Source organism: Corvus moneduloides, chromosome 10, assembly GCF_009650955.1.
Source record: "Corvus moneduloides isolate bCorMon1 chromosome 10, bCorMon1.pri, whole genome shotgun sequence".
In the NCBI taxonomy this organism is placed as follows: Eukaryota; Metazoa; Chordata; class Aves; order Passeriformes; family Corvidae; genus Corvus; species Corvus moneduloides.
In genome coordinates, this window is record NC_045485.1 from 16630306 (window position 1) to 16701864 (window position 71559).

Consider the following 71559-nt stretch of genomic DNA (forward strand, 5'->3'; position numbering starts at 1 on the left):
AAAACAAGGCTGTGTAGCCAGAACCAGCATCTGACCTTCCACTTCTTTTTTTTCCCCAAGAAAAAAACTGAAGACTCTTGCCCATCCTTGACGTATTCCATATCTACTGCCAAATCTGCACTCCCCCACTCAGACATAATCCCAAAATAGGGTGTGATGCCTTTCCCGTTGACAAAGCCATAAGTCACAGTGAGCAAGACACACTCAACATTCTCCAATCAGTTAAATGAAAAGAGCTCTCCCCCTCTGTTTCCCACCACTTCAGCACTCATTATATCTCACATTAATTAATATAGGCACTAGCAAGTGAGATGATAAATTACAAAACCCCATTAACCTGATTCTGTCCAAACTGGTAAAATATGGCAGCTTGTACATTAGACAAATCTTCCTTGCTAATGTGGGAGTCCTCATGCCTGAACTCTGTTAAAGCAGCAGCCCTGAAAAAGTATTTTTAATGTATATATGTACGGAATGTATATCAACATGTGTGAACAGTGCACGCCTCTGGGAACATCAGAATTCATTAGATCAGTCTGATATGAGATATATTGAACAGGTTCCATCTGACATATGTTACTGGGTTGTTCTGTCCACTCCCAACGGAGTGAATCATATTGACAGGTTGAATTATATCTCAAGAGATATTTTTCTCCCCTCCTCCAAAGGCCATTTGCAATCACGGCACATCCACTGCCTCTTAAAAGTGAGCTCATCTGGCACTGGTTGCATTGAAGTCCTCCACCGTGCCTGAAGGAAGGATGCTTTTGGGCGCTGGGAACGTGGAGAAGATGTGGTCAGCCCAGCTGTGTCTGGGAGTGCTGACCATCCTGACCATGGCTCTGTGTGTCCCATCTACACATGGAGACCCTTTTTTACTCCAAGGTAAGCTGGAATACAAGCTACATGACACAGGTAGGTGGTTATCTTTCTGCTTTGCTGCTTGCCATGGCCAATGCAATGCTCACTTCTCTGGGAGGGGAAACAAAACGAACCTCCAGCTATACTGAACAGTCTGTTAACATGGGTGCTAGCGAGAGGCTTATTCATATTATCATGAGCTAAAGCTGTCCTTCTGCTCTGCAGCTGGCTGTATGACATGTTCTGCTAATCAGTGAAAATATCAGATCTGGTGAAATCTGGTAAGGGTAGCTTGTTCTCTCCCATAAAAAAATAAAAAAACCCCCCACCAAAATATCAGAGAGCAGCAATTCCAGTATGTACCATATGAGATTTGACAGCTCATAAATGTCAGTAGTACGGTGATGCTGAACTTTTTTTTCTTCACAGAACTTCTTTTCATATGTACTTAACCCATAATTTAAATTAATCTTAACTTGAATTTATACTGCAGGGAAATGTCAATCATTAGTGCTCTTTCTTAAAGAGACTTGGCAGTGGAAAAAAAACCAGAGTCGCTAAATATAGGCTTGAAAATAACATTGCTTTTCAAATTATTTTTCCACTTATATCACCTATTTATTTTTGTAATTACAACCAAAACATTCCCCAGGCCACTCTATGTAAATCCTGCTTCTGTTTAGCTTTTACTTGAGTGTTTATAGTGTTGGGGGTTTTTTTCCCTGTAGCAAATCCCCCAAAACACTAAAAGCAGTTATTTTAAAATTATAACTGTCCTTCATACTTAGGAATGAGGTTTATGGCACTCCATGCTAACTGCAGGTTGCTCTGCTTGCTCCCCCGGGTTTATTTCCAGAGATCACAACCGGGACCAGCGGCTTCAGCCGCAGTGTGAGGCAGGGTTGAGTCTGGCCAAATACTTGGAGCATCCCTTTGGCCAGCATCCCTCAGCTTCTGCAGATTTATGTGACGTTAGCTAATGGAGCTGATTCCCACACACTCTCGAGCATCCTTCAGGCTCGTCTGGTACAATGTTTTGTTTCATGTGTATCAAGAATAATTGCATTCATCCCCTCAGAGGGGCTGATGGCCATATGAGACTGCATTGAGCAGAAGTCCTAAAGATCCTGGAAGAAGAGGAAAAAAGCCTGTCTGTATAATTTCTTAGTATTTTCCATGGAATTCTGTAGGTACCTTCTAGGGATTTGTAGGGTCTGTCTGTGGGGCAGGGTTGTTCAGACCGAAGACTCTTCTGGATGGCCACTCTCCCTATAAAGTCTGGCTCCTGTTCTGTCATTCTCAAATATTAGTGCAACATTCTAGTCTCAGATGACTCTGGAAATTTGTAGAGCAGATCTGGGAGGATCTCAGAGCCTTCAGAGCGCTGATTAGTCCCATCCCCTGCATCTGCTGGTTTCTGCTGAACCCTTGACCTTCACAACCATTCATTTGAGGGCATAGCCACAACCACTGAAGTAAAACCACTGAGAAAGTGCCCTAAAGGGGCCTCTTAGAGAGGTCCAAATTGCTTTAGGACAGCAGCTTGGGGAGGTTTTTCCTGGAAAAATTCTGCATGGTCTTGCTTTAAGTTCCTCCACACTTGAGCTCTGCTCAGGAAGAATCCTTCAGTACTGCTGGCAGTCAGACAGAGCAGCCCCAAGGCTGAGTGGGGATAAGAAAGGGCTGTGGGGCTGCAGGGCTTTTCAACTGTGGTACCCACACCTCAGCCCTCGTGAGGAGGGACTTCCCACCTCTGTCATCCCTGAGAAGGTGCGAGGAGTGAGTGGGGGAACACCCGCAGGTTTGAGCAGAGAGGATGTTGTGGGCTCCTGTCTGGCTTTGCAGAGGCACCCACTCCACCCACCTTGCAGAAGAGCTCAGGACTGTGTAAATCAAGCTGATGTGCCCAGCTCTCTGCAGCCAGTCGTGCTGATGAGGCTGCAGTGGAACTGGCTGGCAGCCCAGGGTTGGCAGGGAGGGCTCCCCATCCCACACCCTTCCACTGTGTGGCCCTCACTCCTTGGACATTTTATTCTGTGCTCGCACATCTTCCTTTTCTCCAATCTCCTTCCACCCTGGTGAGTGCTGACAGGAGACATTTTCCTTTCACTTCCTAGCCTTCTTAATTTGATTAAGAGATTAATTGCATCAATTGATTAATTGATTCTTAATTTGATGAGACTGAGAAAGATGTGTTTTGATGTGTTTTATGTGCTGCAGAGAACCGAGTGCTTCCAGAGAGAGAAGACACAAATCACGAGGACACATTGCTGACTCTGCTTCTCAATAAGAAATTCGCATGGCGGAGGCCAGAAAATATTGGTAAGTGAAGGGGAGGGGAGATCTCTGCTTCTTGAATCCGTGTTTGCATGAATGCAAGGAACCTGCTGCTCAGGTTCTTCAGAAATACCAACTGCTCAGAAAGTGGAAGCAGCACCCGGTATGGTGCCTACATGTGATTAATGTCAGATGCTCTCCATCATGGGGCTTCTGGACCTGCTTTTGCAATGCAAAGTAAAGGTGCCAAAAACCACATACCCTAGATCCTCAGACACTCAACATTTTGCTGGGAACATGAGTGTGTACATAAGTAAAACCAAGAAAAGTTTCTGCTGAATCCCTGTGCCCCTGCTGCCCCTAAGATGTTGTGTGCATTGCCCGGGGCATGAACCAGCTTTGGGAGTCACCTCTCTACCCACACCCCACACAGCCCCGTGTGCTTTTGAGAGACAGCTCAGTGTCTTTGAGATGTGCTGAGCATCTTGTGAGCATTTGCAGGGAATTTCACCAAGATTTTCCAGAGAGAGTGGGAGTGAGATCCCTTGGGGTCAGGTGTAGTTTGGGACAAGGGCAGGGGCAGCTCCTGCCTGGGCCTAAGTCCAGCTGGAAGAGGTTGAGAAAACTGGCTTTTCGCACACAGCCACTAAAGATGGGCCAGGGGGAGGCTCTTCCTGTCTGTGCTCTGTGAATAGACACCAAATTTAAAAGCCACCCGCCTGTGGCCAAACTCAGACCCGCTGAAGAGAAATTTGGACTTTCCCTGACGTGAGGCACAGTGATCACAAGCACCAAATGGATTACAGGGGTCAGCTATTCCCACAGCCACTGCAGCCAGGGGAGGGTTTCAGCTGGGTGTGGTGGTCTCAGAGCAGGAAGATACCCTTCCCTGTGAAAACAGCTGAGATGGGGCCCAGCAAAAATATTGTTATGAAAATCCATTTCTCAAACTCAGTGCTCTTCCCCAGACCCTTGTTAATGCAGCAAGGCAGTGGTTAAACAAGCCTGGGACAAATAAATAAACATAAATAAATCAAGCCCTTATACTAACAAAGGCATTCTTCTTGCAAAGGGGATGCATTCAAGAAATAACATTTTTATGATAAGTTTATGGATTATTGCACTTATTACTCCTAGAGGAAAGGCTGCATTTTATGCCAGACAATTGAATATAATGAATCTCTGAGCAGAGCACAGACAGAGGATTTACAGCAGGCAGTTTCTCAAGGCTTCACCCATAAATTAACTTCCTTCTCCCTGTCTGAGTTAATCCGTTCCAAATTTCAACCACTCTTCATTTTCTATTCAGAGCAGTCATTGGCCAAACCTACAGTTTGCAAAAAATCAAGCCAAAACAGGCACTTGAAACTCTGAAAGAGGTAAAAATGTTAATAATAAAAATAGTAATAATAATAATTCTTAAGTGACACTTTTGACTTATAGATATGTCAGTGTCTGTCTCTACGTTATGGGTATGTAAAGACATACTTAGGAGGAATCTACCTGAGGTCATTGCTGATAGTGCCAGGAGCAGAGCCCACACCACCTGACTCCATCCCCATCCCCATCCCCATCCCCATCTCATCTCTCAAATTGAATCCTCGTGTAATGGATTTGATTAGGAATTGCTGCTTTTACTGTTGGATGAATGTCAGAAAATATTCGGGATTTTTCAACAGAACTGTCTCTTTCTTGAAGGAGAAGCCAAGAGGGCAGTCAGCTTTTTCTTGGCACCCTCCTGCTCAGTTTCAAATGTTCCAAAAAAAAAAAGCTCAAGTCTGGCAATGTGTCTGTGTGCTGAAGTCTTATCTGAAATCTGAAATCAAGGGGAATTATGTCTTAAATCCCCCTGATGATCCAGACCAATGCCTGCTGCCACGTTAGGAACAGAGAAGAGAAGCAGCTCCAGGGCTGTTTTTTGGCTTGCTTGTGGCGCCCAGCAAAAACATTCTTTAGCTCTTTCCTGGCTCTTCTGCTTATTTTAGTGCATTTTTTCCCAAACTAGCACTTAAAACCAGCTGATCACTCTCCACTCCTCTCCCAGGAGAACTACTGTAGCCAGTCACTCAGCTTTGACTGAGCTCATCTGTCTTATTAAAAAATTAACCGGGTTTGACATCAGTTTGAGGCTGGAATAAGGTACCTCAGTCCTCAAGAGCAGTGAGACTGAAATTCCCCACCCTTGCAGCTTTCCCTATTGCTATTCCAGGCTCTTTTCAGTTCAGCTAGATGTTTTAGATCCTGTTCCTAGGCACCTAACTCTCCCCCCCTTCTGCATGGGATGGATATCTCAGACCAGTTCATTCATCCACCTGCATAGTTTTTTGACAGTAATACAGAACTGATTAGCCTTGAGATCTCTAAGTCTGATCTATGAGGCTGGGCCCCATGCTCATGACAGGTCCTCGTGCTCCCCTAACATTGAGAAGTGTGGAATCCGTGCACTTACTACTATGTGACTTTTCCTGGTGCTCCACTCTGCCAGCCTGGATCTTTGCTGACTTAAAAATCAGTAAGTTATGCTAGGCTAAATTTGTGTCTTCTGACTTCTGCCTGCATGGGTGATGTGAGGATAAACGCGTCTTAAAGGAAGCAGTGGGATGTCATATAAAAGCCAGTGGCAGAAAAGTCAGCATTAGAGATTTACAGTTAGCAGGATAAAAATTAAAAATCAGCAAAATACCTGAATTGGTATCACACAGTAAGTGACCTCATTGGGCCAATTCCCCTACGGCCTGGTGAGCAGTAAAGAAGCCTGCCTCATAATGGAGAATTAGGATAAAGTCCCACAGGATTCAGCAGAGAGAACCTGCTTTTCTGTCCATTTCTGCTGTCATTCATTTGAAGATCACTAACAGGAGTTAAATGATAACTAGGTCTTTGCTTGTCGACCCCTGGAGAGGGCAAATGAAGAAAGGGGTTTTAATTTGAGCTTCAGGAAGCAATGCAGATGCTGATGTTACTCTCTCCCCTCTTGCAGACTGGGAGCTGGCAAAGAAATTTGAAGAGCTTGAAGAGGTGAGGAGCAAATGCACAGACACATAGATGCATGCTCTTGCATGAGTAGTTAAACAATTGTGTAAGCTGTCTTTATGCCCCATCCTTCCATCTTTGCATCCTGCTACCCTTCCCCCTGCTGCTATAATGTAAGCATGAATTGAGAGAAGAGCAACGCAGAACCCGGGCTACACAGCTGCAAAGCTGGAAAAGGTAAAAAGAGGACAGGGCTATAGACTGGTGCAATAAAAGCCTCTGTCACCAGTAAAAGGCTAGTGAAAGCCAAGCCAGGAAAGAATTAAACACCAAAGGAAAGCTCCACAGGAGAAAAGGGAGTGGGAAGAGGAGGTCATGCTGCCTTCCTGGGCACTGTATGAGCTGGCTGCATTAGGTAAAGGTTTGAAGCTGGAGGGAAAGCCACTGCCCACCTAAACCAGAAATTTTTCTGGACTCTTTGCTAGTAAGAGTGGCCCTACTCAAGGTCAGAGCCCTGCTGGGCTGATAGAGCACACACATACAGATAGCATCCCCATCCTACACCTGCTGCCCAGGAATAGGAAAAGGTCTGCAGCAACCTTGGCATGGCTCCCACTGTGCCCCAAACCCTGCGAGCAGTGGAAGTGCTTTTTTCTCCCTCTCAGGCCAGGTCCAGCTGTTCCAGCTGTTTGCATGAATGCTGGAGGTCCTGCTGGGTTCCACATGGCACTTTTCACTTCAGACTGAAAAATCCCAGTGCATCATGCCAGAAGGCTGCCAGGTCCTACGCTAGCCCCTCGCTCCAGTGCTGAGGGACATTAAGCTCTGACTTTATGGGAGCAGCTTTGCCAGAGCAGAAGTCAGGATGATGGCTGTAGATGTTCCCAGTGTACAAGAAAAGAGTAGCTACAGATGAAGAAATGCAGTGGACTGTCCACATTATCACCAGGGGAAGGCAGCAAGAACTGTGAGGGAGAGAGAGGAGGGACAACCCAGGGCAATGGAGAAGGGATGCCCTCTGCTGCAGTGTCTGGATGCCTGAAGACCTCCTGTCCCAGCACTGTCTTGACTCTTAGTGCTGCAGTATCCTTCTACACAGCCTCCTCTCCACAGGGACTTACACCTGAGGTGGAGGGAAAGAGCAGGGAGTGCCCACACCACTGCCACCAAACCAGCAGCTTAATGAAGGAGGGTGTGAGGAGCTATGAGTACTCCAAAGGCAGATCCTCCAGGAATGGTCCTGCTCCAGGGAAGACCCTATCCTTCCCAGTGATGCTGTCAGCCAGTCTATGTAGCTCCTTTGTCCTGCACTTCCCAGCACTCTGTGGAGCTCCTCATGATGGGGCCTTTGTTTACTGCTGTGTTTCTGTTTAAACAGCTGGAGAAGTTGAAGGATCAGCTCTCAACTGAGGATGGGCCAGAGGTGGCCTATGCCTTGGAAAGCCTCTCAGCATCCCAGCCCAAAAAACGCGGTAGGTTTTGAATTTGAGCCTTGCAGCCATCCTGTCCACTCTCATTTCCAGGGCTTCCTTTGTGCAACAAAGACAGTCACAGTAAACATCCCCCAAACATGCTGAAAAACAGCTGGTTGGCAGCTTTTCGAGCAGTCCGGCCCTCTCTTATGGCTGGCTGGTTTAGCAGCTGGGGAGAAGGATTGTGTCCCCAACACTGTCTTCTGTCGAGGCAGATACACCAGATCTGCAGTCCCAGGACCTCGTGGAGGCAGGCAGTGTCACATACTGCTTTTCACAGAGGAACGTGGGGTTATGTGAGCCATGAGTGCCTGCCCTGGAGTGGGGGAGTTCTGTATGAGCATGTCCCCGCAGTGCACCCCTCACTTTGCTCTGGCCTCAAAGCAACTGCTGGAGGCATAATGAGGCATGTGGACTGCAGGCATTGCCCTCTGCCAAGGTCAGTGCCTCCTCACAGAGAAAAAAGGAGCACTTGTCTACTGCTGTAAAACAGCTACAAGAGATGTGGAAATCAACCAAGAATGCAGGGAACTCAGATCTGGTATGTCCCCCAGTTGGTCTCCAAGCTTTGTCCAGTCTGTATCCAGTGGCTCAGGAGCACATTGCAACAGTGCTCCTGTGAAGCTGCCCCTGACAAGCACATGGACAATGCTGCTCATGCTGGCTTTCAATGGATTCCTCCACAAAGCAGTAGCAGCTGTGAACCAGAAGTCACTGATGACAGATCTGGCCTAAAAACAAAAGAGCTGGTTCTGCCCTTAGCCCACATGCTCTGTGCATGTGGAAGCTGACAACTGCCAGACAGCCAAGAGAAAATCCCTTTGTGCAAGGCTTGCTTAAGTGCTTAGGTGATCCTTAGGCAATATGCAATTTATAAGCACCCCTGGAGGCTGTCATTAATTTGGCTAATGTAATTCATGCCCCCACCAGTCTGGAAGGTTTAATGTAGATAAAACTACTTCCCTTTGCCAGGTTTAAATCAGATTCTGACTGAATCAGAAATGAAAGCAAGGAATCTTAGTCTTCATCTAAAGTCCTTCCAGTCTGGGAGGAGCTCATGTCTCGGCATGAGCGCTGCTGATTCAGTAGGAGTTTTCTTCCAAGATCCTCCTTTAAAAACCAGGTAGAAACCTCTTCTCATACTTGATAACAGGAAACTTATGTGGGATTCATGCTGGTTGAGATACAGCTACTTTTTCCAACACCAAAATATACATCCTTCCCTAATTTAGTCTTCTTAGAAGATTCTACAGAGTTGAGTGTTGTTTCAAGGGTGGTTGGTAGCAGAGTGGTAGTGACTGGATTTAAAAACAAGTAAGAACTAGATCCAATCCCTCCAAGCCAGTATTCTGCTCTTCCAGTCAGTCACAGGTGAAAACCCCTGCACATCCCTCTGAAACAGCAAAACTGCTGACTAGTAGACAGGAAAGAAAAAGCTGGTTCCTGACACTGCTGAAGTAGAACAAAAGGAACCCTTTTAAATCAAGCAACATGAAGACAACTTTTAGACCCCTTGTTTACACTATGAGCAGCTAAAAGAAATACCTTCTAAGAGTGTTGTATGAACTGAAAGCTGGTTATTGAGATGTGTCCTGAAAGCACAATGCTGGCTCCATGCCCCAGCTCTCTCAAGACATGGGTCTTCTGAAACCTTCTGCAGGGCTAGAGTGGGAAGCTGTAAAAAGTCCGTTGTATGCTGACATGTTTCTTTCATATCCCTTCACAGCCTGCTTTTGGAAATACTGCATCTGAAGGCTTGTCAGGACTGGAGGATGAAGATGAGCCCTTCCCCAAACTGCCTTGCTGGGTATTAATGTGTTAAAAGTTTATTCTGTTCTCTCATCGTGCTGCTAATTTGGATGCCATCCTCCATGACTGCACCACAGCCAAGTCTAACGGGGACTGTGACAGGAGCTGGCAGCCCACTGCCACTATCTCCTGTTCCTTCCTTCCAGGTTTAACCTACCATGGTCTTCTACTCAGAAGATGCTTCCCAACTTTCTGTGCTGTTCTGTGCGTGCCATTCAGGCTGCTGCCACTGTACACTCTCCCCCTTCTCACCAGGTCCCCTGAGGCACCAAACACTAACTCAGCTTCCTTGGGCTTGGGGCTCTGCCCACACCTGCAGACGTTGCTCTCAGTGGTGTCTGGGTTTCCTGTCGCCTCCTGAGCAGGTCTGTGCTGCCCTGGTGGCCGCTGTTGGGACAGGAAGGCAGGCTGGGTGTGATGCGAAGGGCTCAGGGCTGCCTGCCTCGGCTTGCTGAGCCAGAGCTGCTCCTCGCTGTGTCCCAGAGTGTGCACAGGGGAGGGCAGCCAGAGAGCTCTGGATCCTTTGGATACCATTCCAATAAAGATTTTCTGTTGCACAGAAGCATGCGTTGTTTGCTTTCTCAGCCCCTGCAGGGGCCCGAAGCGCAGCACATTTCCCTTGATGTCGGCTCTTGTTACCTTAATGGTTCATGTGGAGTTCACAATGGAAAAAAGGCTCCCATTAAACACCTAGGGTTTTAATGTGCCTGAGAAACAGACCCTTCCTTTTGGCCAGGATCAGGAATGAGAGCTGGGTTTTTTTCATAGACATGTATGGGATACTGTCCTTATTAGACTGGACCAGACCCACTGGTTTCTACCTACTCATCCCAAAGAGATGTTTTGAGCAGAGATTTTTGGTTCATCTGGCTGGTCAATATAAGTGCTAGCTGGCCTTTTCTACTGCAGAATTATATCTGGCCCTGTTCAAAAGCAAAAGATCACAATCCAGCAGTGATTCCTACATATATTCCTCTCAAGTCACATTACCCACATTTATTTGCAAAAACAAAGGACCTCGTTCTTGAAAATGTAAATTCAAAATAAACCCTGATGTTAACTTTGAGGCTTCCAACAGCATAAATGAGAGCAGGATCTGGTAGCCACTGTGAATGCGTGGAATGATTTTGACTAGTATTGAACTTTCTCTCCAGCTCTGTTAAGCCATGTGTTTTAACTGTAGCTTGCATATTACATATTCTTCCAAACGTTACCTCTCCCAAAGCTGCAGTTGCCATCCTACTCATTGCCTTGGGCTCTGGCAAGAAGCACACGCTTACCACAGCAGTACCTTGCGTGTACTTCATTAACAGGAGACCTATTCATCCTGTTGCAGGCCAAAGCCAGCATCTAGGGAATAAAGCCAGCTTGCTTGATTGTATCTGTGAAGTCTAATGACATGCAAAATACAGTTTCCTGTTACTATTAGTTGTTTGTTATTTCCTTGGTGGTGATTCAGAACACATTTCCCATGTTCTGTTGCTTTTGTGTGAGTGAAAAGGTACACGGGAGCATGCTTTCACATACCCTCACATTGGCACCAAATCCAGGAAAAAATTATACCCTATGGACAAGAATAGTCTCTCTCTTTCTTTAAGAGTTTGGTGCTCCATCTGAAAGGGAGGTGTGTTCCAAGAGTTGCACTGAGTGCCTCAAGCTGGTGTTGAGCTCAGATGATTTCAGCTTGCAGGAAATCCCAGTGCAAGGAAAGGCCAGAGCAGCAGGCTCCATCTGTCACCTGTTTGCTGTAGCCATGCCTTCCTGACCTGGTGTGACAACTCGTCAGCAAGTCAGGAAAAGGAATACAGTGTCTGCAGATATTTGACAGCTTGCTCTGACCTTAGACAGGAATTCCCTGGAGAGCCATGCATCATGTTGCTTAGCAGTGATTTTGTGCTACATCCTATCAGTGCAGTTATTTAAGTGCTTGTGGTACCCAAACTACCCCCTATTTCCTGACAGGCACTCTGTGCTGTTGTATTAGCTGCTTCTGCTGCAGAGATCAGAATGTATTAAATGCAATTTATTAACTAATTAGAAGCAGAGGTGGTGTTGTTCCCCCCAGGGTTGCCCTCTACATGTCACTGTGGGGGTCCTGTCCTCTCTCCTAAACACACAGAACAGAAATTCTTCTCCTCCACAGAGCGGCTGCTGACACCTTACCCATGCTTGGACTGTCACTCTTGCCACAGTTAATGACCCACAGGCAATAATTAAAGGGATTTCCCTGAGACACTCTAGTAGACCATGTGGATTTATTAGAAGAAAATCCTCACAGGCATCTGAATTGATTTGCAAATCCAGGCAGCACAGGGCAAGTCTAGTGAGCAACAAATGCAGCAGTACATCCTCATTTCACGTTTGCTGATCTCCATGCTGTGCAATATTGTCTACAAAAACAAATTGTGGTGTTCAGCCTTTCAGACACCATCATACTTGAAACAGCACTTGCCAATGTATAGCTTTTAAAGAGTGTTTCTTGAGCCTCAGGAAATCTCAGTGATGGATGAGGCAGAGGAATGGAAAGACTGTTGCTTTCTCCCAGGTAATCCACACAGGGAGGTTGGAGCAGGACTGAAGCGTCCAGCTCCCAGTTCTACCAACACCACTACAGACCCCTCTGTCCTGCTTTGCTTTCACATTTCCCTTCAGATGAAGGGCATTTCTGCACACAACTTTCAGCCTTTAAAACCCCTCTTTTTTTCGAAGCCCAGGCTAATACCTGCCAAATGTTAAATATTTCTATGATCCAGCTGTGCCTTTGCAAACCTGCCATATTAGCACCAGATTCCTCTGGTCTCAATCTACCAAAATATGTAATGCACTGACTCTGTCCATGGTTCTTTTGCCTGGCAGCTGTTCGAGTGGTCAGGTCCTTGCATAATCTGCCCATGCCCCGTACATATGGCTGCCCTGCAAGCAGATTATCTGCAGCCTGTCTGGATGAGCTCAGTGCAAGAAGATAAATGTGCCCTAAACCACAGGGCAGGCTCAGGATGGATGGTGGCAGTGCACTGCAGAGGACTGCCTGGGACAGTGTTTGCAGGCTTGCTTCTAGCATGGACTGAAAATCTTGTCTTGAGTCAGTCAGTCTACCATGCACCCACTCAATCCAGTTCTCAGACCCTTCAACTGGAAGCTTAAAGGCAGAAAATCAGCCGTGGGACCAGGAGAAAAGCAGGAAGCAAAATCACAAGATCATCACATATGGACTTACAGGCCTTCCTTTTTTCTCTGACTTTCAAGAGCTTGGTCTGGAAAGCATCTGCAGTGCTTCACCTCACACACAAGCACTGACAGCTCACCCACCAAAGGGGGAATGATCTCCTAACTCAGCTGGAGTGCTACAGCAGATGGCAAAGATAAGGACACCTCTTGATGTGAGTCACTGGTTTGTGCAGCTGTTCTCAGCAGCATCAGCCTATATTAGAGATGTCAAGAAAAGTGAAGTTTCTTGCGAATTTTCAGTGCCTGGGTCAGTCTTGGCCTCTGGGCAGGGCTGTAGGCAAGGAGGAAAATGGGAAAGGCCCCTGTTATGTCTGAGCACATGAATTAAATGTTACCTGCCCTTCTGAGCAGGAGCCTCACCTCCCACCTTGGCTGAACCAGGGCAATTGTCCCAAAGCCCCAACACTCACAAATGCTCTTAAGTCTCATTGATTTCCCAACTACTTTTTTTTTTCGTTTTGTTTTGGAGCTGGCTCTATTTTCCCCCATTTTGCTAGCTGATGGCCAGGTGTTTTGTGGCTCATACAAGATCAGGAAATTAACACTTAATTCCCATCTCCAGCATTACTCCCTGCCTAACACAGGGTGTTTGGCAAGAATAAGTTTGTTTTTTTTTCCTTAATCCTGCATAATCCCTTTCTCAATAGATCTTCTTTTGCCATGCTAAGGATGATTTATACCCAAGAATAGCAATCAAAGGAATTTAGCTGACATGGACCAAAGTCCAAGAAAGAGAGAGTATGTGAGGTTTAGAAAACATCAGCTAAGAATCTGAGCATTGAGATGTCAGCAGACAGCTCTTCTCAGCTATATTTTATAATCTGGAAAGAAGTGAAAAGGATGAAAGAGGATTTAAGATAACCTGTTTTACTCTGAAATGAAGTGGAGAGGACATGTTCACCTTTTGCCAGAGTGAGAAATACTTGAACTTTTAGAGTTGGATTCTGACCATGCCCTGTGCACACATCAAGAGGCTAAAATAAGGCAAATGATGCAGATGGCCTTGGAAGCAGATGACTTCATATTTGGATGCTATCCTATGTTATGCATAGGGAGGAGTGAAATGTATTCATCAACTAAAAGTCTCACCACATTTCAGGATCTGCCATATGATGAAAACATGTCTAAATATGGTGCAGAGACAAGAGAGAGGCTACTCAAAACATCAGGACAAATACTAAGGGGTCTTGTCACTGTTCTTATTCAGACTAATTCCCAGGGAAGGCAGTAGACATTTCCTTCCAAACACATCAAATGCATTCTAGCTTTGTCCCATAACTGTTATATCCTCCCTTCATCTACCAAACAGCTCCCCTCCAGAAAGAAACGTGCAAAGCAAACGGTCTGCTATTCATGGACTGCTGTTGGCATCTCTGGAAGTTTTATTTTCTATCCAAAAAATTTCAGTCCTGGCTAGGTTAATAAACTTCTATAAGTTTAACAGATAAATGCCATGCAATAAAAATATATACATATTCTCTGTTCCCTCCTATCAGTAACACTGTGCACAGCTGTGAGAGCATTCTGACCTGATGAACTGAATATGTTATTATTTGTAAATGCGATGTTTGTAAAATGCAACTTGAAACAGATTTTGGAGGAGGTCAATTCCTTGAGTGCTGTATCATTAGGCAAAGACAAGACATGCTGTGAGGCATCTTCCATATCTCTGTCATGTTTCCAGTACAGCATCACTCATTCAGAATAGAAGCACCTGTAGGCAAAAAAAGCAGTAAATATTACATTTTCCAATGTCAGGAATGCAAGGCTTGGACAAACATACTGTAAAGTTGACTAGAGGAGATTAAATTATTAGGAATACTTGTTTGATTGTAGAGAGGTACTCAGTGGTAAATTAGGGCATTTCATGTTATAAGAAGCCACCATTCCCTAGTCACTCTTCCCAAGCCTGCTGGCATGACTGAGGACCTCCAGCAACAGAGAACGGGTGGGTTCTCCAAGCCTATCCACACCTGCAATACTCTGGCTTACCTGCAGGAACTGCTAAGCCCTGGTGTTGCCGAGGTGGCTCACTCCAATCCGGTCCAGAGGAACTCCAAACCTTCTCTTAGGCAGCTCAAGCACTTTCCTGCACCAGGAAAAAGAGTAAAGAGGGAGGAAAAACACTGGGAAAAGACATCTATGAATAATGAAAATGTTACTACATGTTTGATTCCTCCATTCATCCCACTAACACCTTATTGTTCAGATAGAATGGTGGTGCAGGAACAGCCAAAGATGTGAGTGTTTAAAAATAAGATGCTGCACTTGTCTTACAAAAGGCTGCAGTTGCAGCTGTTTTACTGACTGGCTGAGCTTGATCCACTACCCCTGTTTTTATTTGGCAGCAAACTAACTCCACAGGTTAACTGCTATTCATAAAAGAAAGGTGCTACACTGCTTTTATAAAGGGCAATTGTTTCCTGCACAGGATCACATACTGCAGGTGACCCATTGTCTGGGTCTTTGAAAGCTCCAGGGCCAGATGGGGCTAAGATAAGCAAGGAAATAGAAAGTATTGCACAGTAATAGAGGGGACAAGTCAGAGAAACCTTAGCTGGATTTTCCTATAGGTTCTCTGGCAATGTACTGTTCATCAAAATTGTATAGTAGCAGTCCTTTGATGAGATTGAAAAGGGGAAGGTTTTGGGGTTGGGTTTTTTCTTCCTCTATATGGTAAATCTCTTGACAATTTGGTGAATAAGGGCATGAGGAACATGTGAAAGCATTTCTATGCAGAAGTGTTTTTTGCAATCCTTTTTATATAAAATAATATGTTTTCCCACCTTAATTAAGCATTTTTTAAGCTTTTTTTCCATCAGCAGAAGCTTTTTTTTTTAATTAATTGTGGAAATGGCAAGGTTTCCTGCAGCTGAGAATAACCTCAACTTCTGCCCTCAGAAATACTTACCAGTGAAATGCAAGTCCAAGAGAAGCCCTGGAAGATTAATTCTTTATCAGTCCTTGTCGAGGAACATAAATAAAAATAAATTTTGTTCTGTAAGTTGTCAGCTGCGAAATAACAAGCGGGAGAGAACGCTGTGGTGCACTCAAGTCTAACTTTGTGCCAGCACTGTTAAGCTCCCTCACCCTGGGGCTGTGCATGCCCCACCCGGAGCTGCGCAGTCCTCGGTCTCATCTGAGCATCTCCTTCCCTCACACCTCTCGGGCATGGGCTGCAGTCCAGATGCATCAACCCAGCATCCACAGCCCCAGTGACCCCTTTTCTAGCTGCCTTTCAGATGAGGTCAGGGAATGGGAATTCCCTGTGTCCCGTGTGAGGGGAGCACCGCATCAGCCACTCTGGAGCGGTTACAGAACACCACAAAGGAAGGGGAGCCATTTGTTTGGCCTGTCCCTTCCCCAGGCACCAACTCAGCCAGCACTGCTGCACCAAGCCCTAGGGAAGGCAAAGGCGAAGAAAGCCAGGATGCCCAGCCTGTTGCCTCAAAAGCAGCACTGTTTCCCCCCAGGTGGAGGCACAAAAGGGGGCAGGCGGGACACTTGGGCTGTCAGAGCGATCCTGAGCCTGCCTGGAGAAAAGAGGAATCGGCTCCCCGGGCTGGAGCTGGATGGCGAGGCGGGGCGGAGTTTCTGCAGCCCGGCTCCCCTCTCGCGGCCGCCCCGCACCACGGCAGCCCCGCCGCCTCCGCCCCGCGCTGTCCCCGAGCCGTCCCTTACGAGGGACAAAGTGACTTTTTCTACTTAAAACAGCCTTGTCTAAGATTCCCGGAGTTTCCTTCTCTCTGTCTGCTTGTGGATCTTTCTACCTCTCCTGCCTTCCCGCACGCTTTTCCCGTGCTTTTCAAAGTGTTACAAACCGATGTTGATGCCAGACCAGGCTCTGGGCTCTCCTGTAATCGGTGGGTGTCAGAACAAGCTGTTAAGTGGGCTCACCTTTGATTTGCTCTTTTCCAAAAGCTTCTGCTTTGTGCCAGGCACTGCACTCACTGCATTGATTCGGGGGGCTCGATCTATGTATCAGCTTTCACAAATTAATTTCCTGGTCTCTAAAGGCGGCTGGCTCAGCTCGTACAGGAATGAGCTGTTATCTCCTGGCTGAACGACTGTGGCAGGGTGCTCAGTCCTCTGTTTTACTCGTCTAAGTGCAGCAGCCTCTGCCTGTTTCTATCTAAAGGTACTTCTCTATCAAAAGCCTTATTATTCTTTCATAACATCCGTCTGATCTGCACTCCATGCTGGTGGTGGTACCAGACTATCACCACAGTAATCAAGGCAGCTCAGGTGGTTCCAAGAAATGGCTCAACCCCAAGCTTAAAAGCTAAGCAGCTCCCCCAAAGTGATAATCCCAATGCAAAACTGCAAACTGTGCTGATGCTGCTGGGAAAGGGGGAATTTTGTGCAGTGTCACTCATTTTCATGAGATCATTATTCAGAGACAAGCTGTTTTTCACCACAATTTCCCTTTTTTTGTTAGTCTGCTTTTTGTTGTTTTGGGGGTTTTGTTTGTTTCTTTGTTTAGTTTTTCCCTTGTACTGCACATAGAATGAAAGATTTCCATCCAAAAAAAACCAAGAGAAAAGTTGGGAATACCATGTACCTTCGCAAAAAAGCATAGCTTCAAAAATGACCTCTCATTTCTTTGCCTGGAAAGCGAAAGCATGCTAAAAAGCAAATGAAGAGTGAGCTGATTTTGATATCTTGAAGAGGCGGACAGAACAGAATAATTCTTCTTAAAGTTTTAAGAATTTTGTATTTTATCACTTCTGGCTGCAGCCAAACAGTCCTAGAGGCAGACTGGGTGGATAAATGGAAAAACAACAAGAAAATATTGCAAAACTTGGTTTGAAAAAAGTACTTGTATTATTGAGTGGCTCTTGTGAATACTTTCCATTTCCAGATTAAGCTTTAAGCATGTTATTAAATACTTTGTGGCATTAGGGATTCCATCCAAGAGAAGACAGTTACCAGAAAAGCAGAACAAGACAGGGAAGCGCTCTCAGATACAGGGAACAGCCCCTACAGCTTTGCTCCAAACTCACCGTCTCTCCCCAGCCACATCGAGCATCATTCACTGCTTAGCCCTGTTACAAACAAGTTTATCTTCAGACATGTTCTGTGAAGGTATTGCTGTATTGATTAAACCCTGATGAATCCAAAGTTGATGGAGGTCTTGAAGCTCATTCTACTGTCTGCCTGCCCATTTTCATGATGTGTCCTTCATCTTTCTGTTCAAAATGTGCACACCACCACACCTTCTTTCCATCTCAGTCTCAGGAGCACCCAGCCCTGCCCCTTTGTTTTGAACCCCAGGCACATTTTTTGATTTAAATAAGCTCATGATCAGAAATGTAGTTTTAAACTGAATGTTAGTTCACACCAGCGGAAAGAAGTGTCCTGGAAAATCACGTAAAATGACACATATAATTCACTTGAATATTTCCTGGTAGCTGGGAAGCACTGCAGGGATAAATGAACTAGTGAATGTATTATACCTCACAGCTGAAGGGTGACACACTCTTTGAATGGTTCCTGATCAGAGGCACCTCGCAACTGACCATCAAACCTGTTGAGGGCTAAAGCTAACCAATCAGTGTCCAGAATACCTTCCAACAGCCTTTCTCCAACTTTCTCACTGGCAGGAGCATTTAAGAGTTTACCTCTGTTTGCCTTTAGCATCCACAGAGCTTGAAGAAATTCTGTCAATTGGGGAGCCAAATCCTGGGAAACTTCTTTTCTTCTTGGTCTCAGTCACCTCATTCTCCAGAGACACCAAGCCATCAAGAAGGAACAGTCTGGCTGCCAGGTTGGTGGCTGGCTTCTCCTCACTGGCAATGGGATGTGCTCCCATGCCCAGAGCAGCAGAAGGCTCCAGAGGCTGCAAAAGAAAGCAGTAAAATTTCAGTTTGCTGGCTGCTTGAGTCCCAGAAAAAAAACAACATTTCAAGCAGTGTCATAGCAGCAGTCCTGTAAATAGAAAACTACCAGGACACTGAAATTGGGACAATGTTTTAAAACCAAGTTCCATCTCTGAAATGTTCCTTCTCTGAAAAGTTCCTTCTCTCTCTTTTTACACCCACAGGATTTTGCTGTCAAAGTCTGGGATTTTTTTTTTTTTTTTAATAGAACTGAACTTGCTTTCATTATTATTGCAAGAAATATTGAAATTTGTTACTTCACAAAGCCTATTTCTGCAGGCCATCCCACTATCTCTATCTCAGCACTGTGATTAGTGTGACTTACAGCATGAGCTGAGTAATTTAATCCTTCTGAAAAATGCAATCACCAATGCCCAACTCCAGTATCCATCCTGATAGTTTTCAAGAAAACTGATTTTTGTTTTTTAAATGAATGCTAATAAATAGTAGTGAAAACTTCTACAGAAGTTTCCATCCATATCTGACAAATTAATTAATTTTTAAGTAAAACATGTTCCAAAATAAACTTGCTTAGTACTGACATTCAAAGAAATTATGCAGTAACACTACATGGGGAAGAGGAAAGGAAAGAACACTCTGTTGAATTGACACAACAGTTTGAACCTTAATTACAACACTAGGCTTAACACCATTTCAAAACCAAACTTTGCTGTGAAAATAGCTGAGAATATTGGGGTCTATTGAGAAAGAAATGAAACAAATCAAAGTGAAATAGTCATTTTGCATATAACAGAAAAATAGAGGGCAGCTAGTCTACAAAAGCAAGCCCAAATCATTGTCTCTTTGAATGAAATGTGCCTTCTTGCTCCACTTGATTTTCACAGAATTAGACAGAAACTTTACATCTTACACCATCAAATAGGTTTTATTCTACCTTTAGAAGCACACCACTGTCTTTGTTATTCATACATGGTGGGTTTAGTACATGTGTGAAGGAAGGCATCACGTGGATGATGCAATATCCTTGTCTACTCCAGTTGTGGTGGGGATGTTTCCCACTACTGATGGGTGGGATAAACAGTGATGGAGTGTATAAAACTGTGACCTTTATATGAGGAGGAGCAGAGGACCACAATGACCACACCAGTGGTGTAGCACTGTTGATACTTTTGTAAAGGATCTCACGTTATTCTCTGACTCTGTTTTTTGTGAGCCTCAAGTACACAGAACAGTCCTTTCTGTTCTCCTTCAGGGTTATAAAACTTTCATGGAGATTTGCAACCAAAGGATGCCTTTAAAAAAGACTGAACTCTTCCTTCTGGTTAGTGAGGATAAATATCTACAGGAACACTTGAAACTAGAAGGACAAAAATAGCCTCTGCTTTTGAATACCTTGCAACCCCACTACATTGTCTTCAAAAGATATAATGGAATTATAAGAAGTAAAGTGACAGCTAAAATGATAATCAGAAGTAGAAAACAGTTTTCCTCTGGTGAACCACTGAACAAAGCACAACTTCACAGATACGCAGAGATGAGAGTGGGTGTAGGTGGCATAGTGGAGGGTTTGCAAACTTAGAAACAGCAATGAAATGAATAAAAACTAGAAATTTTTTCCTCAAGAGAATGAGCTTCCCAGTCCACCCAGTGAAGTCACCAGATGGTGGATTTAAAATAAATATAAGGAGTTACTTTTTAAATACAGCACGCAGATGAAGGGGAATGCGTTGCCAAAGGATGTCATGGATACTGAGTTTTTAAACTGATTCAAAGAAAAATTATGGCACATCAGCAGCTAAAACACGCCCTGGTCCAGTGCAAGTCTCTAGATCTAGAAGTCTGCAAAGATGTTCTGTTCTTACATTCTTTTCACAAAAATCTATCCCTGATAGAGGCAGGAGACCCGGTCTCTGTGGCACCAGAACAGCAGCTACTGCAGCACTTTTGTATAATCAGGTCCTGCTTATGTGAGGACAGAGAGCAAGGTAGAAGAATCCATCAGTATTCTTCAGTAGCCATCTAAAGTTTAAGTTGATCTTGAAACCTATGTAAAAACCCTAGGGGTGCTACTTTGAGTAAACTTTTAGATACCTGTTTTTTTTTTTTTTTAATGGCATGAAACCATTACATAAATACCTTTCCTGCCAAATCTGCCTTATGTCAAGATGACATAAAAATAGGGAATGCAGTAGAAGTATTTTCAGGTGCAACCCCTACATATCATTCTGGGTGAAACATGAGACAACTCTCCCATTTCATCTGCTGCTTTCCTTTGCAAGCTTAGGCAAGTGACTTTGCTCCTTTCCCCTTCTGGTCTAGTCTGTCTCCTTTAATTTGTAACTTCCGTGCAGGTGATCTTCTCTCAGGGATCTCCTTATGGCTTCTGAAAGCTGCAGCTTTCTCATGCTATTATTTGTCTTTAAGAAGAATTAAACCTTCCCTTCAGTGTTAGAGGAGTTTGCTTTCCCCCCTGCTATCAACTCCTTCCCCTCTTCAGGAAGTTCTCTATGCACTGGACAATGTTTTAAAACACAGGAAATCCCCTGGTGTTTCAGGAGAGGCTGTGAGAATTTGGGTGAGACCTCATTCTCTGTCCCCCCCAGAGCCTTGCAATTTGCATCTCTCTCTTACTGAGGCTCCTCCTTGGCCCTTAGAGAGTCAATACTGATCCTTCACCTTCCAGCACTGTTTGGATACTCCAGTGTCTTCCTCACTCTGTGGCTAAAAACACCCAAGGAAGAGCAGTTATGTGACAACCACCAGAAACCTTCACCTACCTCCGGAGCTGCCTCTGCAAGGAGCACAGAGCTGGAGTTCCACCACAGCAGGGCAATCACAAGGGCCAAATGCACCACCACGAGCTGGAACTGCAGCATCTGCAAAGGAGAACAATCTATTAATGACTCCACAGCTGCATCCCTGAGGAATCTTGCTCTATAGGTCTTAAAGTAATAAAAACCGAGGGAGACTCACCTCATGGCTGGTTACTAAGTTTTATCTGTCAGAGTCACTGCATAAAACCCAGCAACCAGATAATACCAGCTGAATGCTTTTCACCTTTGCATGCAGCATCAGCTCCCTCCTCTGCTCCTTTACAGCCCTGCCAGTATTTTGATTCCTTTCTGCACAGTGGTGCAATCCTTGCAGCAGCAGCAGTGAGGAATGCAAACTTGCCTTAAAACCAGATGAACTGGATGCTTACTTGTAAGCAGGGAGACTTTGGCTTGTAGCCACCCAGGCTGACCCTGGCCTCCTCACATGCTGGAGGTGCTTAAGGCTGTGACAGAAGTCATATGCCTCTTCAGTAGCATTTTGAAGGCAAGGCTGCATTTTGCTAGTTCTCAACATGATCCACATGTGATGCCATGAAGATTTTTTGCCTTTTCTTTTATACCCCTGTTATACCTTTTTACAACCTCTGTATTCCTAGTGCTTTTTGCCTACATTCTTGGACTTGTTTGTTAAGCTAAGAGACTAAACATTTTAGAAGCTTCGTAGCTAGGGATCAGTGTGCCCCAGACCCCAAGGTCGTCTCCAGAACACATTCTGTAAACCAAGATAGAACCATCCAGGGGAAGGTTCCTTGGGGAGGGGGGCTCACTTGAGCCTCTCATTGGGGAATCTTTGAAAGATATGCTAATTAGTAAAATCTATAATGTTATACCCGATGTTGGGGGGGGACACACACATACTCGGCGGGGTGCATCTCAATGCATATGACCTGGACGTGCACACCTAAGGATCCTTAAAATAAATACCAAGGTAAATCCCTTTTCTCCTTCTAACCGTGTACGACTCTTGATTTTAAGACCAGGAAAAGGCATCACATGAGCCACAACTTCCAATGGGATCCTGCATTGAAATTATTCCCACACGTGGGAAAAGCTTGCATGGGGATGTGTTGCTCAGACTGGTGGTGGTCTGACCATGTGTCACAGCTGCAGAACTGCAGAAGCCTACCAAGCCTTTAAATAATGCAGGGAGTTTTGGGAGGCTCGGGATGGGGGAGGTGCTTGCTGCAGGGGTTCTCTCTGGCCATGGGTTTAGCCTACATTGTTTAAGCCCTTGTTTGGATCTAGATCTTAAAACCTGATGTGCCTCCATACCCCCAGGTGGGAATTTTTCAGATGATGTTAATAGTAGTTAGGCTGGGGCTTTCTGCCAAAGGCATCTGCTAATTTGCTGATTTCTCTGTCTCCAGGTCCTGCCCCAGAGTATAATTCAAGTCTGATTCTGCCATTCTTTGCTGACTCTCCACTTGGCAAAAGCAAAACCACAAAGAGTGTATGAATAGATATATATATATATATATACACACATACATTATTACTATTACTATTGTCTGTAAGGGATGGGCAGTTAGGAAGAAAGTTGCTGGTTACTCTGTAGGGATGAGGCAGACTCAGTTCACTGGAATCAGAGGACAAAGTCAATGCACTAAGCCAGGTGGTACCACTGTCTCTCGGTCTGACAGCAACAGCCATTGCTTGACATAAACACAGGGGTCTGTCTGGGTGTTTTCAAAGCTGTAACCCTCTGCAATGTATATTTTTGTATGTGGGTGTGCATTGAAATTTGAAGTAGCAGTCTACTACCTTCACAGGTAACCACATCCTGATTATTTGGATACAGAGATGTAAAAATAAATGGCAAGGTTAAAAACATATGTTTATTATGGTTAAAGATCTGTGCTGGTATTCATTCAACCCAAAGACTAAAGAGCTAAAAATAGCAAATGGTACACTAGTGAAAATAAACAGTAGGGCACCTGCAACACTAAAGACATTTGATTAACTGGTCAGAACTCAATGCCAGTGAAATTAGAAGCGGAGGAAATTGTAAGGCTTGGCTCTACTTCCCAAAGAAATAAGCAGCTAGAGATTGTGTCACTGACTGAAAAGGGAGCAAAACTTAAGTCCAGCAAGACCCTGTTGTACTGATTTTCATGCAGCAGTGGGACCAAGGCTGGAGAAAGAGGCAGGGTTATTGCAGTGGAACAGTTCAGCTTTAGAAAAGCATTTGCTAAACTAATGATGCAGTGAGCACTATGTAAGTACAATTAAAATCACACTTTCTTATGCTGGTCTGGGACTTAGTTTTACTACCTTCAGCCATGTTGTAGGACCTTAGCTGTTAAAAGCAGTTATTGGTATTTCTCCTTGAGCTCATTTGCTGCAACAGGCCAAGCAGAGTCCTCTGGCCGAAAAGGGGCTTTCCCAGCCATGCACTGGCTATTGCTTCACCCCATCCATATCTTACCTTGACACATTCCAAGAGAGACTATAAGAGAGGCTGGACAGTATTTGTTACTGAAGGAGAATAAGCAAAGCTCTGACAAGCTTTTCAAGATACACTCTTATTAGATGTATTGCAATTCCATCCTGCCAGAAAATTCTTCACCACCAACTTCACGGAGCTAGGCCAAGGGATTGGTGTATAATTCCATGTCTTTAGTATCTCAGGGTCTAGTGTTATCTGACATAAAATACAGTTTACCCTTCTCTAAATTTAATTGCAAGTCTAAAATTCAGACATATTTAGGTGTCTTAGTGATACTTCAGCTTGAAATGTGTCAAAACTAAAATTCCTCCTATAATTAGGTATCTTTGTTACAGGTCCAATTAAAATAAAATTAAAGATAAAAGAAAGAACAGTATTCTACCTTATCAAAGCTGGATAAACATACAAAACTTTTACTTAGGAATCTGTGCAGAGCCATTTTCCAAGAAAAGATCACAAGAAGGCAAAACGCTTTACCAAACAGAAACTGTTAAGTCTCCAACATCAAACCAAAGGACTTAAAAGATGTTTTTCTTTTAAAGAAAAAAACAAAACCCAAAATGACATCCTGAAGATAAGTGGGCTGAACAAACACCAGACAGAATGCAATTCATCACCGAGCTCCAAACCCATTGCCTGTCAAAAATGGTAACAGCCATCATTGTTCTTACCCATTTGAACTACGATATTTCACATTACTGTGGAGATTACTCTGCAAGCATAAATCACAGGGGCCTTATTTTTCTTACTGGCCTGTTAGCAAGAGAACCGAGGCAAGACATCACGCCTTGCACTGCAATTCTTCACTCCAGCTGCCAGTCTGTATTGATGGCTGTGCTCTGCTTGTTGCTGTGACACGAGCACGGGACATGCCCAAGTCACCTGCAAATGAGGACCTTGTCCTTGCAGTGAGCACCTTGTGGCTGAGCCCAGAAGCCCTTGAGGTTCTGTCCTGGATGCTCCCAAAATGACCTGATGCAGAGCCAAGGCTTGGCTGTCCCATAGGCACTGGGAAGCTCCTGGCAGTGCCCCTTTGGCCTCCAGTGCTCCTCTTTTAACGCTGGGATAGCACTGGGAAGCCTTCATCACCTGTTGGCCAGGAAGGCCTCTGGGACTGTGCAGATTCCTTACTGAGCTGTTTTATTGCTGCTCCAGCACCACAAAATAAAATATTAACTGCTGCTACCTATCTTAATTGAATTGATTAATCAAATTGAGCACTTGCATTGGCCTCGCTGTGCTTGCACTGCACACCTGACAGGAATATACCTTGGCCAAAAAAAATGATGATGGATGATTATCTTACCAAAAAAAAACCCCAACTCATAAATGGCTTGTGTGAAGTTCTAAGAAAAAGTCTGCTCCTGTTGAAACACATTTGCCTTACTTTCAAAAGTTGTAAAGGGTATCTTCTGATCATATGTATCACCACAAAGCCAAAAATACTGCCCCTATCACCAGTCCTAGAGATTTTAGAACTGCTGAAGGACCCTGTGTATCTCAGGTGCAATTTTGTAGTTACGTAAATGCAGAGGAAAATGGAGGAAAATCAAAACAAATCCCACCCTCAGAAAAAAAACCAGAGCTCAAAAATAGGTTAGAGTTGTGTTTTTGTTCTCATCCCTCAGATGAGATATGGAACATTTCTCACATATTGCTTTCTAAAAGATGCTGAAGCCAGACATTGAAGCATGGGACTTTTTTGACAAAATGAAATGTAAGCTGCCAGTGTCAGGCCCTTTATGTTATTAATAATGTGTTTTCTGGAGTAGGTGCAGATTTTTAAACAATGCCATATATTTTTTTATATGCGATACAGACACTGACAGCTTCTACAATATAAATTTCCCTCTATTTTCAGATTCCTGTGTAGATAGAGGCAGGTAGGTTTCATCTGGTGGAACCAGAGACAACTTAAAATTCATAAACTTATGCAAGAGGTGTATGATTCATTATTTTGAGATAACTAGGTGTTTTTGTGTCCCAAATGAAACTTTTTTCAGACAGTATTTCAAGGCCAAGCATGTTCCTGTTCCTGAAAATTAAATTCCTTCAAGGATTCTCAAGGCAGTCAAGATTCATCATTGATTTCCAAAGTCTTCCTTTCAATAATTGCATTCCCTGTAACATGATTTCCAATGTTTGGTCCTGACATGTTCTCATATCACCACGTCAGTCACATTTGCCTGTTTGACAGCTGTGCTTTGGCTCAGAAGATGCTTGAGCGCACAGCAGTTCCTACCACTTGTACTCAGAGAAAACAGATTCAGTCATGGTTTAGTCCCTGCAGGGCTTGGCTGGACCCTGCCCACACAGGACACAACGTCTGTGGGAGCAGCACTCGCTTCATGTGAAGAAAGGGTGGAAAGGTGACCCTCTGGTTCCCATGAGGAGTTCAAGAAGTGCATAAATGAACACAGCCCTGACAGAACACCTTTGCTGAACAGACACAAGCATGATTCAGCAACAAATTAACTGACAAAGGTGGGCAAACACTTGTGAAAAACCAGTCAGTCGTGGTTCTTATCTACACCTTTGGAAACAGGGCATGAAACCAAATGGTCATACAGGACAAATGAGGACACTTCTCTTTAGAATGGGCAGGAAGGACACAGGCTGGACATCTTGCAAAGCTGGCTACACTTTTACACTATTACGCTGTGTAATAAATCCATTTTTAGCAACAGATTTCAGAAATTAAGACCCCCAAACTCACATATATACCATAAAAGTAGGAGACCATGAAGCAGGAGACAAACAGAAGTGATGAAGCCCATCTAGAAGCTGAGGGAATATTAAAAAGAAGGATGCTATGAAGTGTAAGAAAATATCTCTTAGTGGGAAAAACCTATTTGCACCTTTCCTCAGAAGATAATTGAGTGAGCTGCAGTATTCCTGGTATATACAATGGAAAACAAAACATTATTAGACTATTCTTCTTTGTCAACAAACCCTTAATCCTACACTATTTATACATGTACTGACTAAACATGCCCACTTTTCTTAACATTTTTAACAACTTGACATTCAGCCTTCCTTCATCTTTAGCACAAGAGCCAAAAACTTTTCATTGTTAGAGTGCCATCTTCAGCATTTGAAGCAAAAATAAGAAACCTTTCCATCAAGAAAAATCAAGAAATTGATTGTAGTTTTCTATATTAGAAAAATATTTTTCTTTCCTAACAGCATTGGAGTGATAAGTAGAAGATCTTCACACTAGGTATAAAGAGTATATTAGCAAAACAGGTTATCAATATAAAACCAGACCATTTAAAGTATAATAAAAATATCCCTCAGGATAAGCTTTTAAGAGACAGGAATGTCATTGGAATTTCTTAACAAGATTCAAACACTGAAACTGATTTACTGGATAAACACTTAAACATTCTGACCAAGGACATTACTTGAAGAAGAAAAGTCTTGGGGAAGATGCATTGCAAATGTAAATTAGAGAGTAACCTGTCTCTCTGAGTTAAGTGAGAAGAAAAGGAAAGCTGCGAGCACTTGCAGTCTTGGTCAGGGTCTAACAAGGGAGCTCTTACAATTGTTATATGTTTTAATTTGCTTTTTAAGAAGCCCAGAAAGGCACTTGTCATTCATTCAAAGAGCGAAAGCAAAGTCCTAATCTGCTGAAATCAGATTGGCAGGTATTTATAAAAACATGAAGAATGCCTGGTCCAGTCAGATATATTTTGCAGTTTTCCCGTCATTTACACCATAGATTTACTTGGTTTGAGCTGGGGATTTTTGCTTGTTATTCCTCATAATGTTCAAAGTATTTCACAGGAAAAGTAGGTTGAGCTGCATTTTGAATACAGGTGAGCAGAGACAGATAAATGCAATACTAAGTTTCCTAAGTTAAGCTGTGGGCAGAGGCACAAAATGTCCTCTCAGCTCCTCAGCTTTCAGCTCTGCACTCTCCATGAGAGAACAATCATTTCAAATTTAAAAACCAAGTAAGGAAAGCTCAGGGCACTGCATGCTAGTGCTTCAAAAATTAGTGGATTCTGAACCTTACTGTAGCCTCTGGACATCTAAACCAAACGTTATTTGCATGTATTTACTCGTACAACTCCAGTGTGGGAGGGGAAAAAAAACCCCAGTGAAATAGTTTTGAACTTGGAATGGAGAAATCACAATGACTATCACAGAATCAGAGTCTGCCTTCACTTACAGCAGTGCAAAGCTGAAGCAGTCAGATCACTGGATAATGATAATTACTCAGTGTAGGAATGTTTTTCCAGTTATACTATTATTGCAGGAATGCAGCAGAATCTGGATCAACATTTGTCTGACAAGGGATATAATAAAACTCTTTTGCAGATACATAAATTAAAGACTTTTCCTAAATCATTTATCTCCTGTTTTTCAATATGTTAGATGCAGCAAACTTGTCTACCACATAAGATATTTAGTTATGCAAAAGAATTATTCTGTCATAGCTTTTCAGCTTATTTTAAGAAGTAATATGCATTTGACAATAACTCACACAAAAGAAAAATCCATAACAATATAAACAGACAGCAGTTTACTGCAAAGCACTGCAAGAGCATAGAAGTAATTTGTCAGTGTTGTAAATTGCACTGACACATTCTGTTTAAATATTGGCTGATTAACTGAAGGAAATAAATTTCCACTGAATATTTGTAGTTCAGGTTTACTACCAAAAATCCTAAGTGATAGGCACCTTATTATCTTAATTCTAAACTGGAAAAAGTAGTTGTGCTTTTCCCATCAGATCTGGGCATCTTTATACCTTGTGAATGTCTGTTAATACAAAATAATTGAAGAAAACATTAAAAAGAGGAAAACACAGAAGGGAAGTAAGCTTCTGTAAAGAGAGCAGAAGACACAAAACATCCCCAACACATTCTGTCCTCACTCCTCTTACCTTGCATTGGATGCAAGCAATTCCAACCTTAATGGTCCTGCTATGTTCTTCCTCCTAACTTACCCTTAATGTTCAGCTTTCTTTCAGAGTTTTTATAGTCTCTGGTGTAGGCTACAAACTCCAATCCCTGCCTTTGCTTTCTCTTACATCATTTCTAAAGATTTTCCACTGATCCTTGCCCTAAACCTTTCTCTGTCCTGCACTCTCACGCACATACTTGCCTCTCATTTGTTATATTTATTGCTGTGATCAAAATGATTAGGTTATAATTAAAGGTCTAGGGGTTTGTTCTGTTTTTATTTTTCCTTTTTTTCATTTAATTTCAAGATTCAGACAGTCATGGGAGTAGAAGGGTTTTCAGAAGCATCCCTCTAAACTCTCACTTCTGTAAACTGCAGTATAGAAATCTGATGTCCGGAGTTATTACTGGGGGTTTTTTTAACTTCATTTCTTGAGGATATCAGAAGAACTGCATAAGCTTCAGAAAGAAATTAATGTGTTTTTAGTAGACCAACACCACTGTAAGCTAAGCATTAGAAAAGGAGTGTGCTTTGTAAAGCAAGTGACAAGAACTTAAGTCTTTCACACACTTTGTTTCTGTTACTGAAATGTTAAGTTACTGAACTGTAAAGCATAAGCTGTGGAGATGCTTATCTTTCCTAGGCAGTACCAGAGGATTTATTTCTTTCCCTGTTTGCCTCCCTAGAATAAGTCTACCTTTTTTTTTGCCCCTTTTTATAGATCTCAGGTTTAATCGATTTGCAGAGCATTTGTAGAACTGTTTTGAGGTTCAAAATCCTGGTCGGTGCAGTGCCCTTAAGAGTTAATTCATAGTAATTTTATTTCCTAAATAGATAGGCACAGTACTTTCAAAGTAGTTTGACTTGCCAAAAGCTTTTCCTACAAGCCATGGACAGTAAAAAGAAATTTGCAGTATGTGGGAAAAAAAATTGCTAACTGGGGAGCAAATGCTTTGATTTCATCATTTGTCTTGATCAGAGTGATTGGAGAAAAATAAGAGTTTATTCATATTGAAGCAAAACCAGGATTTCTGCCCCATCCCTGGAGATGTTCCAGGCCAGGCTGGATGGGGCTCTGAGCAACCTGGTCTAGGGGAAGGTGTCCCTACCCACAGCAGGGGGGGTGGCACTAGATGGTATTTAAGGTCCTTTCCAACCCAAGGCATTCTGTGTTTCCACAGCATCTCTCAGTACAAGCAGACATGGGAATGTGGCCTAGAGCAGAGCTGCAGAAATACACAAATGTGTTGGCCACGTGAGCAGCCACACGTGTCAGGCAGGTTGAGACTCTTCTCCACTGCAGAGTGTAACAGAGCTGCAGAAGCCCAAATGGGCTCTGTGGGTACTAGAGGAGCAACAGAAACAAAAGAGCAGAGCCAAACACCAGACTGCTGAAACACAGCTGAAAATGCTGTTGCAGGAAGAGAACTGGACTGTGGTCCGTTTTACTGCATTTAGGTGGTGGTTTGCTGCTGGAAGTCCAAGGACACAGAAGTACTTGACTGATGTGTCTAGAGCAAGCAGGATCTCAGGGAAAAAAAAGAGAACCACAATCTAACAACAAGGTATTACTGGTTTACGGAGTACCTTAGTTGCATAAGACCACGAGGTGCTGCTGACCAACTACTGCAGTTCCAGGCACCCAGTTTCTTCTTCTTTCTTCTGTTTGAAAGACACAAGGTGGCACTCACAGGCATTTACTCCTCTTGGGAATGTTTACAGGTCCTATCTTAAGCTCTTCAAGCAGAATCTCTGCAGGACTCCATTCTGCCACCACACTTGGTGCTGATGTGGCTGGTAGGAGGCCTGGGCTGTGACAGTGTGAGTAAGCTGATGACAGAGAGCTGAGTGCTGGCAGCAAAGGTGTTTCAGTGTTTAACAACACAGGGGAAAGTCTGGGGAGCAGCCGAGACTCACCTAGAACTCAGCACCTCACAAGAGTGAGGGAGAGGAGAAAGGACTGCAGAAAAAGTAGAAGTGCTGCCCTGCAGTCACCTCCTTTGGCTCCAAGAGGATGTCTAAGACCTGGCATCAAAATTTTCTTTTATGCTCTCCACTGATCAGTGATGCTATAGCAGAGCTCCAGCTACTTCTGTTCCACCTTTTGGACCTACTGAGAGGTTGAGGCTCTTCCTTTAAGAAAAGTTATTTTGTATTTCAAAATTTATGACTGTATCATTCCTACGAAATCTAAAAGACGCCAGAAATTGTTGCTGATACGCACAATTATCATCACCTCTGATTGGGAGGTGTGCAGGTTCTGACCTGGGTAATTTGTGACCTTCATGGGCTTCTTCTGACCATCACATGTGTGGGTTTTCTCTCTGGGGGAAAAAACCCCAACCAACAAACAAAGCAAGCAAATAAGTAAACAAACAACAAAATGAGAAATACTACTAATAAAAATTAGTAGTGTGTTAGAGCGTTAACATTTAATTTCCTGCTCTAAACTGACTTCACTTTAGTAAAACCTTTTTGACACCTTCTCATGAAGACTGCCAAGTAAGCTTGCCAGACAATGAAAAAGGTGTATGGTGGTTACTCTGCTGGCAGGGCATCTAAGGAACAGATATCCTCAACAACACTGTGGTTTAATTATACTTACAATATAATTAAGTTAGGGCAACCAAGAGTTTGGAAGGAGTCTTTATTGTCTTAACCATGAATGAATAAACAAATATAATGTGATTTTTTTCAAATATGAAGACAAGAAAAAAAAAATTGGAGGAGGTAACAACACAAGACATGAAGCTCCTTCTGTTACCAGCCGAGAGAAAAACAAACTTGCCTCCCTACTGCCCTCATGGTCCCACAAGAATTTCTGCAAATCTTTCAACACTGGTTTGCAAATCAGTTGAGCTGGCTGAGTGTTTTCCTTAAGAAGAAAAGTTCTGATTCAGAGAGCAGGAGTTAGCAGGATTTCACTTGTGTAAGTGTTGAGCAGTCTTGCTCTTCAGCACCCTTGCCTGTGGAAACTATATTTGGGGTTGTCAGACCTTGTCTTTAAAGTCTTAGTAATGGCACATGAATACACCGTGCTTGATAGTTTCCCACTTTCAATCCTTCCCTTCTCCCACAAAAACATGCAGCAGTGCTGTTACATCCCTGTGGTCTAAGCCACAGGAGCCTCCTCCTTCTGTCACTAAGTTGTCCCATGGGAACTTCACCTTCCAGCCCCTTCAAAGCCCTTCCCAGCAACCACTGATTCCTCACATGACATCACACATCTGTCACTCATAAACCAACGTGAACAGTGCAGGGTCCAGCAGGTGTTATGGCCAAAGCAGTACACCTGTGCTCAGGAATTTGTGATGGATCTGGCATGGAGTAAAGGCTTGTGACTTGAGACATTCTGATTTCTGGGATTATTCATATTTTCACTAAACAATGAGTGTGTCATCAGAAACAGTCACACTGAAGTTAGCAAAAGTGGACATTTTTCCAGGTTTGCAAGGTTTGCCCCAAAATTCTAAGAAATAATCCAAGTGCTTTTTTTTCTTTTCAAATAGGAAACTGCATTTTTTAAAATAATGAGCTGCTTTCTACAAGCCAGGTGCTCAGCTGATACTGATTCATATGTCTCTGAAATAAAAAACTGAGATATTCCAAATTACAGTGACTTCAATTTATTTTTACTTCTTGAGACAATAAACTCTTCAGATAAAACTGGCCCAATTCTGACGACACTCTGAGAGAGGCATAGCATTCCACCAGATTAATCAAAACACAGCAGTTTACAGCTACATTATTGGTACAGGGAGAACGTCCAACATTACTTTTGTTGCATTTACACTCATATCTTGTCTGGAGAATGGGAAACATTTTAAAACAATCACCCCAGATTTTCAGTCAACACAAAAGAGAATTTCAGAAACCAAGCTAATTCCTACTGATTTGCATGGAGATACACAGAGCCAGAGAGCAGATGACTCACTCTAATACAGACTATGGAAAAGAGACCCTATATTAACAATGTGAGTGAATGTTTTCTAATAGAAGGTACATTCTACCTTGGAAGGAAAAACTATGTTAAAACAGCTATTTTTAAATCTGCAAGGTATCAAAGTAGGTTTTGTTGTGTCACTTCCACTTTAGATGAATCCTTGCAGCTAAATAGAGTTGGAGGAAAAAAACCCACAAAGTGAAGGTAGAAAATAGCACTGAAGACAGTAACATTCTTCAGGAATGTTAGGCTTTCTACTAGTAGTTTCTATACATGTACTTTTAAAAAGTCCTTTGTGATGGAATTATGTGCTTGTGATAGGTGCTGGGTCATGACATGTATGATCCATAAAAAGCTCTCACAAAACAAAGCAGAAGTCCCAAAAAGGACATTTTCTTGAAAGGCAAGGTTTTTCTTAGCAGGCAGGCTCTGACGAGGAAGGTTGGAAATAAAGGATGTTTTATCTCTGGTGCCCATGCCACTGGCTCCCAGCCCAAGATGGACATGAGGAGTGAAGATGGCCAAGAAGAGCAACAGGACCTTTTGTTCCGGCTATGGACACCGTGGTCCATGAGCTAATGGACAAGGGTCAACAAAAACACACAAGATGTCTCAAGCAAATGGTAATAGTTCTGGGCCAGTGTCAGCCTGGTCCTGACTCAACTGGCACCACAGAAATGAAAACGAGATTGTGTTTCCATCCCCTCTAACTACGCTCCTTGGAGTCAATGCTAAATACAAAGATAACAAACTGGGAACCAGACCCATCTTTCTGTGCTAGGAGAGAAGAGTGTTGATGTTTTCACACTGTGTGCCTTGTCAAAGATGTGTGTGCTGACGTCCCCTATTGTCACTGAAACAAACTCTTTGTGACCCATGAAGCCTGGTGCCACAGTACACAAAGCACAGAGCAGCAAAGCGTGCACCTTGGCTGCAGAGCACACACTGCAGCAGCTCCAGAGCCAGGTACAAACACGGCCAGGAAGTGCAGCACTGAATGTGCAGCAGCAGCTCAAGTTCAGATACCCTCCAAGAAGAAAAAAGTGTGTCTGCCCTGAAAGTCTGTCCTCACCTCACACTTTATTTCAACCAACTTTTCATCATTTCCTTGCAGAACTGAGAAGTATGGTGGAGTTCCATTTAATGGCATCAGGAGAAGAGAAACAGAAGAAGTAAAGAAAGGAACTAATCAGCAAAATGAAAAAGAGGAAGGATAGTGATATTCTTCAGCCAGATGCAGAGGGGTGGAAGCTGGGCAGGGCCACATGTGGACCACTCCCAGCATCACAGGATGCTGCAGGAAACCTCACTGCCAGTTTCTTGCCTGACATGCAGGTAAAGGAAGATGAAGTCATGTGAAAGGTGGGGCTGGGAAGCTGTTTCTCCACGGAGACAATTCCTGCACTGAATGATGTTAATAAGGAAGGTTCTGTCCCCTCATTCCTGGCAAGGCCATCCCTGGGATGGTGGCTTGCGCAGCAGGACTGTGCTGTGCTGGAAACCAAACAGAGCACGCTAGTAGCCTGAACCCAGGAGTTCAGAGCAATTTGTGCTGGCTGATTTGACTTTTTTCCTGCTTTGCTCTGGTTTAAATGTGCCTATGGATTGGTTCCCTCAAGGGACAGCACAAACCAAAGCTGTTAGAGAAATGAAGCTTTCTGCTATTTCTAAGAATTATTGATCTTTTAACAGTTTGTAAATTCATCCTAATTCTTGAGCTAAATTCTGATACTTTACTTGTCCACTTCAATTCCTCTATCACTTCAGCTGGACAGAGACCTATCTCTGCTAGACTGTGCACCTTTCTGCAGCGAAGCTGCAATTCCTTAAACAGCGGCAGTATCGCAGCTGGATTAGTCCGGGATATTTCAGGAATCATCCCATTACGTTCATCAGTCAATCACCGCCCTCTAGAGGTGGCCACACTGTGCGTGGGGCTGAGCTGGGTTTGCTGCGAATGAACCATCCCAAAGCCAAAGCGATCCTGCAGGAAGCGGGAGGAAGGTGTTGGCTGGTTTGAATAGATCCAGGTACGCTTGTGGGTACAATGGACTGAGCGCTGATTCCCAGCTCCTCCGTTATTCCTCCCCTCTCCACCTGTGAGGTCACCCAACTGGCAGCCTTTTGCCTTCATGCATTTTGCGGTAGTGCTACTGCAGAGACTAGAGAAACATGTAGAATGACAGAGAACTGTATGACACAACAACAATAAAAAGCAGTAAAAGTAACTGCCAGACTAAACTCTGGTTACAGCTTATTTTTTTCTGAAGCAATGTGCGTAAGCTAAACCGGTGGCACAGCTGCAGGAATTGATTGTGCCCACATGAGCTGGATGTGCTGGGATGAGAAAAGCAGCAAGCCTTTCTGTACAACTACACTCTCACATTACTTTCCCTTGTCTGAAACAGCTAGGAAGGTTTAAAGAGAAGAATACAAAGAGTGATGAATAGTAAGTAACCCACCACAATATCAAGTGATGAATGTACTGCTCCTGCAAACACCCTGTTTGAATAGGTGAGTATTTAAGGAGAAACTGCTCCGTACAGAGGCAGCACAAGATCCCAGAAGCAGGAACAGCACATGGCCAGGTTTCCCCAGACACATCCTTCCTCTTTTTTTTCAGCTGGAAATTCTGTCTAGGTGGAATTTAGCAATCTTCTACATTTTCTTCTGACAGACTGGCTGGGTGTGCTGGTTTGCCTGCATATGGAGGGATTCTGCAGGTAACCACACATATGCACAGGCCACCTGTGCATGTGCAGCCCCGTACCTGAACATCTACTTCTGTTGGCAGCATTTAATCAAAATAGAGCAGATGCCCAGGATCCCAGCAACCATTTCACTTCAAATATTACCCTGGGATTCAGGAGAGCTATGTTCTGTTACAGAATCACAGCATGGTGGAGCTTGGAAGGGGCCTCTGGAGATTGATTAGTCCAACACCCCTCCTCAAAGCAGGGTCAACAGAAGCAACTTTTTGCAAGTGCTCTCCACAACCTCTCTAGGCAGTCTGTTTGTTCTTCAGTCACTGCCACAGTGAAAAAACCCATGAAAAATCTGATATTTAAATGCAATTTCTTGTATTCAGTTTGTGCCCCTTGCATCTTCTACTGCACACCACTGAAAAGACTCTCGTCTGTCTTTTACTTCCCCATCAGGTGTTTATATGCATTGATAAGATCAACTCTGCTATACAACCCCAGATCTCTCACCCTCTGCTCACCTGTGACAGATGCTCCAAGATGTGGCCCTCCCAGTATGCCCACACCTCTCTTGTATGGGAAGCTCAGCACCTCATGTGTGCACACTCTCACTCAGCCAAGGCTGTTGGCCTTCTTTGCTGCAAGGTCACTACTGGTTCATGGTCAATGCACCCATCAGGACTCACAGGTCTTTTCTAAAAGCTGTTTTCCAGACATTCAGCCCTCAGCTTGTGTAGGTGCATGGGCTTAGTCTCAGCTCCACTTCTGCCTTGACTAGCTGGCCTTGGATTCAGCTCTCTGGACCTTGCTGTCCACGGTGTTGATGCCACTGATCTCTTTTGTAAAGCAATTTCAAACTTTGGTTATGTGATATAGGTGTCACTTCATTTGTTCTTCACAGGTAAATATCTTATTCTCTGTTAATGTGTGGCTCCTCATATTGACAACATTCACTTCCATGTGGGCTTTTACAGCAGTCACTGTCCTGCTGCTCAGGTGCCTCAAATTGTATTTAATTTATGATTTCTTTTGGAACTTATGCACACATTATTATACTGCACTACGAGTCCAGAAACTGAGACAGAAAACTGAGCACTGTATGATATCCTATGGCCAAGGCCTATAAGTCCTGTTCAGAATATTGTGGCATGAAAAATGTCCTCTCATCTTACCAGCTTTTTTCCCCTCTGTGGCCACTGTATTCTAGACAAAAAGTGAGGGAGAAGCCCCAGTTTTAATCCCATATAGAGTGCAGGGCAGTGAACATTATCCAGTTCCTTCTGCATGGAACTGAACAATTTGTGCTTAATTAAAACTGAGACTGACAACTTCAGAAAACTCGAGGTCCTAACACTGCCAGCTTATTCCTGCTGTGTGTTTCCTTGTCCACCTCTGCACTGTGCCAGCCACACAGTCAGACCTTTTCTCTCTGCAGGCCAAGGTTTGTCTTTCACGAGGGTCTCTGGGTTCCTTCATGGGTTTTTCTATCCTGTTCAAAGTTAGAGTGTCCATGCCCTTTGGAAATAAACAATGATTCATATATTTTCACAACACCTTTAGGGGCAAAGAAGCACAATGATCCCCTACCAAATGTCAAAGCCCAGCTCTAGAAGAGCAGGTTTGTCCCAGCTCCTCAGCATAGCTCTTCCCCTGGTCACACGCAGTGGGAAGCAGGCTCGTGCCATGCAGCAGTAAGTCCCTGTGACTACAGGCAATGCTGCTGGCATGCTAACCAGCTGCATAAATCACCAGAGATCCACGTGAGCCATGTAATCCTCTGGGCTGCAGTTACTCACACCAAGCTGGACGATGTCCAAAAGCCACACACTGCCCTCCCTGCAACGTGGCTGCTCCCCAGAGCCTGTTTGGTGCCTCTCCCTACCTGTATCTGTGTCTTCACCTCCACAGGGGGCCTCCACATCTTATACAAGGACATTAGCAGAGGAGACAAACCCACCTTCCTTGCACTTGCCTGGCTCATTAATCCCAGGTGTGAATCCATGGAATTGTGTGTGGAAGGAGGTTGGCCCTCCACCTCCACAAGGGCAGACGCACTGCATTTGTGCTTACTTTACAATTACACTTGGAACCATGGAGGAAGAATATAACATAGTTTCTTATGTAACCATATATTTACTTTGGTTATGTGCGGCTTCAAGACAAATCTAAAATGGTGCTGGACCGTGCTGCTGCCCTCAAAAGAAGTTTGTCAGCCGAGTAACAATAATGTTCTGCTCCTGAAAATGATGTGCTGGGCTTTATGATCAGCTTTTAGGTTTGAATGCTTTTGTTCCACTTTGATATTTGAGCCTTCCCCTCAAAGCAAATCCTTCGAGTGTGGTCATGGCTCTCCAAGCAATGGTCATGGGAGGACAGAGACAAAGCACAAAAAAAAAGATGCTGACGGCATCTGAAAATGATTTGCAATCTCAGCCGCAGGAGCTCAGTCGTACTAACACAGTAATTTATATGCTGGGGACAGCTTTTCTCATGTTCTTCTATAAATTTCTTGTTGGAATTATTAGGCATCCAAAATACATTTGGAACTAACCAACCAAAGGAGTGAGACAGAGCAGGTAATACTGACTAAGCACACCAAGCCCTGTCTCACAGCCCCAAATCAAGCACATTGCCACCAAGCACACAACTACAGTGACCAGTCAGAGAGCATCTGGAGCTGGGCTACTGAGCTAAACCATGCAACACAATCTGGGGTGTTGCAGCATAAGAGGATCCTTCTGGGATCTGAAGCATCCACACTCACCACTCCCCACAGCCCAGCCTTGCCACAGCAAAGCCTGGTTGTCTTTGAGAAAAAAATGGCATTGGGAGAGTGTGGAAGCTTTGCACATCAGATGTGCTTAAGGTAAACATAGAAGAAGTGGGTGAACTTTTTTGCAAATACTGCAATAAAATTACAACTAATGAAAGTACAAGATAAATAATACAAGGAGCATTTTAAACACAAAAAAAGTGAGGCAGGCTACTAAGGCTGCTGCTGAAAGAGTAACAGACCCAGCACACTGCCACAGATAACTCATCTCTGCTCAGCCCATGGGGCAGAAGCCCTGCCCTGGGTGGTGCCATGTCTGGCTGCACACAGACATTCCTGGGCATACAGCAATGCCACTGGTGTAAGTCCTGCTCCTACAGAATGCTCAGAGAGCTACAATGCTTTCAGGAGCAGGGAGTACCTGTTTCATGGAGAGATTAATTTAGTTCTCAGTAGACCAAATAAATAACCAACAGCCAGAAAAAACAGCCAGCTACTAGCTGTCCCTAGTTCTTCCCATCCCAGACAAGGGACTGGCTTCTATTCAGGCAGGTTATAAGTGGAATAACTGCTCACCACTCAGTACCTTGATAGCAGAGAGTGCTGTCATTGCACTGAGGTCAGCAGAGTGACACCAGTACAAACAAGACCAAAGCCTGACTGCAGAGACGGAATGGAGAAAAGGCAATGGAGAAAGTGCCTCTTCAAGGCACTTATCACACAACTGAAACACCTCAATCCTGCCCTTCTTCCACCTCTTTTTTCCACCTGGTCCCGTAAGTTCCTTGGACCAAAGGGGATTCCCCCCCCTCCCCTCCATCTCAAGCAGGTCCCCCACTCTCCTGCCACACGAAGAACTCAATATAACCAGCGCCACCCTGAGGAGCAGCCCGGGTTAATGGACTGGAGCCCTCCCTTCTCCTGCTGCTTGCCCAGGCTCTGAAGCCTCTGGGCAGCCAGGCAGACAATCCAGAGACTCTCTAGGTTGTTTTCTGAGGGCCATGGGAAGCACAGTGTCAGAAAGAGCTGTCTGAGCCGTGCAGCCCCACGGTTAGAGAGGAGAAACCTCAGCCCAGGGCTGACAGTGACTGATGACTGTAGGTGCTGCGAGAATTCTGTTCCTCACGTTACCCAAATGTCAGGGGGTTACAGTGATGTTATTAAAGCACCACAGAAGTGCAAAGATCTGTGTAAACTGAGAGGATAATCACTATGCAGGCAGAGCAGAAGCTGTTTGACAGTGTTGAAATTATGTTCTTTGGTAGCCCTCTGACTTGACACGTGACTTGATACACTAAAAACACCCATATTGTGTTTTGATGTTCTGTGTCCATGACAATTGCTTTTCCTGCAGCAGACAATGATTTGTAAAATAACTTTTCTTATTCCCAAATCACTCAAAATTTTGCAAATTGTTTTCCACGAACTAGAAGTGGTTTAGAAATAACCTTGGCTCAGGGAATGGCTCTGTTATGGGGCTTTTGCTGCCATGACATCCAGCTGGGGGAAGACAGTTATTTCTGAATTACTCTATTTTTACATTAATATCTCTTTTAGAGCAAAACAGCAGCAGAAGCAGTATTATTTCCATTGTGTGCTCTGAAATAGGACAGATTCCTAGGAGCCACAACTTATTACCCTCCCATCATAGTCATCCCTGGTCATTTCATGAGGAATTATATCCACTGTCTCCCCAGTCCCAAGCCCTGAGATCACTGTGGGGGTGCAGGAGCAAACCCCTTTCTCCTCTGTACTGGGAACTGCCATCAGAAACACAGATCCCACTTCACAACAGACAGCCTTGCATGGCCAAAACCCTGCAGCCCAATATCATAGAACAGTTTTGGTTTAACTGGGCCTTAAAGGTTATCTAATTCCAAGCTCCCTGACGTGGGTAGAGGAAAACGGAAACCCATCTATGCATGGGCTCGAATCTCAGCTTTCCAGTTATGAGCTAAATGTGCTGATGGACTGCACTACAGAGGCTCCATAGTTAAATTATCTTCATAATAAAAAATAATTCTCCTACCTAAAATAAAACTACTTTCTGAAAAGCATTGATTCTAAGTAGTAGAAATATCACATAGACCAAGGGGCCTTTATCATGACATTATAAATGTTCAAAACTACAAGGAATCCTCCTTTCCCAGAGACCCATCAGCAACTTCCCCATCTGCAAACTGACCAGCTCAGATTGAGACCTATGACACCTCTGAATCAAGGATTAGATCCCACATTTTCAAAGCTCTTGTTCCAGTAGCAAAGACACAATTTTGGTGTCTTTTGAGTGTACTGAGGACCCAAGCACTAATATGCCTCAATCATTTCACTGGGCTCTTCACATTTCAGGAGATCAAATGTGCAATCCTAAGATTCCCAGAGAAATTAAAGAAGCGGTTTAATGGATCACTTAAAATTTTAAAATATTTATAATTAAAAGAGAAATCCAACATCTTATTGAGGGGGGAGCAGAAAGAGGGGAAGGGAAAAAGTAAACAAATGAGAAGAGGCACCAAACTCTACTCCAAGTACACACAGCGGAAAATGCAGGTCAGTGCCAGCAGCCTAATAATCCAAATTCTCTTTCTATGCACTGACCTCTTCTGAGTAAAGGAAAGAATTTAAAGGAACATAAATGATAACTGTACATATTCTGGAAGCCAACCTAAAAGTGCTGCCAGGAAAAATCATCCTTCTCCTTACAGAGCCATTAACACATTCCCTTCCACCGGGGCAGCAGAGGTCCCACCTGCAGAGGGAGGGGAGAGAGGGAATGCTCCTTACCTGCCACACACAGTCAGTCCTCAGCACAGCAGAAGGATGAGCATCAAATCTGAGTGGCTGAGATGGGTTTCAGGGCTGGCAGGATCAATGTGCATGTCTCAAAAAACCCCTGTAACACACTGAGCATTGGCAGGGGCAGGCACTGCAGCTTTCTGGAGAGCATGGGAGTGCAACCAGCACTACACCTCCAGGAGTCCCCAGCAGACATGGTGCAAGACACTTGCTCCTTCCCCTCCCAGAGTGAACAGCAAGAACTGCTTTGGGTGCTGCCCTCCAAAGAGTTGGGAACTAAGGAAATTATCCTAAATGCTTTTTTAAAAAAATGATGAGTTTCATCCCTTTTACATGCTCCAGATGGCTGTAATAGCAACAACAATTCACCAAAATACCAGCAGTTAGATCCACCAATAGCATAATTCTGTATAGGGTTTATTTTCCTTTGTTCTTCATGCAGCTAAGTGCCCACACACATCAGTGCATTATACTTCTCCTTTCATGCTGTTCAATACCTCTCCTTGGTCCCAGTGAAATGGAAGTCCTGCTCATTTTGCACACCCACTTCATACCAGCTTTGTTTAGGTACTTTTTCTGGCCAGCTTACGTATTGATTGGGTCCGACTTGCACAAAGAGGATTGCAAAATCTGCCCCCAAAATTTCCAGCGGAGGATGTTCTTGCCTACCCCAAATTTGCATTTGGCCCACCTGCCACAGTTGTTGCAGGGTTGAGGTAGTGTCAATACTATGAGCAGTGAACTAAATGTTCTTCAGAGGGGATGAAAATCCTGAGAAATTCACAAAAATCAGTGGAGATATTCCAGATGAGGGAGGTATATGGCTCAACAAAAATAATGAAACAGAAAACACCCACAGATGCAGGAGAAGTTGTCCAGACAGTTAAGCTACCCTGGCTTAGCCTGCCAGGAGCACAGCCCTTAACACCCATGCAAAAACCTTCTGCACTGCAGCTTTAGCCATGACACTTCTCTCCCTGTCACTGGCCCCAAACCGCTCACTTTGCTGGCTCCTGCTGACTTGCTCTGGGGGAAACTTAACCCCTGAAATTACCTAAAAAATGCATTTGGGGGATGCTCAGGAGGGATACCCTGAGGGCTGCTGTGAGTGACTCCAGAGCAAGCCCCTGTCTGGCTCAGAGGGATCACTGCCAGGGGAGGCTTGGGGCAGGAACACTGAGGTGATCCTGCTGGACACATAAGCACAGGGTGAAGAATAAACTAGAAAAATAAGTAAAAGGTTTCTTGTATCTCAAAGTATTATTTTGGTGTTATAGCTTCTCTGTCCTTGGTAGCATTTACTTTGGTGTAACTGAAATGAAAACGTGGCTCAGGAAGATTGGAGGACTCTGAAACCAGCTGAAAACAGAGAAAACACTACTTTACTCCGCCAGCTTAAGCTGCTTTCCATGGAGCACGTATCCTGAAAGTGGGAACAAATCACTGTACAGAGCTGCAGAGATTTTCATGATGATTTTAAATCAACTAAATTTCCAACAGCTGAGATTTTGGGCAATAAACTTGGCTGGAGCTGAGCCAACCTAAGTTAGGCTGGGATCCTGCCCTACAAGTTCCTGAAAGTGTCTGTGCTGAGTGTGACAGGGAAGATGCTGAGGGGACAGAGGCTGAAATCAGGCCAATAGATCCAAACACAAAACAGATTTGGCTGCAGCTGCAAAAGAAAGGATGCATGAAGTAGGGCATTTAACCATCAGCCCTCTCTGGACAAGAGCACCTGGGCTAGAGAGATGAGCTGGGCTCTCACATCTCCTCTGGGAATAAACATCTCCATTTAATGTACACACTTTGCTCACATTTGAGAACATTAATTCAGCACAAAAAAGAAAAATCACCAGCTGTGTGCTGCTGAAACCAGGCCCTTTGGCTACCTCAGGGAGTTTACTAGGTCTGTATAAATAAACATGGAAGACTTCACTGTGGCAGTTTAACAAAGTGCTAGAATCCCTTCTGAAATCTTTATGAGGTGAAAATTAGTAAGCAACCTCTGAAAAACCAACTGACATTTTTCAATTTATGAGGCTTCCCATCTCACAATGTCTATTATTTTACACAAAGATTTTAGTTTAAAAACTGCCTCTCTGAGCTATGCTGAGATGGGAAGGATGCTGAGATCCTGGGCTGACATCCCAGGAACCGCAGGAGGTTGCCTGGTATTCACAGTCGAATTTTCTAATAAGGTGGTGCACATTTCCAAAATGTCACTGCACAAGCGGCCATTGGTGGGGTTATTTTAAGGCAGCAGTTCAGGAAGGCACTTCTTGTGCCTGTTTCTGAATTGACAGACATGCATGCCTTGAACTTTCTTAAGGCCCTGCTGTGAAGAGAGACTTTAATGGCAAAGACAGCTCCAGGATCACTTACTGGAAGAGATTTTTATCACTTGATTTTCATCTCTTTGTACTGGTGTCAATTAGAAAAACAAAAATTTCTGAAATTCAAGGAGTTAGTCCTGGACAAAAGCGGACTGAAGCCTGAACTGAGCCATATCAAGCAGCTTCTGCCTTACAGCAGCGGCATTTTCCATGGATAATCTGCACTAGAATAGCTGGAAACAACCATTTTCTATCTCCCTTTCCAACATCACGTCCCTCAAAGGGACAGCTTTGAGGCAGTTCCATTAAAAGTGCAGCCAGCCAAGTTGTGGGGTATCATGATCAGTGTTTATAGTGCCAGGCAGTGATCTGAAAGGCATGTCCAAAGAATCTCCTCTGATCCTTACTTCAAGGCTCTGAAAGGCACATGCTTTCATCCCACCATCCCTTACATCCTCTCTCTGGGAATCTGACTCACTTCCTTGGGTTTTGTCTTTCTCTCTCTTCCCTGAACATTTTTTAAGTTAGACTAAATGCTCATGAAGTTGCTGCTGTGGGGGATTGATTTCCTTTTCCCAACTAGAACTGTGCAAGATCCTTCATCCACTGCTGGTAAGTCTTTGACAGAGATGCCCATGGAGATCAAAACATTTCTGTTCCCTAAGTACAAGGTAGAAAATCCAGGGAACCTTGAGGTATCTGCTGTTGTTCCTTAAGACACATTGGAAATAACATTATTTCTTTTTTTCTCCATCACTCACTATTTCATCATCCCTTCCTCACTGCTCATCTTCTGTAGGAACATTTTGTGACGGACTTTGTCACAGACTAAGGGTGCTGCAAACAAATCAGACCAGCTCAGCCTCCTTTAATTATTATTTTCCAGCACAGAAAAGGCCAATCATTTTCATTTATGAAAGAAAGTGCTTTAAAATTCCCTCTGGTGCTTTTGTCATCTGTATAAGCGTGGACTTTAACTGCCCTCTACTATGGAAAACAAACTAACAAACAAATCAGAAACAGTGAAATTGTAGCTTGTTACATATTCTCCTACTCATGGAAATGACTACAGGAGATGGACTTTGGAGAACGAGGAACAGAGTCCCACCTACACTCAAATACTGCAAGTGTAGAGTCACAATTGGTGTGGAAAGGATGTGGCAGCAGAGGAGCAGAACTCCCTCAGATATCCCTCACACTCCCTGCCCTTGCCTTGCCACCAGGCACATTTCTTCTTGGTTGATTTAAATTCTACCTTTTTTATTCCCCTTAAAATGAGCTTCCTGTCTCCCCCTATCTCTGTGTCTACTGCATTTCAGTGAAATTTTACTTTGTTATATTCCCACAAGAAATTTAACGAAGGAGTCTGGAGAGTGGACAGCAAAAATAATACACTGGAAAGCAAAACAAAAGCAGCAGGGACCATGCAAAGGGAGACACTAGAACTATTTTAATTCCCTTTCTACTAACAGAAATCTCCTGCTTCTGTTGTTATTTCTTTTCTTTTGTGCTGGAGAAAAACTAACATGTGAAGAAAGAGCAATGCCTCCTGGCACACTTCAAAATTCCCTCTTACTGGCAAGCGAGGATTGAAAAATCCCTGTGAAAGCTGCTAAGAACTGACAGCTGCCCTGCTCAGAACTTCTGAGCACCCCATCTCTAATGAAGATATTCACTTTCTTTAGAGCTGGAGAGGTTAAACTGCCTCAGCAAAGGAGCCCTTCTTCTGGAACAGATTTCACAAAGGATTGGAGAACAGGAGGCTTGGGAGTCCCCAGTTTCATTGCAGGGGCAGAGGGTGCTTCACCTCATGCAAGGTGGTGGGTTTGTTACCTTACAGTCCCTTCTCCTCCATTCAGGTATTCCTACATCTGCCTGACAATCCTACAGAGGCAGGCCAAGTGCCACAGAAGCCACTAGGACACTTTCATGAAGAACTGTCTGAAAAAGGGAATTTCTGATCTGTGGGAAGTTCCAGCATTCTGAAATTTCCTTTTCTTCCACATACAAATGAGAGGCCAAAATTCCATGGTCTGTGTGGAATGGATCTCCTGGAGAGGAAGAGGGGGAAGGAATGGAGAAGATTAAGAAACTTTATTTGTAGGGAAAAAAATAAAACCCTGTTGATACTGTATCAGTGAACTTTTCAACTTCCATGGGGACCAAACCAGACCCCAGAGAAGACTCTCAAAGTCTGGAGCTCAGAATGTGGGAGAGATGCATGAAAAACAAGCAAACAACTAATGATCAGTCAGAAACCCCCTGATAAAGAACTTATTTTCAAACTGGTTATACATTTCAAACAATTCACATAAATTCAATATTTGCAGACAGCTATACAACTGCTCAGAGAGTCCAGCAAAGGATTTAGGTATGGTTTTCAATTTCAGAATATGTGTCCCCACTGAAAATATTTACTCAAGCATGTACAGTTGGAGGTTCATTTAATTACTTTCCTGGACTAGTTCCTATTCATTCTTAACCCAGGAACATTATTTTTACATTTGATACAACACCCTACTGATTTCTAAGCAAGTTTCACTCTCAATTTCAGTCAGCTCTGGGTCTGCTATTTAATTTTTTAACCAAAATCTGTTGGCCTGTGGTATCTCAAGTCAGCCCTTTAAAGTTACATCAATAAAGGCACTTATCTTTCATTGAAACAGAACATCTGGAGTTTTCCTTAATCATTGCTGTCAAGAATATGCAGCATTCCCTTTTACACGACCCATGAAATTTTGGGATGCTCATGGGCATAGCAATATGCATGTTCCTGACAATCCTGACTCCCACCTTCCTCTTTTTTATCATATCAAATGGCTAAAGCTGCTCAAAGAAAATTTTGGCATTTTTAACTTGAGAAAAAAAAGCTTTGTGCAATGATCTAGAAAGGACAGACAACAAGTAGAAGACAGTTTGCTACCAATAATTAGGTATTCCAAGGTATTAAGGAATGATTATGGAAAATTTCAGATGAAGGTGACAAGATGGCATGTCTGGCCAGATGACACTGAGGTGAAGTGACGCACACAGGAAGAAACAATCTTAAATACTTCTACTTTGTCTGCATAGCAAAGGGCTTTGAGCTGACTGTTCCTGATCCAAAATGAGGACCAAGAGGGGGTTTGGCAGAGGCTTGTGGTCAAAATGATTGGTTCCAATATAACAGCTTGGGATCTTGAATTGAAAATGACAGGAAATATGCTTAAAACCCAGAAAGGACCTCTTTTCAACCAGAGTGTATTTTAACAGTGGAACTCCTCACCAAATTACACTCAAGATGCCAAAAGCTTACACAGATTCAAAAACAAAGTCACCAAAATGAAAATCCCTCAAGGACTATTAAGCACAAAATATTGTGTCTGGTTCTAAAATCCCTCAGCCACAAATTGTTGGAGGTTGGGAGAATATTTGAAGGAAGTGTCAAATATGCTTGCAGGATTGGCCACTGTCAGAGTGAGTATCCTGAGTGAGACAGGCACCTGGTCTGACCTGGTGTGACTGCTCCTGCACTTCTATATCACATTTTCCTGTTGCCTTGTTCTCAGAAAAATCTAAGAAATAAATCACTGAAACAATCATTTACATTCAACACACACCCCATATTTTGTTCAATAGACAGAGTTGGCATGAGAAAATTCAACACAAAGACTTAAAGTTTAGTAAATTCATAAACAACCAAAGAAAGGGAAATGCTAAATGTTTACAAGTTAAATAAAAAATTATTTGGAGTTCAAGTGGATAGCACATATCAACAATTTAGGGTAATACACAATACAGCAATTACATAACTGAAGAAACTGAAGAAATTCAGAGATAATCTTAAAATTTAAAGAAACTCAAATACACTGACGCATGAAAATACATACATATTATGCATCCATACATAGGGTGGTGACATTTGCAATGTTTCCCACAGCCTAAAGGGCTCTAGTGCTTTTAGAGATATCCTTTGCAGTTAAAATACAGAACCCTAGTAAACCTACTAATATTCCTCCACTTGGTTGGAATTTCTTGTGTGCACATATACATGCAATGTCTTTCTTTGAGAGGCCAACATCAATTAAATTTAACTGCTTCCCCTGTGGACTTAAATCAAGATGCTAAGTTAATATATTGCTATATATAGCCTGTTTATAAGTCATTCTTCTTCAGCAGTGGCACCTTTTCCATGTAGTTTAGAATAGAAGCTGCCCTTGTTCTCTAGCACAACCTCTACCATGAAATCATCAGAAGAAAGTCATTACATTTAGCAGGCACCTCCCTTGTTTAATGGTGTATAAATGTTTTGGTGCCAGTCCTGTGCTCGGCATATAAGGAAAGGTTAAATACATTAAACATCTGCAGCCCAACTAAACGCCAGTGAAATGCTACAGGACATATGATAACCACAGACAAGCACAGGAGAAATGGAAACACTAATGATGGAAGGGCACTGCTTAGGATAATTTCTAGTCATAGAAAGATGCTTTAAAAGTAACTGCAGGGAAAATTATGTTGGAAATATTTCCTAATGAGGAGACCTAGCAGGCTGTGGAATAATCACCCAAGGGAGAGGAAAGAAGTCCTTTTGACTGAGTCATTTCTTTCTGGACTGGGAACACAGTATTAAGCACACTGCAGGGAAAAAATGTCCTGGCAGACAGAAAGATTACCAGCTCTACTGCTCAGAAGCCTAACACATTTCTGTTCTCAACAGTAGCAGTTTTATTCAGAACAAAACCAAGCTCATAAAAACTTCTTTAATTGTGCATGAAGAGATAAGTGACTTCTGTAGTCTCTCCCTTCTCTTTCTCAAATTTAATTTATTTACATGCATTTATGGCTCTTTCTTAAACTGTATTTCCAGAAGAGAGGTTTCCAGAGCTGCAGTCATGTAGTGCCTTTGTTCATCTGATGCTGTGTGGCAAGAACAGGTGCAGCTTTATCAGGAACAGGTCCTGATCAGGCTCTGGCCAAGCATGACTAGTTTAATGTGACAGATTATAGAATGAAAGGAGAGTGAGAAGGGAGGAATAACAAGTGCCAGGGAAAGATTAGATTCTCCACACATTTCTGCATTTATTGACATTTTCTTCTTCGCTATACCATTAGTTACCCAGATTTACAGCTTGAGATGGCAGGAGAGCTGTCAGGTGCACTGCTTAGGTCACTGGTGATGTTATGAACTCTACTGGAAACTGATTTCATTAAACAAAACTATGTGGCTTGGCATTTGATATAGCAAATATCTAACTGACATTTTTAGTTGCTCTTCATACAATTTCTTTGTAATTAGTGAGATCTTTTTAATAGCTTGTTAGGGACTTCAAAATTTAAAAAATTGCATGTGGGGTACCAACAGCTGGTATACAGCATCCCTTCCTGATGAAAAGTCAGTGTATGTGAGAGCAGTCTGGCATCACTGTACATAAATCTGTAGACCAATCTGCAGAGAAGCAATATTTTATACAGAAGTTTCTTGAAAGCTCACTTGGATGGTTTTCTTTCAGCACCCTCTACATCAAATATTCTGTCATAAATTGGACTTGAGTTGGAATTTACTCATGAATAAAATACCACCTCTGGGACTTAATCCAGAGAGAAAGTAAAGAGCCTAACCCAGATCACTGCTGGCCAGCAGAAAGAGTTCAACATGAAGGACACCAGTCTGAAATTATGCGATAGTCTACAAGAGGGCAAGCAGGATTTCATAACCTTTAGACCCACATTTCTGAAGGCAAAAATCTATACTATGTTTAAAGCACATGCAGGTCTGCATCTTTTATGCTGAGGTCTGAAGCCAGGCTGTTACTGTGTGTTTGCTTCACCTATTACTGTCATGGTTTCAACCAGCCAAGAACAAAGCACCACACAGTCACTCTCTTACTCCCTGATCCCACTGAGGGGAAAAGAGAATTGAAAGGACTAAAGTAAAAAAAATGGTGAGCTCAGATCAATTTAACAATTGAATAATAACAATAAATCTTAATGAAAAGGAAATTAACAAAATGAGAGAAAACAACCCCCAGGAAAACAAGTGATACAAATGAAAACAACTGCTTACCATCAACAGACCAATTCCCAGCCAGTCCCTGAGCAGCCTCGCCTGACCCCGACCTTCTCTCTAGTTTCTTGCTGAGCATGATGTCAGATGGTCTGGAATACCCCTTGGATCAGCTGGGGTCACCTGGCCCAGCTCTGTCCCCTCCCAGCTTTCTGTGCACCCCCAGTCCCCTCACTGCTGGGGTGAGATGAAGAAAAGGCCTTGGCTCTGTGTAAGTGCTGCTCAGCAATAACTAAAACATCCCTGGAATTCTCAACACTTTCCAGCACAGATCCAAAACACAGCCCCACACCAGCTACTGTGAAGAAAATTAACAAATACCTTAGCCAAAACCAGCTCAACTACGTCAGTTGAAGCAATGCAATTCCAGTGATACACAAGATCCCCACCATTAGATCTGGGTAAGAGTTTGATCACTGTTCAACTGTAGCATGAGGGAGCCATCCACACATTCATCCATCTTGTTAGAACACTTTCAGGCTAAAGCACATGTCTTCTAAGAAACCCTTCTTGCCCCTCCTCAAACCAGGTAATGCTTTACAAAGGCAAGCAGTTGGAGGAAAACAATTGCTGTTCATGTTCATGACATAAATCCAGCATTCAGCATCCTGACCTCAGTGCAAAGAGGGATCAACGCCGTGGGAATCAATACAGCAACTTTGACTGAGGCAAATCTGATCTGAAGGAGATCAGGCTGGCCTGGTTTATCTCCCTTCTATCAGCTGGAGGCAAAGACTTTGGTAGGCATAAAACCCAGCCTGGTCCCTGATTCCACAGGAGCAGGGACTAATCCCAAGAGAAAGTGGGTATTGGAAAGCTGCCCCTCTTTGCACTGACTTAGTGGCTCAGTGCAGCTGCAGCAGAACCTCATCCATCAGGTGCTAAGGGATCCTCTGCACCAGCCCACTTGTCCCTGGAAGGGATCCCTGGTCGGTGTCTTCTAGACTTTAGTTAGAAGGGTGAAGTATCATTTGTCATCTTCAAAGAGTTAAATGTAAGACCAGCCACTAGCTCTGCACTCAGGTCTGTTTAACTTTAATCTCTGCATCTGTGTAATGTGGCTGTCACGTTTTAGCACCATGAGAAGAGCTAAGTCTAAGCTCTGGGACTCTTGCTGCTGATGACAGTTCCATGCAGCTCATTTTCCTCATGCCACATGACCTGGCTGGCTTTGGCACATCCTGTCTAACTGCTGCTGAGTGAAGAGGAAATATTTCCCTTGAGCCTGAGCACTAAACACCTCCTCTGTGGTTAGGAGAAATGCAGCTTTCTCCACGGTGGGGTGGTGATCAGACTGAGCCGTTACCTCCATTTTCCACCTTTGCAGCAGTAATTGCTTTCCCTTGTGCCCCTCACTGGACAAACAAGCTAAGGAACTATTCTGGGAACAGCGAGGACTTTTGAACACTGTGTAACGTGAGCACACTGGCTTTTGGAAAAGGAGCTGGCTCAGCAGATGTGCAGGTGGGGGTAGTTTGCTATCCCACCGTTAGGTGAGAAATTAATTGCTCTGTGTACCCTCTTTGCCATGTATTCAGCTGGCAGGCCCTAAACCACGGCATTCGTGTGGGGTCATCCAGTTCTGGGCTTGTTTGTGCCCTAATATTTCACACCTATGCTTCTGTACTTCACAGGAATATTCCTCGCAGGGCAGAACATGCTCCTGTGCCTCTACTAAAGGACAATGACTTGAATGGACAGCATAAATTTTATTTCTTGGGCAGAAAACTGAAGGTGACAAGCCAATTTTGCTTGCATGAGAGATGCAGAAGAGCAAGATGCCAATGAGAAGCTAAGCCACCCACCGTGGTCCCAAAACAGGCCACAGCCTTACCATGTCAAGAAACTGCATAAACAGAACAGAAAAACCCTGCCATTTAATATCTCAATTAATTAAATGAAATTCTCATTATTCTCATAAATCCTCAGTCAAAGGATCTGGGCACAGTCAAGTTAACGTAACTGTACATTAAGCTGATTGTAGCATTTCCTGTTGTGCACTCTTATTATATGTCTTAGCTGGCACAAATCCTTCAAGTCACTGGCACTCCCCCCGTGATGCACTACAAGATGTTTAACTGATGCTAAAGAAAGAAATGCTGAAATTTTGGTATACAGAGGGGATTGATACAAAAGTAAAGCCTGAGAGAATGAGTTCAAGAATGAAGGAATGCTTAAAGCAATTCAAGGGAAAACACTAATTGGAGCTTAAAGTTGCAATCTGCTGTGGCAGGCAAATATCCTTATCATTATAAAGGCTAACAGGATTTTTTGTAGTATAATAACTTTGATAACTTTCTCAAAAGTGTTCTGCAATGATTTAAAATATTCCTCCCCTTCCTCAGTGAAAACAAACTTATTTTCACACTTACCAGCTTTAAGATTTGAAAAATTTAACCCAGCTCTTACTGTATTTAATTTTCACATGCCATGAAAAGAAAGAACCAAACAAACTCAACAAGTTGTGCCTATGGAAACCTTGCCATAGCATCTGCTTGGAAGTCAATAAGAATTGCTTGTACATCACAGAAGGTTGAAAGAAACTTCTGAAGACTTTATAGACTCCTAGAGCATCAGACCATCAGACCCCCAGCTGATCTCCACAGATGTTTACATTTTGCTAAGCCATCATCAGTTAACTTGTGTTAGGCTAAAGCAGAGACATCCACTTCTAATATGTACACATACTGGAGATAATCCAGCAGTTTTCTTGATAGAAATCCAAGGAAACTGTAAGAAATCTACTTTGTGCAGCTGCAATACCAATCTCACATCAGAGCCAATAAGTGGGTGACTTACACTACTTGCACATTTGCCTTTTTACAATCAGATGGCAAGAAAGAGCTCATTTTCCAGCCACCTGCAACAGAAGAACAAAGTTTTAGTTTCTAGTTTTCAGTGTTCCTTCCTTATCCATGAAGAGTCTGATCCAAGAGAAGGTTTGTCATGGAATCATGGAATCTTTGACTTCAGATGGCCCATGGATGGAAGGAAAAACCTTCAGGGATGGGGGAATAGATGGGGAATGGGAGAGAGGCAGGTAACAAATCCACACTGTGAAAAATTCTTACCCTTTTTGGAAGCAGATGGAAGAAAAAAGTGCAGGAGACAGTACATAACACAGAAGAGTTAATACAATCAAAAACGATTGTAAACTGCTCTAGACTTGACCAGCAACATCAGAGGGCTGTTGGTTTTTTTGGAGAAAGAGAGCTTCTACCAGCTGAGAGAGAAGATATAGATGGTAGAAATTGCAGAGATATTAGGAAGCAGAAAAAGAAGGGACTTTGAGCCTCAAGGCTGGGCAGAGGTACTGGTTAATACTGATCTTTGAAGTAGGAATATCTCCTTAGTCAAACAGCCACAGTGTGCTTTTTGAATGGAATGGAACAGAGGAATGTAACACCTCCTATCATTCACACACACATGCAAAACATACTTTCAGTCATTAAAACATTCTGTTAGAATTAGAGGTAGGAAGCTCCAAACACAGGTAATATCAGGATTCCTTTCTAGGCAGAGTTCAGGTTTGCTTAAGATTGAGGTTTTTTGTCTGGATATCACTGAAATTTTCAAGAACTCTGCCAGACCTGTACAGCAAAAATATAACTTACAGTACCAGAGAAGTGTCAGCATTCTCTGTGTTGTACTCCAGAAGCTGAAGGGCTGTGATTTTATAAGAACCCTGCTGTTGAAAGACCACAGAGTAATCCACTGACATTTTGAGCTGCACTTAAACCTAATATATACTTTTAATACTACATTTATGTTCCATCATAAACTGACACTGAACAGAATAAGTCACTATTGCCACTGTGTCTGCACTTGAACTTCAAATGGAAAAGGCTCTACAATGTGGAGCCTTGCAATAGGCCCTTTTTCTATGCCAGGGTCTATCCAGGGTTTTGCAGCAGTGCCAGTCTCTCTAGTTTCTCACCACTTCCCTCTTCATTAGGCTACAAAGCAAGTTGCCAGTAGGGCTTCTGGAAGCTTCAGCCTCTTTCCTTTCCCCAGTTACAGGAACTGGGGAATTCCCCAGTTACAGAGAGAGGATACACAACACCAGGGACTGCAGTGTCAAGAGAAACCCAGCCCTTGTTCAGACACCTTGTCAAAAAAGAAAGCTCCTGCTGCATTTCATGAGGATGATCAGACTCTCTCTTGGCTTTGTACAGCAGTTCTGCTGCCCTGGGAGTACTTGAATCCTGTTTTTGCTCTGTCTCATCTGCCCCATCGGCAGCTGCCAGGGCAGTTTGCTAGTCTGGTACCCAGTGGGAACTCACATGATCAGAATTGAAAGAAACAACAGGAAAAGGTTGTGCAGAGCTGAGGAGACTTTGTATTTCTAGGACTGAACAGCCACAGAGACATCTTTCTTTCTTTCTTTGCTGCTTTTTTCAGGGTGCCCTTAACATGCTTCCTCACATGTGGATTTCATGGGCACCTTCTTAGATGTCACTTCTTTACAAATCTGTATATTTTTTAAAGACCTGAGGACTAAGTCAGGAACCACTCTCACTCTCCTAATTTCTCCCCAGATACACACCAAAAAATAGGCTGATGCACAAAGCAGCCTACACTTTTCCATACACTCACGCTGGGGAACTCCATGAATTAGGCTGGTGTGAGTCCTCCCTCCCTTTGTGTAGAGTCAGGCCTCATTTCCTGGACCAGAAGCTGTCTTCTGCTTGTGCAACCGTACCATGAGATCTTGTCTGACAAGCAGAGTTCTGGGACAATACAACAAATGAAGTACAACAATAAATATATGCTAGGTGCTCTAGCCACAGTAACAATTATGTATAAAATTAATAAAAAAAAGAGAGAGAGAGAGCGCTAATCATCTTGTAAGGCTTCCTATACCTTATTGCTTAGTCATTCATCCTGAAGTGATAAAACAGATATTCCTAATTGAGACATAAAGATGATATTAATGCAGTACTATGGCTACTTCCATCATATGCAGAAAGGAACAAAACTACAAACATAGAAGAGGGCTGAAAAGCAGATTCAAGTGCTATTTCTAAAGAAATCAGAGCTATTTTCAGGATTGCTGTCATTCCTGTTAGTGTTTTCTGATGTTCATATTTCCATACTCCCAGCAGTTTTAGCCAGGGAACAGGGTTGCACTGAACAATGTCTACACACAGCTCTCAAAGAAAGATGGTCCCTCGACATGAACCTTATTCTCTTGACAAAGAGAAGCTGAGTGCTTCCTCACTTTACCTGCCAAAAGAGACAAATTATCACACCGACCATCACAAAGTCATGAAGGCAACAAGAAAAAAAGGTTAAAATATAAATAATAGCATAGGCCTGGAAAAGGAAGAAATTTCACAAGGGACAAGAGAATCATAGAGCAGATACAGGACCTAACAGAAGAACAGATTTGTCACATAAACCAAATGTGTTCCAAAAGACGCCCAATTTAATACTTTAAAAAATAGCAATATCCTCTTCATGGCTCACTGGTACTCCCTGAGGAATTTTGGAAAACATTCTAGTAAGACTTGCTTTGGCTGAGAATATCATTGGTTTGCTGGGATTTGATTTGATGTTTTCATCATTTTTTTCTTTTTGGTTTCTTGCTGTTTTGACTTGTGAGAATGAACACTTGTCTCAAAAACAGGATCTTGGTTACTGAGGAATCTGTTTATTTCAGGCCCTTTTTCCTAACTTGGTATCAGTTGGAACCACTCGCTGCTCTTGGTATTTTAGGGGTCTAATTTTAGGCCCTGGTTTTTCAGATATTGGCCAGAGGCCCCACTTGGTCTCTACACAGAAAAATTGTATTGGAAGATTTTCTTTTACGGCTGGTGCAGATCCAAAGCTTCTGAAGACATATGGATTTCTTTCCACTGAGTTCCATAGCTCCAGGTCTGGCCTCCTGCTTGTGACACCAGTTAGTCTGAGCATCTGTGAAGGGCCTGAAATGGATGTGAGGATCCGCCTCACTTCAGGCACTTGGTGAGTGAAGAGCTGCCTCTGCTCAGCTGCAATAAATCTAGTGTCCATGGCTGCACAAGCAGGTGGGATTTCTTCATGGACGGGGCTGTTAAACATTGGAATGGACTGCCCAGAGAGGTGGTGGAGTCACCACTCCTGGAAGTGTTCAAGAAATGACTGGACATGGCACTAAGTGCTGTGGTTTAGTTGACAAGGTGGTGTTTGATCGAAGATTGGACCCTGTTATCTCTGAGGACTTTTCCAGCCTAAATGACTCTGTAAAGGCAATTCCACTGCCATCAGGAGCCAGCATCCCAGCACATTCAGAGTGCAAAGAGCCAACACAACACAAAGAAAAGGGAAAAGCCTGATTCTAATCTTCTCCTGACAGACTTGTTGTGAAATCCATGCCAGCTCTCTGCACCCTGATTTAACTCATACCATCACTGGTACAAATGTAGCAAGAAATCTCCAAGGGATGAGCTTTGCAGGAAAGGCTCTGCTCTTTGACAAGAACAAAACATTCCCATAATAAGCAGACATCATCTTCGCTATCAATGGCAAGTCTTAATCTCAGGAAAAAGATAACAGGGCTGACTTCTCATCCAAAAAACCTCCCATGTCTCCCCAAGGCACTGATATGCTGCTGGAACTTCTCCACTGCTTCTCCCTCCACACAGTGTCTCAAGCTGCACAGCAGCACAGGTCAGCCCCTGGACATGCCAGTGCTTTCTGCCCTCACCACATCCACCCAACACATCACAAGACTGAAGACAGATCTCTGGGGGCAGGTCAGGAGTCTCTCAGGGCTTTCTCCATGCATGAGCAGCATTCAGTGCACAGGGGTGGGCTTGGTTCGTGTTTGCCACACAAAATCTGAGAGCTGTTGGAAAGCAGGATTGTCTCCTCACTCAGGGGCTCGCACATGATGAATGTGGGATTGCACTGAGGCAGAAAGAAAAGGCACCTTTGGAGTGTTTTATCTACTTTAACTGCTGCTATTTTCTGGTTTTATCACAACCATCGTATTTCCTCTGTCAGGTTGATCGTCTGCTACATTTACTTTTTTTCCCTGCAAACAAGAGGCATGAGGACCACTGATAGCTAACAAGTGTTGGAAAGCAAAACACTGAAGGACCCTCTTATAACCAGAGGAAAAGAGATGGTAGAGAGGATTATTTGCACAGAACTCAGCTTGGGTTTTCAAACCAGCATTTACAGGTTTGGAAAGAGCCAAGAACAGAAACTTTAAAATAGTTATTAGGGGTTTTATGGAAACTGGATGAATGGATAGTTTAAATGGGAAGCCAAACAAATATAAAAAAAAAAGATAATCTAAGCCTGGCAGGAGATCTGAGGATCTTGAATAATAAAGCTAAAAAAAGTAGGAAAATAAAGCTTTTGAAGTGTGACACAAAGCCTCTGGGGTCCAGGAAAAAATGTTTCTCAGTAGTAGAGATGCTGTGCTTGAGTCAAGGGACAACAATTACTAAGGTACTGCCCTATTAACACAAACTCTGCTGTCCTGTGCACTGCACTCTAACCACAGCAATACACTCAGATAAACCATCCACTAAGTACAAAGATGGCATCTGAGAGAGAAGCTGAAATCAGCCAACAACAACACCAAGTTATATCCACCGAGTGGCTTCTGCCACTTTGCTTTCTCTAGGAAGCCATGCATATGGATTTCAGTCCTCAGATGGCCACAGTGGTGCCTGTGCTAACCACAGCAACAGCCCTGCAGAGGTGACCTCGTCTCACTTGGAGCTGCGGCTGCAGAGCAGCTGTAGCTGGACACCTCTCAAAACCAACCTACAATCTGTGGGGGAAATGGAAAGCTCCTTGCTCTCATCCGTTTTCTAGAAAATCAGACACTCCAAGTGATGCCTTAGGTTTTACATTTTTCAAATCCTGTACTGCTTAGTGTGTAACTCTGAAGTTTCATGTGGCCTGTTAACTACTGCTCTCTCATGCTGGTTAGACATAGCAAGCCTCTCTAGGTTTGCTCTTCAAGGACACCTTGATTGTCCCAGGCCGCAAAATGTGTAAACTAAAAGCCTTTGAAGAGGGAGGGAAAACGTGGGGTAATTACATTGTTAACTGAAGTTATAATTGGAGAATTAACCCTGATGTGCAAACAGACCAAACTTAAAAAGTGTGAAGAACCCATGACCCAGGGTCCATCTTGGGTGGAGCCCCTTATAGGCTTTACACTCCCAAAGTGGACCTTTGAAGGCCCTTCAAATGAATACCTACTTTTGTTCTCTTATTCTTGTCTAGCCTCTGTTTTTAGGTGGCCACATCAAGGCATCACAAGTAGCAACTGCAGCTTCTTTGTACCTAAACATCTGCAGCATAAATGATGCCATGGTCTTTTTGTAGACACAACTGTAGGAAATAAGCAGAGAGAACCAGATTCATGACAGAGATGATAATCCTTATGATGCAAACAGGTTTTATGCCAACCAAATTCCACCTCCTGTAGTGTTTCAAAAGCTTTTTACAAACCAGTAGTAGATGCAAAGTGAGTTTTGTTATTCTAATTAAATTAGTAATTAGGCAAGATAGCCTACTATGCTCTGAAAAATAGGGGAAACTGAGGCTGAAAGCAGTGAAGGAATCAGCCAAACAGTGGGAACATCACAAATCAACCCAAAACTTCTGACTCATGTGCTTGTGCTCATTTGGCTAACTCTCCTTTCATGTAAGCCAATTCCTGGTTCTGACCTGATTGAAGCCAATGGTAAAACTTACATATATGTGAACAGAGCAAAGATCTGAAATTTGTCTGTCATCTGCACTTTATAGGTTTGTGCCTTTATAGATGGGGCAGACATTTCATTCTGCTCTGTGGTTCAGCCAGCTGGATGGTGCTATGTGTATTTAGGGCACAATGAGAAAAATAAATAGCAATTAAAAACCAAAAAAAAATGTCAACCCTTTCTTCCATACGGAATATTTTAGTATTTTTAATGGTAAAATTATTCTTCCACATTTATGGCACTTCCACAGAGAGAACAGTTGCTTGAAACCATTAGCAGCAGCAGCAGAGGCTGATCTGGTTCTTCCAGAGGTCTGCTCCAGCAGCCTGGCAGCTCCCCACAGCCACAGGAGGCAGTGGCTCCTGCCCATCTGTACCATGGGAGAGACAGTGCTGCACCCAGTTATCCCCTCTCTCATCTTCTGGCTTTACTTTGGCTTTTGACAGCAATTACATGCTTTAAGACTGTTTTAAACTATCAGCAGGTGACTACTCTTACTGATATCCTTGGGGGGAAAAAAAAGCAGCAAGAAAGTCTTAAAGTTCATACAAGCACAGGATGAAAGAAATGGAGATCTGGTCCCATCTACACATCACCTGCAACAGAGGAAAGAAAGAGGGACCCCATATTTCATACAACTCACCTCTTCCCCAGGGCCTTCACTCTGTCAGTGCAGAAACACTGATGGGTCAGTCAGGGATTAGCTGCAAAAGGCTCTACACCTTCCCAATGAAAACTCAGTTATTTCATTCCAGCATATACACTGGTAAACACCACCACCACTTTGGCCATGGAACCCCAAAATGAGGGCAAATCCAGTGTCACTGCTTGCCCCAGCCATTCCAGAATAAAAAAAAGATGTCAAGGACAAAACTGCTTCACCTGTAAGGGATGCCAGCAGGACAGAAAGGGGAATGGATCCCTACTGCAGCCGAGAGTGTCTTGGCTAGACCCGATGAACGATCCTGGTGAACATGCTGTCTCCTGCTTTCACAGGTGAGGCGCCAGTCAGCACATTGCCTGGGTCTGCTCCAGATGTTATGTACAAACAGAACTCTCCCCACTACCTTTCTGCTCCTGTATACATTTGAGAGAACCACAAGCAACTTCACCTGGATCCAACTGACTGTGTCACCATGCCATGAGTAGAGCACATGCTTTATTCACCTCTGCAAAGGAACCAAGGCCCTGTGGGTCAGCAGGGTGGGGCTGGCAAAAATCAAGCTGAGGGAATTGTCACCTTAAAAGTTCTTCCACAAAAAGTGCCTTATCATCCCCCCCATTTCTAGATTCTCAGAGTGAGAACAGATGGGAACATCCTCCCTCTCCCCCAGGAGATTTTCAGTCATTGAACAGCTCAGGCTTCAACAAAGCAGGGTGCACATGTGCAAACATGCCCACACAACACTCATGTCCAAATACTCCCAAACCCAAATGACATCAAGATTTTCTTTAATTACTGTAGTTTTAAACCCCTGATTTTCTTGTGGTGGAGGCCTGAGAACCATTGGAGACCTTGGGGGGTGGAGGGGTGCCAAAGACAATTGTGGCCTGGGAATATTTGCCAGCTGGACTATGTGATTTTGTTCTCAATTTTTTCCCCCCGTTTTCCTTTCAGATCCTGCTTTCTGGCTCGCTGGGGTCTGCAAATGCCCAGATCTAGAAGTGGCAGACCCAGACTGCACTGCTACATCAGTCCCTGCAACTGAGAGCCAATGCAACAGTGAGCAGCAATTTGAGACACCAGGAATCCTGCCTTTAACAGACTACACTCCATAGCCACAATTCCCATTGAATGTTGAAGGCCCAGGCTTGCTCCTGTTTGCACCCTTTTGGCTTTAACAGCTACTCCTGATTTGTTTGAGGAATACAGTTTGGAATCTGGGATTCATTTCCTATTCTAAAGAAAGAAAAAGAAAAGAACAAACACAGTTTGGATCCAACTATCTTGCAGGCTGAAATTCTGTTCTGCATTTTTTCCTTCCCATGCTGCAGCCTCCCCTGCTCCTTCTGCCTATTTTCAGCTGAACTGCTGAGATGCTGAAATTCAAACGACATGAATGTGCATCATATCTATCACTCACAATTGTGTTGGTGCAATATCTTCCTACCTACCCGTCCTACATCAAAGTAAAATCCTCTGGTTCCCTGACACAGTGAAGACTATCTTGCAAGTATGACAGGAATTCTGCTCAGAGGAGGGTAAGTGCCGCAGCAGCTGGTTCTTGAGGCTGCTGCCCACCATGGAGAGGTGCAATGCTATCCTGAACTCAATCCCCAGCTGATGTGCCAGCACAAAGCATCAAGACCCATCCTTTGGAAAAGCTATGGGGTGTGATGTGAAAGATGTTGATCTGCTCCTGCTGGCAAAGAGGCAGCACTCTCTACCAGCTGCCCACAGAAAGGGGAGCTGGAAGAGTATTTTGGATCCCACAGGCCCCCACCATGGAGAAGGGTTGAGAACAAAGCCATTTTATGTAATAATCTTGAGGCATTGTCAGCAGCAAAGATCTGAGGGGAGTGGCTAAAGCAGGAGGAGGACATTACAGATCCCAATAAGTAGAAATCACGCAATTATTTGGGACAAACTGTGGCTGCAGATGAGCTCCTCCATAGAATCTCATTAACATGAGCTACCTTGCCAGGGACTGAAGGGACACATGCAGCCTTCATGCTCTCAGAACAAGACATCACACAGCATAGCTGGGGAGTTGGAAAATTCCCATTTCCTGCAACTCTTGCAAAAGACTCTCTTCGGCCACTTTGTAATCAGTTCTGCACCATCTCCTTTCTGAACTCTTTAGTCTTTTCCTCATGAGTCAGCTCCTGCAGTACCCGAAGCAAAATAGATCCACCTTTTGGATAAGAGAAAACTTGTCCCATACACTGGTTTTATCTTTAGTAACCTGAGCCAGCAAGATGCCTAAAAACCAGGTGGATTTTCACAATCTTGCTAAGAGAGCAGGGAGGGAAAGCCTTACTGGAAGGCAAAGCCTAGATATGCATTGCATAGCACAGTATGGACATCCTTCCTCCACCCCTGCTGTCCCCAGTAACTTGTCGGGACTTGATCGTTTAACAGGACACAGTATGCAAAACACTTGGAAACCATGGTCTTATTTGGACACTTTGTCTTATTCTTCACCCAAATTAAATTGTTCTTCTGTGAGCCTTACCAGCAGTGCCCCAGTTCCACAGTGCTTCAGTCACTCCTTTCAGAAAGGAGGAAAATACTCCATCATCTGCATATGCCACAAACATCAAACGAGGATCAGCTCACACGAACAAAAGCAGAAGCACGCTACATCTGTGCTTGTCCAAATTATTTGGCAAATAACAAGTATATTGGGAAAGAACAGATAGATGAGGACAAAACAGAGGAGTTATTTCCTCACAAACCATATTCTTAATAAATAACTTGACTCACTTTGCTAAGAATAATTTGACTGGAACACTGGACTTAAACTGTTTAAAACTTTTATTTTCCACTTGCTCTTCATGCACAGATTCTGTGGCAATTTAACTCGTTTTACTGGATTGGGGGACCAGAATTACACCTCAGCATTGCACTATTAAGCAGCAAAATTACCACTGTTCCTCTTTGTGTGCCTCCCCTCTGTTTTAGACTTCTTCACCGGTATGCAACATATTTCTATTCATACAGAAATTCTAAAATGCAATTGTAGGGTAAGATATAAAATGCCCTACATGGCTGATCAGGACATAAACAACCACAGCACAAGTTGCTTGCTAACCTTCTACCACTCAGCACCAGAATTAATTCAAGAAAGCACTTTCTTCCCCTCACTCCATCCCCTCATTTTTCCTTTTCCTCCAACCTATGCAGCTTCAATGTACACAATTTAATTTGCAGAAGTTTTTAGCTCATCCATCTGGGTCACATATCTATGGGTGATACCAGTACAAGTTAAATATCCCAGAAAGAATTTTGGGGGTTTGCACTCCATTCATCTCCAGAGCAAAGCTCCTGATGGCAAGCCGAGGTTCAACCACCTGAGGAGGATTTGGACATGCAGGCTCCATCAGCAGCCATACATCCCAAGTACTGCCCAGGCATAGAAAGCAGATTTCCTTGCCATCTTCTGGGGCTTTTTCTTTTCCTCACGAGATCTGTTGTCAGAGAAAGGGAGTTGAGAGCTTCTTTCCTTCCACCAGTGGGTTGGTTTCACTCTGCTACATTAATGGGAATTGCAGGTGCACTTCAACCCAAATGTTCATTTCTTCAAACAGCAAAAAAGGCTACATGCACTTGGGGAGAAAGAAAATCCATCCGTTCGTGCAATCTTAGCTTTCAAGGGGAAATGTGTAGTGGAAAAAGAAGGAATGATAGGGGAAATTAAATTAAAATGCAGGAAAAAGAATATTAGTAACAGAAGGGAACTTTTACCTGTGGTGCTTGCCAAAATGCTTTCATGATGCTCAGTGAGAATACACAGGTGTGCAGGAAGCCCAGCAGACTATCCAAGTACGATGCTGAGTTGCCAGGTTCCAGGGTAATTGTCCTGTAACTGTAGCCTTGGAGAACTCAGCAGCTCAGGCCAGCTCTGATCTCGGTGGCTCTGTTGTCCCTTATATCCCTAGGCTGGCAGGACAGCCCCTGGGGCATTCCTGCAGTATCTCCTGGTTCTCCTGCCAAATGGTCTGTAGCACCTTCAAAGGCACCGCGAGGGAAGAGGGGATGCAGGGCAGCACTCACTGACATGGCAGAGGGTGTTCTGGTAAGAGTTTCCCAGGCACTTTGTGACAAAGAACATGGGAGGCTGTTTGCTCTTGCAGTCCAAGTTGCTTGCTCAGACCTACAGAACTGCCCAAACACTGCCAGCCTGCACTCAAATAATTTCCAGAGCCTTACTACTGTGCACTGCAGCTCCATTTCCAGATATTTCACCAGTTCCTTGTACAGCACCATGAAAACATCCCTATCTCCACAGGTCACCTGTCTAATATACCTGGATTGTACTTATATTGGCAGAGAGCAGCCACCAATGTTTGAACACCCAAGGCTGTATTGCTGCTGTTTCATTTCATTTAAAAAAAGAGAGAATTTACTAAAACCCAACCACACATAAATATAGTATAAAAATTCCTTTCCCATCCTTTTCCACTCCTTCCCACAAGTTCACTGGAATGGCAAGGTTTCTGATATGGATACCAGTCCTTTGAATAAAACTTGGCAGGTTCCACATCACTCATTTCACACAGCACAGTGCTGCACGACATTAACAGCTTCCAGCCATACCATTGACAAGAGGAAAATAATTCCTTCTGTTAGCAGTCACCTTCCAAGGTAGTGTGCTAACAGCCTTTCTTTATTTCATTGATTTTCCCAAATCATTGTCAGAATTTCTGGTAATAGGTTCATTAGTCTCACAATGAAGAGACGATTAATATATCCACCAAGAAAAGAGCAGGAGGAGCTACAAAGAACATGAGAAAATGACGATGGTGTGATGTGAATGGTAGATCAGCTTGGGTCACAGGTGGTGCTGCCCAGTGTTGTTCTCCTCTCTGTGCTGTTAGAAATTAGGGTGCAACCAGGCTCACACCCATCTGACCTAACTGGCCATTCCCCAGTCTGATCATGGACCCTGCTCAGCTCTGGGCTCTGTGCACAGAGTTCATTCTTGAAGACCTCACAGTTTTATCGCTTAGCTCCACACAGTTCAGCTCACTACGTGCTGCTGGCTTTCACCCAAACAAGCTCAGTTGATCTGTTTTGTCCCAAATTTCCTATGTGGCTGAGGTGTCTCTCTTTTTCTTTCTATTTCTGGGTAATCACCTTGAAATGGACAGCAACTGAAAACTTATCAGCCTTGACATTCCCTGAAATCACTACCTTCCCATTTTTGTCAACGCCACGTCATTCCCCCCATCCCAATAGTTACAAAGCACAACAGAATGAAAAACTTAGCAGTTTCCCAGAATCTCAAATACCAAGCCCAGGTTCCCCTCCCTCGCTTAATAATGAAAAATAACATTCAGGTGTACCCTTTTATCAGAAAACCAGTACTTCTCTAATTGCTCCACCATGAGAGTTTTAAAAGCATCATTCATTTAAACAGCTCCTGAAAGCACTGAATCCATACTAATGAAGATTAACAGCAGATTTGCAATAACAAAGCTTGGAAAGGGTACTTTTAGAAACTAACATCTCACCAAAAATACATTTTCAGCTGTACATAACTAGTTCCATGGTTGTCCACTGCAGGGTTTCTTGGACTCCAGAAATAAATGTACTGCAGGCTGTGGTGTATAGGACCTGGTGGTGTATAGGACTAGATGGAATCACAGTCTGGCAATTTCTGTGTGAGCCAAGACTTCCCTGTTATAGGATTTGCCATGTCATCAAAGCACTTATGTGATCTCTTGAAAGGGAAATATAGTGGAGTTTTACACAGATGAGAGTCATTATTCCACCTTGCAGCACAAAGCTGTTCTGCACAGGTAAGAGATCAATGGGAAGAAAGCAATTCTGAGATTTCTGGTGACATTTGGGTTTACAATGCTCATTTCATATACACACATCTAAGTGTGTTCGAGCTCTGTGTTAGGCACTAAGAGAATTGTGAATTATATTAGTCAGAAGTCAGATGCTTTCCTCACACCCCAAAGTTATGTGAGGCCATTAACAGTCTGGTGCCACTCTAAATGGTATGCTACACCTCACTATTCATGCATACTCCTTAGGTGTTGCAAGAACTTCACGTTTAAGAGCTCCCAGTGAAATCCAGCCCCACTGCACAGAAAAAAAGAATAGGCATCATTATTGAATTTCCCAGAAATCAGAACCTAAAAGTTTCCATAGATCTTGCAGAAAGTAAAAGGAGTGGGAGTAGGATGCCCAGCAGTTGCCAGTTCCAGCATCCACCAGTTTTGCTCTGGCCCAGCAAATGCATGTATGGCACATAATGGTTTGAGTCTCAGCCTTTGCTGGAAAGGAGCGGCAATACTGACAGAACAACGTCCTGCAGGCAGCAGCAGAACTTGCTTTGGTTAAAGACTTGATCTTACTTTGACCACAGGCAAAGCTGGAGGGTCTTGCAGCCACTGTTACCCTGAGCAGTGGGCAGTGAGTGGCTGGCAGGATGGAGTGGTGTTGGTGTCAGTTTCTATGGAAAATGTCTCTGTTGATACAGTTTTCTCTGTGCCTGAGTAGGGCAGAATTTAACCCCCGGAAGCTCTGCCACCATTTCTCTCAGTGAGCCTTACATTGCTGACAAAGGATCCATGACAGAGGGTCATACATGAAGAGTATTTTTGCAGAAAGGGGATGAGTAACTTCAGTTTAACTGCAGCAAAAGGAAATGGGGTGACTTGGCCAAGCACCTCTCCCACTTTGCACTGAGTGCCCAGGGCAGTTACTGCAGGCGATAGTAGGACCAAAGAAAAAAAAGAACACTCAGAGAAACCTACCTCTGGGTTTTGAGTGTGCTCTAACTGCAGAACTCCTACACAATTTACCCTTTCAGGTATTCTGCCAAAGAAATCCAGGTACAGATTATGGGACAAAGCCCATGGAGAAGCAAAGAACCTCTAGATATTAAAGATGGAATCTGATTTTCCTCTGTTTCTCTTGCTAGAGAGGTCAATCCATCTGATTTCTCCCACATCTTGTTCCTTCTCAGGCTGACACTTGCATCACTTGCAGCCAAAGAGGAGCATCAGACTGGTAATCTGCCATGTCTGGCAGCATACGCACAAACAGTGAGGCTGACTAAATGCCCTCAGTAACTTTTGGTTTATGTATGCATTGACAGCACTCTGACACTTTCAGGAGGTATTAAATACCTCATAGAAATGGGCCAATAGCCAGGGCACAGATCTGGCACATGGAAAATAGTAAGTGGAGTATCTCCTTGTAACCACAGCAACTTGAATAACACAATGAAAACAGTGCCTATCCCTGCAGAATTGCTGAGGATGAACAGACATACATTTGTGAAACAGGGAAATAAATGTTATAGTGATGCTCCTGAATTGCAGAATAAATCCTACTTCATGCAGACGTGAATGTCAGAAAGCCAGATGTTGTCTATTGATACTGAAACTTCCTATAATCCCCTAAAATTTGTTGGATAACATACAGGAACTGATTGTACCAAAGCTGAAAGGAACAAGAACAGCCCTGACACTTACACAACTAAGCACGAGACAAATACTGATAGTATTTCAGAACTTGTTCTTAATCAAAGTTTAATGCTTTTTGCTAATAGGCATATTTATTTACTTCCATGGATTGTGTGGTAAGAGACCTCATCCACATCACCAGAATTTGCATCTAGACATGGCTCTATAACCTAATGTCAAGACAGAAGGCTAATTGAATATCTTGAGATAGGAGCTGTGATGCAGAAAATATGAAATTATTACACACTCCATTAAGATCCTCCCAACAGCTGCAGAGCAGAAACTATAATCTAATTCTTGGAGATAAAAAATGTGATCATAATAAAAAAATACAGTAAGAACAAGAGAGTCCATGGTCAGAACCAAAGTGACAATGGTTAGGTGGAAGACCCTCTTGGATCTTGCTGAGTTACAACGTTCTGATGTTGTGTCCATCTGGATATGAGGCCAAAATGAATTATTTTCTGGATCAATCAGATACTACAGCAATACTTAATTCAGTCTACCTAAAATTTCCAATGAGTCTGTCTGATTTTCTTGTCACAGTCAGGGTGGGGGCACATTCAATCAAAAAAGAGGATGCAGATGAATCTTTATCCAAAACTTGAATGAAAGCCCTGGGATTAATGAACTTTTCATTAATATTTTCTTCCCTAATGGCTAAAATGTCTGTTTGCATTTCCTTGATTTCAGGTACTACTGTTATTAAAGGTAGGGATTACCTCGAAGATATAAATAGTATGAGGCTATTTTGTTGCAGTACCAAGTTCTTTAATCTGTGGGTTTACCCAGAGACTGAAAGAAGTCTCAAATACACATAAAAAACCTAATAATGAAAAATAACCTGTGATGGGTTCAGTTTACAAGAAGAAGACCCAGTATTTCAAGATAATCCATTTATGAACTGTTCCATGGTAATGGTAGGAAAACCCAAGGGCATGGCATCATCGTGCTTATCACTGTTTGTCTCAGTTTCAGAGAATCCAAGATCAAACAAGGGCCAGGAGGAATCCCAGGAGGTCAGCCTCATCCAGACAAATACTTCCAGTGCTGCAGATCCCAGACCCCTTCTTGGCCAAGTCATACTTGAGCTTTGTTGCCTTTCCATAAGAAACCTTTGCTGGGAATTGCAGTTAGACACAAGAGTGATTTGCACATACATGTTGCTGTTTCACACTGGTGAATCCACTCCAACCTCACCAGATCCTTCCAGAGGCTCATAAAAGAGGACAGAGATCCCTGCTTTCTGGGGAAGGACAACTGAGAGACCAAGCGAGATGCCCAAAACAAAACACACAGCCTGCAGCAGAGCCAGAAAAAGAGTCATGGAACCAAGTGTTGTCAGGTGTTCATTGAAAAACTGCAGCTGTGTTTCCCACTGGAGAGCTTCTGATCCTAAACCAGGGATCCAAGGGGAACATAAATGCCACACACTGTTAACAAGGTCTGTTCCCATCATAAGCATATATTTATCTCATCACCCTTGCTCTCAGACCTGGATTTTTTCACTGTAAGTCACTAACATGTCAGAACAACTTCCTGAACTGATACCAAAGAAACTGTTGCTTGTGATTGCTGTAAATATGTTAAAGCTCTGCATTGCTTTTTGGTTTGTTTGTTCTTTAAAAAAAAACCTTTGCCTGATCGTTTTTGCCTTAGACATGGCAGTTCAGTAAGAAAATAGAATAAAGCAATTCTTTTAAGATGAGAAATGAAAGTTCTTTTCAATTTAAATCTAGTGATTCTTTAAGCAAAATAGCTGAGAAAAAAATATTTTCTTTTTTGATAGATGAAAACTGTGGTGACAGTCACACATCAGGGGAGTAACTCTGAGGCAGGTCCTGTTTTCTGCAGAAATGCCTGTGCTGGGAATGGGAAGTGCCTGGTACACAATGTCCTTTTACTGCCTCCACAGGAAGAAAGCCAGGACAGGTTTTCATTCTGCACTTCCAGTAAGACTCTCTCCATGCTCCTGGGCTATTCTCTTCCAGGTACTCATTCCCTGTGAAATCCAGGGGTAAGGACCCTGCTGCAGGTGATGCAGAGCAAATCACTTGCAGAGCCCAGCAGACAGAGCAGCAATTCTGTGCTGACCAGACAAATGGACACATTTCACCTTCCATCACAGTATCACAAGGTAGAACACAGCTCTCTTTCACTTGGAAAAGAAGCAAGAAAGGATTCCAATGCCTCAGCTGCCTTGAGACAAGCAAATGCAAAGAGCTGGTAGATGCAACCGGCACCAGGCACTGTGCAGGTGTAGTTATTAGCAAAAAAATTCCCTATTTATGGAGAGGAAAAAGCCCAAGAACTGCCTTCAAACACTTCAGGAACAGTTAACAGAGTTTCTGTTTCCATTTATTTTTAATTCCTTTCTGGTGTGTCTTGTTTTAAAATGTAAACTTGTGAGGCAAGAACCAAATTAAGTCCAATTGAGTAATTCAATTTATCAAGAAGAAAAAACCCCAATGAATAAGATAGTCCCACACAACAGCTCATTTATATTCTAGACAAAATGATGCTACAAACTCAGCAATGACTACCCTGCAATTTAAAATAAAACATATCAGAGAGGCATGGTAATGGTCACCAGGTGCTAAAACAAAAGAAAGAGTGCTGTAGTGGCTCAGTTGAAAAGACCTCTTACCTCAAGGAAAGCTGAAAGTGTGCAGGTTGGCAGAAAATGTCCCCAAACATACCTCTGGTCTAACATTAATTTAAATGGCAACAGAATCGTCATTTTTCCTTTCACTGCTGCTGTCATTAAAAGCCTCAGGGACTGAAGGGAACCTGACCAGTCAAATTTGGGAATGAAATTGGGTCGAGGCAAATAGACCACAGAGATGACAAAGATCCAGTGAGACTTACATTAAAAAAAAAAAAAAAAAAAAAAGAGAGAAAAGGAAAAGTTGATTTTAGTAATACAGATTAGGAATATTAATATAGATATATCTCTCCAAACTAATATATATATAATAATTTTCATGTTGACATCATCAGTTTAAAGACGACTCCACGGCTGTCAGCCAAAGGTTTGGAGAAGTGTTATTTGGCCTTGTAAGTCACTATTATGGAGACAAAGCCCACTCTTTTTGGTTATTTGGTGTACATGGAAGCACAGATGTGATTTTTGCAAAGCTGGCTCTGTCTCTGTAGTTAACTCTGCTCTCTCCAGTGCATAGCTGACATCTGTCAGCGCCAGTGTTCCTTCACTTTGGTCAAATCCCTCTCAGAGCTCATGCTGGCAAGCAGTGAATTCTCAGCTTGCTGCTCTCCCTTGAAAGAGTTTCTTTCCTCTGCCTTTCACCTGTGAGAAAGGGAGAAATCTAAACCTTTCAGTGCCTTAATCCTGCCGCTCTGGTGAAGTGCTCCATCACTCTCAAGCACTACCAGATCTAAGCAAAGCCACTCACCCTGTGGAGTGATAGTAACCCTTTCCACATAAACAGTTTTCCAAGATGATTTTTCCATTAGGCTCTTGATCCCTTTGGAATGCATTGTTCTGACTTTATGAAATGAAATCTGAAACTTCTTCCTCTTGAGGAACAAAAGGCTTTTGCATGCAACACAAAGCACTGCAGCTGCAAAGTGGCAGTGTCTGTACGTGTGTACCTGTCGGCACATGCACCACGTCCCTCTGCCAGAGGGCAGCAGGAGCACCCAGCAAGAAGCTGCACATCAGCGATTGCAAAGCAGCAAAGAGAAACATCCACGCTATCCAGACACTTTCTGCAGCTGAAGAAGCTGCATTTGACTCTCACTATCCCTTTGAAGGTTTAGGTGTTGCAGCTGCATGCGCAGCTGTGCAGAAGCAAAGGTACCTTCTGCAGCCTGGGGGGCAGCGTGGGGAGGAAGCTCAGGAAAGACTGTCCCAGCTCTCTGCAGGGTGGGACAGGATCACGATATGGGGGCTCTGGAGTGCACTGTCTGAAGTGCACTCTGAAGTGCTGTCTCATTGCGGTGGGGAAGAAGTTGCAACCCGAGCTCAGCACAAGGGCAAATAATGACTTTGTGTTGGCACCCTGCGGTAAGGAAAGCAGGAAGTGCCAGATCGGATCAGTCCAACAGATAATTCCGACCACGACTCTCAGGCTGGGACAGGGGCCTCCGCTGCGGACAGTGAATCACCAACCAGCCCAGAGATATTTCCTTCCATTAGTCAGGGGAAAGCCTAAAGAATGAGAGTTTATTCCACTTCTGGTTTTAATTTCCACTTTGTGGTTAGCCTTGAAAAACTAATAAACATTTAGCATATCTACCACATAATTCTGTGTTTGCCTGCATGTATAGGAGCTGTAGGGAGCAAACACTAACTCACAGCAACAGACCTTAGTCAAACTGACAGTCATTTGTCTGCACTAAAGAAATCTTTTCTTTTTTGGTCCAGTGACAGCTTTTCAAACCCTAATAAATTTGAAATCAATCACATAAACCTGAAAACAGAACAGAAAAATAAATTTGCCAAAATATATGTGTGGGCTTATGTGCGCAGATTCAACACAGGCTGGAAGTCTTCCCACAACTAATTAATTCTAGGTGTTTTCCAGTTTTTAAGAACGCTGCTCTCCTGCAGCCAGTCCAGCCACCCAGTGGAAGGCTCCTGGAAATACATCAGCCTATTTCTGATCACTTCCCGTGTATTGATACTGAAACTCTCTTAAATTACCAAGATGCTGCTATTCTTCAGTAGCCTATAGGTTCACCCCAGGCTAACAGCCTGCAAGTCAAATGACATACACTTAACACTGTTAACAGCCAAAAGCCCAGGACATGGTTTCCCTCAGCTGAACACACTTTCCGATTTCCAGATCTTCTCTTCCTCTGTCACTCATGAGCCTAAACAATACATGACAGTTCACATTAAGCTGCCTTAATGTGACACTTCTGAGATGATTCCGCAAAGAGCTGCAACTCCCTTTGTGCAGCAGGCTTTTAATGAGCTTTAGGAAGGGCTTTATAACCTCTCAGAATCAATCTGAACCCTTATAAACACTCCTCAGTGACCTGCTTTTCAAATAAAGTCTTGTGCTTTTTGGCTAGGAAGATGCAGAGCTGTGTTGGTTATCTAAGCAGTTGTTGCAGCAAGAGAGGAAGGAATTTAAAGACTGCCCCAACCTGAGCTGGCAGCTGGGCTTCCCAAAAGGAGTACCAGGAAAACCACAGAGCATGGTACAGAGAGTTCTGTAGGGTACAGAGAGTTCTGTAGGATACAGAAGCCTGAACAAGGACAGAGCCAGCACACAAGCCCATGAAGGGATGTCACTGAGCCGTGGTGTTGCCATTATCTCCAGTTTCCAGCGAGGATGTTCTGTGGATGCACAGGCTGCAGAATATGCCGAGCTTGTGCCATGGGCTGTGTACGGAGAAGGGCTGGCGTGGGAAGTGAGTAATGGGACACAGAACAGCTCATTTGAGAGCCCTGGTTTGTGTCCATCACATCTCATTAGGGGCCTTGG

General features: G+C 43.5%; 2 protein-coding genes across 6 annotated transcripts; one reads left to right on the plus strand and one right to left on the minus strand.

Moving 5' to 3' along the window:
• The first annotated feature begins 554 nt into the window (after positions 1 to 554).
• UTS2B (urotensin 2B) lies at positions 555 to 9954 on the plus strand. Of its 3 annotated transcripts, XR_004242229.1 has the most exons (6): positions 555 to 915; positions 3082 to 3183; positions 6119 to 6156; positions 7490 to 7583; positions 9310 to 9390; positions 9539 to 9954. XR_004242229.1 is itself a non-coding variant. In XM_032120242.1 (5 exons), exons 1-5 carry the CDS (start codon positions 762 to 764, stop codon positions 9333 to 9335), a joined length of 414 nt encoding a protein of 137 aa, XP_031976133.1. In that variant the 5' UTR covers positions 557 to 761; the 3' UTR covers positions 9336 to 9954. The 3 variants fall into 3 exon arrangements, 2 of the variants coding, with proteins under 2 accessions (XP_031976133.1, XP_031976134.1); XM_032120242.1 differs by having other exon boundaries at positions 557 to 915; positions 9310 to 9954; XM_032120243.1 differs by having other exon boundaries at positions 577 to 885; positions 9310 to 9954.
• A 4030-nt stretch (positions 9955 to 13984) lies between these two features.
• OSTN (osteocrin) lies at positions 13985 to 41111 on the minus strand. Of its 3 annotated transcripts, none has more exons than XM_032120219.1 (5): positions 40854 to 41111; positions 21238 to 21336; positions 18242 to 18459; positions 14613 to 14709; positions 13985 to 14334 (listed from the first exon to the last, which is right to left on the minus strand). In XM_032120219.1, exons 2-4 carry the CDS (start codon positions 21334 to 21336, stop codon positions 14625 to 14627), a joined length of 402 nt encoding a protein of 133 aa, XP_031976110.1. In that variant the 5' UTR covers positions 40854 to 41111; the 3' UTR covers positions 13985 to 14334; positions 14613 to 14624. The 3 variants fall into 3 exon arrangements, with proteins under 3 accessions (XP_031976110.1, XP_031976111.1, XP_031976112.1); XM_032120220.1 differs by lacking the exon at positions 40854 to 41111 and adding an exon at positions 28632 to 28697; XM_032120221.1 differs by lacking the exon at positions 40854 to 41111 and adding an exon at positions 21434 to 21534.
• Positions 41112 to 71559: the final 30448 nt, after the last annotated feature.

Excerpts from the sequence above, each read along its gene's own strand:
- UTS2B (XM_032120242.1), top strand. The coding sequence starts at position 762 with ATGCTTTTGGGCGCTGGGAACGTGGAGAAGATGTGGTCAGCCCAGCTG. Across the intron at positions 916-3,081 it reads ATACAAGCTACATGACACAG|AGAACCGAGTGCTTCCAGAG; the intron begins GTAGGTGGTTAT and ends TATGTGCTGCAG. Across the intron at positions 7,584-9,309 it reads ATCCCAGCCCAAAAAACGCG|CCTGCTTTTGGAAATACTGC; the intron begins GTAGGTTTTGAA and ends ATCCCTTCACAG.
- OSTN (XM_032120219.1), bottom strand. The coding sequence starts at position 21,336 with ATGCTGCAGTTCCAGCTCGTGGTGGTGCATTTGGCCCTTGTGATTGCC. Across the intron at positions 18,460-21,237 it reads TTGCAGAGGCAGCTCCGGAG|CCTCTGGAGCCTTCTGCTGC; the intron begins GTAGGTGAAGGT and ends TTTCTTTTGCAG. Across the intron at positions 14,710-18,241 it reads GATGCTAAAGGCAAACAGAG|GAAAGTGCTTGAGCTGCCTA; the intron begins GTAAACTCTTAA and ends TTCCTGGTGCAG.